At 40.8% G+C, this 72,089-nt stretch overlaps 1 protein-coding gene across 3 annotated transcripts; it reads left to right on the top strand.

Moving 5' to 3' along the window:
* Positions 1–13,393: 13,393 nt before the first annotated feature.
* On the top strand, positions 13,394–46,433 carry ZMAT3 (zinc finger matrin-type 3). Of its 3 annotated transcripts, none has more exons than XM_004756624.3 (6): positions 13,394–13,647; positions 17,131–17,457; positions 33,154–33,273; positions 35,579–35,745; positions 35,863–35,963; positions 39,045–46,433. In XM_004756624.3, the coding sequence occupies exons 2-6, from the start codon at positions 17,188–17,190 to the stop codon at positions 39,251–39,253; spliced, it is 867 nt and encodes a 288-aa protein (XP_004756681.2). In that variant the 5' UTR covers positions 13,394–13,647; positions 17,131–17,187; the 3' UTR covers positions 39,254–46,433. The 3 variants fall into 3 exon arrangements, with proteins under 3 accessions (XP_004756681.2, XP_004756680.2, XP_012913794.2); XM_004756623.3 differs by having other exon boundaries at positions 13,395–13,647; positions 39,042–46,433; XM_013058340.2 differs by lacking the exon at positions 13,394–13,647 and adding an exon at positions 13,676–13,911 and having other exon boundaries at positions 39,042–46,433.
* Positions 46,434–72,089: the final 25,656 nt, after the last annotated feature.

The raw sequence follows: 72,089 nt of genomic DNA, 5'->3' as shown, positions 1-72,089 counted from the left end.
GACAATTGCCTATTCAGCTAAGACAGGCCTGCTATGCTAAGGTTGGGGCTGTGTTTGGAAAGCTTAGGGCTCTGACACATGGGATTGGGACATTTGTGTAGATAAGCTCAAAGATTTTGAATCCCAGAATCCTCTAAACCCTCAGAGCCTGGGTCACCCTCCCTATTAAAAGCTAGCACTTCCATCTCCTATTCTCATGGACTATCCTCTGCAAGGCAGCAGAGGCTCTCTCAAGATGTGCCCTTGCTTACTCTCCTTGCTTTCAGGCCAGTAACAAAGATTAAATCACAGTATAGCCAATCCAATGACATACTAGACTTGACCAAAAAGGGGAAGAAAGACCATACCAGAAAAGAGCTGTGAGAATTGGTCAGCAAGTACTGGCAGGACCCAGGGAAAGTTCTTGATCAAAATGGCTAAAATTTAAGACTGGATGTGGAAGGGGTTATTGACTTGGGACCACTGTCTTGGAACATGAGATTTAACATCATGACAAGAACCCCAGAACATGATGTAAAGTCATTGCTAGAGTGACTTTAAACAGCTTGAAGAAGACAAATGCCCATGCTGAATGAAATTGAAATGTCTGAAATACCGTGGCTAATGGTGGAGGAAGAGATTAAAAGACTTGGAGATGGAGCTTGCCAAAATGTGCATATTATATGCTGTCAGAAAACCCACCAGGGAATTAAGGTCTAAGATCCAGAGTACATACTATTTACGAAGGCCATCCTGAATGCACAAGTGAGAGGGACATCACTAATTAGGTCAGTGGTGGTTCTACTTTACAGTCTATGATTAATGTAGGAGAGGCTCTCCTAATGCTAGGAGAGGCTGGTAGCAATGGGGATAATTGGATCTTAAAGCTATAGAGCTTATATGCCAAAGCCAGGGAGTTCCAATTATTGTACTGTCGAGAGAGGCTGAATGGCAGCTGTCTTGCTCAGTTTGGGTTACTATACCAAAGACCATATATTGACTGGCTTAAACAACAGAAATTTGTTTCTCATAGTTCTGGAGGCTAGAAATCTGCAATCAGTTCAGTATGGGTGGTGGTTTCTGGTGAGGCCCTCTTGGTATGTAGACAGTCTTTTTCTTGCTGTATCCTTACATGGTAGAGAGAGGAAACTCTGGTGTTCTCTTCTTATAATAACACTAATCCCATTATGGGGGCTTTCTCTTATGACTTCATCTAAACCTAATTACCTCTCAAAAGCTCTACCAAATACCATCATATTGGGTTTTAAGGCTTTCAACACATAACTTTTGGGGGGGGACACAAACATTCAATTGATAGCAGCAGGTTTGAGCTACAGAGAATTGAGGAGATGGTTAATAGAGGGGTATTTCTAGGGACAAATATAGTGTTTTGTGAGATTGAAACATCATCTTGCTTGATGCTGAAGCTTGCTTGATGCATATGATTTAGAGCCCTCCATAGGACACTGTGTTCTCAATTGGAAATACACTCGGGCCCAGGATCCAAGGGATTGAGATAGGACTAAGCCTCACCTATCATTATTCATAATGATCCATTGGAGGACATAATGTTTCCTATCCCTGAAATACCCCTGCATTATCCAGGGGACACAGCCATAAACTCATTGAATTATAAGATATGGCTATTTCCTGGGCACTTTAGATGTTGCTTACTTAGGAATCAGCAGATGAGAAGAGGAGTCACCATCTTGACATGGGTAATTATATCAAACCAGTAGGACACTGTTATATCATGGGGAACAATATGGGAAGAACAATGTGGAACTCACCTGATCAATTTGGGTGCTTCTTGGTTGTCCCTTGCCCTATTGGAGCTATGGCTGGAGAAGTACAGCAACCATAGCCTGAAAAGTGAATGGTTATCTGGGGATCAGAACCCTCTGGAATGAAGGTATAGCTCACACCTAAAGGTAAGCCATCAAGACCTGCAGAGATAACAGTTGAAAGTGAGGGAGAATAGCAGAGATTAGAGGATGAGGACAAGTTGCAGGCTGGAGATCACCTACAAAAATGGGGCTGTCATTTTTTCCTTCTACTGATTTTCTCCATTAGAAAGAGAGGAGAAGTTACTTCCTATATGAGTGAAATAGTGGATCTATTTGGTGCAAGAGAGAGATTGTGGCAGCCTTGGAGTTGGGCTACTCAGATCTCCCTTTAAGAAAGAACTTGCCATTGAACTGTGAGGTGTGCTGTTAGCTGACAGCCTCTACTATAGCAACTTTGGAATCTACTCCAGCATTTGAGACAATGCCACACTTTTTAGCCTATGACTAAGTGTATAGGGGTACTAGTTGGATTTTTGTTCTACCTACTTCTGTTGAGCAATCTCTGCCTTCAACTTTCTCATTGGGTTGGATGATGAGACTTATTAGATCTGCATTGCTATATGAGAATGTAACATCTTTTGTTGTTATTCCATAGTTCTAGGACATTCTGTTCAGATTTTTGTTTTTCTCCCTGCAGTTTTTTTCTCTTTGCTTTTTAGTTTTGGAGATTTTAGTTGAGATATCCTCAAACTCAGACATTCTTTTCTTTGGTACGTACAGTTTCCTAATAAACACATAATGGCATTCTTCATTTCTGTTACAGTGTTTTGATCCATTAGATCCCTTAGCACATTACTCATAGTTGTTTTAAATTCCCAGTCTGATAATTCCAACATCCTGTCATATCTGAGTCTGGTTCTGATGCTTGCTCTTTCTCTCCAAATTGTGTTTTTTTGTCTTTTAGTATGCCTTATAATTTTTTTGTCTTAATATCCAATCATGATATCCTGGGCGGAGTGAACTGCTATAAGTAGGCCTTTAATGATGTGGTGGAAGGTACAGGTTGCAGGGGAAGTATTTTATAGCCCTCTGAGTAGGTCTTAGTCTTTTAGTGAGCCTGTGCCTTTGGACTGTGAGCTTTGCACATGCTTCTTAGTCACCCCCACTTCCTTACAAGGAACAAATTGGCTAGAGTGGGCTGGAGTTGGGTTTTTCTCTTCTCCCAGGTCAGTGAGGCTTTGTTAAGACCCTCACAGCTTATGTCTGGTTAAATAGTATCTCCTGAGTGCAGATCTTATCAAGAACAAAATGCTTTTGCATATTTCTTTTCTTTTCTTTCTTTCTTTCTTTTTTTTTTTTTAAAGATTTTATTTATTTATTTGACAGACAGAGATCACAAGTAGACAGGGGGGGGGGGGAAGCAGGCTCCCTGCCAAGCAGGGAGCCTGATGTGGGGCTCGATCCCAGGACCCCAGGATCATGATCTGAACCAAAGGCAGAGGCTTTAACCCACTGAGCCACCCAGGGGGCCCTAGCTCTTGCATATTTCAAAAATAGTTCCTTCTACCTCCTGGCTGCTAGAAGTGCAAGAGGATTTTTCTCTGATACTCACTTTGAGAACCCGGTAGAACTCCAGGAACTAAAACTAACGAAAGTGTGACCCTCCCCCCACCCATTAACTATGTACTGAAGTTTTTAACTCTCAGAATGGTCCGCAGTGAACTTGCAGTAATTTGTCAATTACAGTTCGGTTTTTCCTCCAACCACTAGCTCCCAAGTAGGTTTCTGATTATGGGTTTTTTCTCCACTAAGCTGTGATTCTCTATATTCTCCTGTTGGCTTCTCTAATTATAGGGACAGCGATTTACCCTTGACCTCATTTATCTTCAACTCTAAGGAAAGTTGTTGATTTTTCAGTTTCTCAGTTTTTAACTTGTTGTTAGGGTGAAGTGATGACTTCCCGGCTTCTTACATGCCAGACAGAGTGTGTTAATTTTTAAAATCATTAACAGATCTTGCATTTTTAATCAAATGCTTTTCCTGCGTCTAATTGAAAGGATCACAGATTTCCTCCTTTAGTCTGCTAACATGCTTAATTACATAATTGGTTTTCTAAAGTTAAGGTAATACATATTTGGAATCAATCCAATGTGGCAGACCTTTTTTTTTTTAATTTTTAATTTTTAAAGTGATCTCTATGTGGGGCTCGAACGTGGGGCTTGAACTCATGATATTAAGGTCAAGAGTCACATGCTCTGCCAACTGAACCAACCAGGCACCCCCAAGCCGTTTTTCATGCAGTTCATAAAGTGATCATAAAAGTAAGAATCATATCGTGTTACTCTCTGTTCAAAAGAATTTGCATTTGGCATAATTCTCTTATTGCACTTAGCATAAAACTCAAACTCTTTTGCTGGCTTCCATGATCTGGTCTTTCTTCTTTTTCCAACATCATCTTTTATCACTTCCCTTTTAACTCATATTGAACTTTTTTCTTTTTCTCCACCACACAATACTAATTCCTGCCTCAGGAGCATCTAATGTTTTTCTTTTAAATCTTGGGGTGAAAGACTTCTTCTGCTTATTCAGGTTTCTGTTCAAGTATTACCTTCTTAGAAATACCTTCCCTACTGACCCTTCTCTCAGGTCCCTTCTGTTATGCATTCTCTGTCACTTTTTTTAAGATTTTCATTTATTTGACACAGAGAGAGACACAGAGAGAGAGGGAATACAAGCAGGGGGAGTAGGAGAGGGAGAAGCAGGCTCCTCATTGAGTGGGGAGCCTGACACAGGGTTCAATCCCAGGACCCCAGGATCATGACCTGAGCCGAAGGCAGATGCTTAACGACTGAGCCATCCAGGCGCCCCTCTAGTCAATTTTTTTAAAGACAAATTTTCTTCATAGCACTATGGCCCTTTGATATTATTTTATCCATGCCTTTATTTTACATTTATTCTTTATCTTCTTAATTAGGAAATAAGTACCAGGAACTCTGGGATCTTGTTTGCCTTCTCTGCTGTATCCCCAGCATCTGGAAAACTGAAACGAAGCAGACTTTGATTGATAGCTGTTGAATGAATACATGAATGAGGTGACAGAATCCTGTAAAGTAATAACAACCTTTTTGGAATCTAGTCAGGAGGGTCTTTTCCACTCATACCTTCTCAGCTAAACCTTCAACCATGGATATATTTTTACTACCTGTGGTGATTGTAAAGCAAAGGGAGGGTGGGGTTGTCCTGCTCAAAAATAAAAAACAGATTTGACAGTATAGGCCAGGGACAGGTGATAACAAACCACAAATAGTTCTGTCAACTTTGAGTGTATTCTCCTTTCAAAAGTGACTTGTCGGCCACACTGACCAATGTTAAAGAACGCTAGCCCTGGAATGGAGCACCGGAACCTCCTCAGGTGTGCCTGCCATTCTTCAGTTGCTTGGAAAATACTAATGGGAGATGGTACCATTTGAGAGATTTTTTTACCCAAAAAAGTTAACAGTTAAGCTGGAAGGAATTATACATTTTTATCACATATATGTATAGGCTCATAAAATTTCATATTTGGATATGAGCTCAGATCTCTAATCCAAAGCACTTATTATGCAAATAAGGAAGATGATGGATCAAGTGATTCACCCACAATCACTTAGAAAACTAGTGTCACAACTAGGACAAGCACTGAGGTTTCTTCCAATTCTTTCCTTTGGCACTAAGGTTTTTCACTGTAGTCGTCACCAATTAACTCAATGAAGTAGCTGGTACTTCACTAGCAATACCCTTTTCTCTGAGCCCCTGACCTTCAGACCAGTGATGCTGGATTAAAGGGTGGACAAGAAAATTCTGTTTCAAGGGTTTTAAAATTTGGGCCAGAAAGATAGAGCCTAGTTTCAGTCTTCGCTGATGGTGGAAGCCTTAAGCTGTAATGTTTGGGAACTATTGACATCCAAGTCTCCTACTGGTGAGAAACAAGACTGCCGTGTAACAGTGTGAATCAAATTTGCACTAGGAGACAAACAGATCCTTGAGAGAGATTCCCAGCAGCATCTGAGTCCTTGGTTCCAGGAGTCCAGCTGCCTTTCTCATAGTTGGACTACAAGGAAATCCCCAATATCCTTCTATTCCTTCTGCCCAAATCACCTTTAGTTGTTTTCTGTCATTGCCACCAAGAAGTACACATATTGAACAGCTATAAATTTTACAGCAGTATTCTAAGTTCCCAAGAAGAGGCAAATCAAGGAGAAACCTCTGTTATGTGTCACATGCTGGACATACATTATCTTTTTATCCTGACAGTACTGTGAAGCAGGTCTTATTTTCCTCCATATTTCGTACTAACGATCTGAGGTTCAGAAAGAATCTATGCTAGGCTAGAAGGCTGCTAAGTAACTGCATTAGAATTTGAATTTAGATGATCAAATTCCAAAGCCTGTGCTCCTTCCAATGAGTCAGATTGTCTTAAATTCTGTGCAATATGCTTTGCTACTCATAGTGTGATATAGAGACTACCAGTGTTGGCATCACCTGGGAACTTATTGGAAATATCGAATCTCAGTCCTTATCTCAGATCTACAGAAACTTATCTGCATTTGAACAAGATCTTCATGTGACTTGTGTGCATATTTAGAGTTTGAGGAGCTCTGATTGAATGGAAACCTCTTTGGGGTCCAAGAGATCTAAGTTGAACAACCTTGAACTAGAACCCATGATTTCAGAATCATTTTCCGCATCTATAAAATGGATAAATGAATACCTACCTCACTGGAGTTGTTGTAAGAATCATAAAGCCACCAGTACAGGGCCTGCCATAGTAGGCTCTTATTTCCCATAGGCTCTTCCTTTCCAATATTAAATAAATTTATCATTCTTGCCATTTTGGATATCATTGATAAGCATATACACAAAATGGTATGGATAGGAATATGTGGATGCACAATGATTTTTCCCAAACAGAATAGTGGCTGCAAGGGTGAAGGGTCAGGAAAAAGTGTGGTTTGGTTTTTTCATAACTGGCGTGCAAAATTGAGATCAATTTTGGTGTCAGTGACAAAGAAACAGATGGAGACTAACTGGTCTGAATAAGAAAGGCCTTTTAATTAACTAATTAATTAAAAGATTTTATTTATTTATTTGACAGAGAGAGAGAGAGAGACAGTGCAAAACCAGGGGGAGCAGCAAACAGAGGGAGAGGTAGAAGCAGACTCCCTGATGAGCAGGGAGCCTGATGCAGGATTCAATTCCAGGATCCAGGGATCATGACCTGAGCTGAAGGCAGATGCTTAAGCAGGTGTCCCTAGAGAGGTATTTTTATTTTTTTCATAGTAGCAATGTTAATATTCAAAAGCTAAACACAGCAAAGTAACCAACAGTAAAACAGAAAATACACTGCATTTCATTTGAACAATGGAATGCTCAAGAATAATAAAGGTGATCTACAGCATGGGGGAATCTTTTATTTTTTATTTATTTTTATTTAAAAAATTTTTTTATTAACATATAATGTATTATTTGCCCCAGGGGTATAGGTCTGTGAATCATCAGGCTTATACATTTCATTGCACTCACCATAGCACATACCCTCCTCAATGTCCATAACCCAGCCACCCTATCCCTACCCCCTCACCCCCAGCAACCCTCAGTTTGTTTTGTGAGATTAAGAGTCTCTTATGGTTTGTCTCCCTCCTGATCCCATCTTATTTCATTTTTTCCCTCCCTACCCTCACAACCCCCTGCCCTGCCTCTGAAATTTTTCATATCAGAGAGATAATATGATAATTGTCTTTCTCTGATTGACTTATTTTGCTCAGCATAATACCCTCTAGTTCCATCCATGTTATTGCAAATGGCGAGATTTCATTTTTTTGATGGCTGCATAGTATTCCATTATATATATATATATATATATATATATATATATATATACACACACACACACACACATACATACATACCACAACTTCTTTGTCCATCTCCTTTGTTGATGGACATCTAGGTTCTTTCCATAGTTTGGCTATCATGGACATTGCTGCTGTAAACATTTGGGTGCACGTGCCCCTTCGGATCACTACATTTGTATCTTTAGGGTAAATACTCAGTAATGTGATTGCTGGGTCATAGGGCAGTTCTATTTTCAACATTTTGAGGAACCTCCATGCTGTTTTCCAGAGTGGCTGCACCAGCTTGCATTCCCACCAACAGTGTAGGAAGTATTTTTAAAACAAAATTTAACTCAAGTGTTTTTTAGAATTGACATGGTAAGTTTTGTAGATTGTGAAAGGGGAAGAATATTAGGTCAGGGAAGAAATATGGAGTTTTTACAAAAGTAGTCATTATTTCTGCTTCTTGTTGACCTTAAGAACTAAATTTGATAATCTTAAAATTCACAGGATACAGAAAAGAAATATGATTGCCATGATATTTAAAGTATTCAATTTTCTGTCTTGCATATTGATAAATCTGCCCACAAGGCAGGATGTTCAACTCCAGTGATAGCACCAGCAGATAATAAAGTTACTTAAATACTTGAGTATAATGCAAGGTTTTGGTAATTTTCCCACATGCCAGCAATAATTACTTAAAAGAAAATAGACTTTGGGTGGCTCAGTTGGTTAAGCAACTGCCTTCGGCCCAGGTCATGATCCCAGGGTCCTGGGATCGAGCCCCATGTCAGGCTCCTTACTCAGCAGGGAGCCTGCTTCTCCCTGTCCCTCTGCCTGCCACTCTGTCTGTTTATGCTCTCTCTCTCTCTGTCAAATAAATAAATAAAATTTAAAAAAAGAGAAAATAGATTTCATTCAGTAAGACAAAATGTGTATTTTACTTATTTCAATAATTGTAATAATACATAAAATAATGTACCTATGATTTAAAAAAATCACAAGATCTTAGTAAAGGGCATACAAGCCTTGAATCACTGTAGAATGGCTAGGAAGAGAATGATGTAAAATTTTAACTTCTCCTTAATTATTAACTAATTAATTAATAGTTTGATGCAATTTGGATTAAAATCCCAATGGTTTTTTTTTTTTTTTTAATTTGACAATGTGATTCTATCACTAGTCAGGAAGTATAAACAGCAAAGAATAGGCAAGAAAACAACACCAAAAAAGAGGCTGTAGGTGTCTGTGTGTGTGTGTATATAGATTTATATAATATATATATTTACATGTTACATTTACATATATATATTTTTACAAAATTCTTAAAAGGGAGCAGGCCTATATTGGTTATCTTTGCTTAACAAATTAACTAATTTAGCAATTCAAAATAGCATTCATTATATCACATGGTGTGATTATTAATTTTATGTGTCGACTTGGCTGGATCATGAGATGTCTATTTATCTGGTTAAAACATTTTTGGTTAAGCCTTGGACCCAGGATCCTGGGATGGAGCCCCTTGTTGTGCTTTCTGCTCAGCAGGGAGTCTGCTTCTCCCTTTCCCTCTGCCTAATGCTTAACCTCTTTGTGTTCTCTCTCTGTGTGTCAAATAAATAAAATCTTAAAAAACAAAACAAAACATTATTTCAGGGTATCTCGAGGGTGTTTCTGGAAGATATTATCATTTGAGTCAGTAGACTGAGTAAAGTGAATTGCCCCAACCCCCGAAATGTGGGTGGGCATTATCTAATCTTTTGAGGACTGAATATAACAAAAAGACTGGGAAAGAAGAATTTGCTTTCTCTCTTCCTGACTGCTTGAGTTGAGTATCAGTCTTCTCTTGCCCTTGGTGCTCCTGGTTCTATAGAGATTTCTTCCTCCTGGAGGGAAATGTTAATCTGTGGGTTAAAGACTTTAAAAATATCCCACTCCCCCCCTCCCTTTTCTCATCCCTGTTTTGCTGTGTGATTTAATCTTGAAGAAATCAGGTCATTTGTCTTATGTCTGGATTTTGTTGAGTGCATCCCATAATGTTTAAATTGCATTATGAGATGAGAGATGAGAGATGTTTCTCTGTCCTCTGTTATGCCCTGCCTGTTTGGGACTCAATCTAGAGGTTTGATCAGGAGCTGAAGGATGGGTGGGTTAAGATACCTTTTCAACTTCAGGCTTTACTGCTCATTCTTTTCTTTTCTTAATGTTATGTTCACCAGGCTCCTGGTTTACTTTCTGAGATCTCCTGGCTCCTTCCTCTCTTCAATTCTGGATCGTCTCTTTCCTCTTTCTCTAATCTGCACTCTTTGCATTTTGTCAGCACTCTCTCTTCAGTTTGGGAATGGAGTTAGGGTTAGTTAGCTCTGAGAGCTAATGGGCCTCAAAGTGCTCCATTCCCTTCAGAACTCAAAGGTTCCCATTCCATGCATCTGCTCCTGGACTGGGCAGGGCTCCTTTCAGTTTCAGCTGCTGTCCTCAGATTGGCTCACTGAGCTTTCCACTGAATCCCTGTTGGCTAATTTGGTATTCTCAGTCTTACCCATGTCTCTGTTTCTCCCTGTTGTCTCTTGCTGAAACCACACAGCTCTGTAGCTCTTGGTGGTTTGTCCTATCATCACTTGTATTTGGGGCTGTGCAGATACTTTCTGGTAGTCATTGTTTACAGAGTTTTGGGTTTGCTATTTGTCTAGTTTTTTAATCAGGGGAATTTAGGGAGGTTAATAATTCATGTCGGGGTTATCACCATTTTCCTACTATTACTTCACACTTAATCTTTAAGTAAAAAATATTAAGATGTGGGGGGTAGGGTGTTGGGTGAGCCTGGTGGTGGGTATTAAGGAGGGCACATATTGCATGGAGCACTGGGTGTGGTGCATAAACAATGAATCTTGGAACACTGGGAAAAAAAATTTAAAAAATGTTAAAATGCTATTAAAATGCCTGAGAGATTATTTTGCTTGATTTTTGTTGTACTTCTTTGATTAGAAAGGAAGGATTGTGTTGAAAAGCAGTAGTTAGTGTGAGACACAAATAATTTTGGAGACTTTCTCTATGATTTAAAGAATAAAGGTGATCTGGAAGATATAATGTGTCATGGCTTGGGCATGATAGTATAGGATGCAGTTTCAAATAATGATGGAAATTTACATTCCAAAGAGGATCTGATTTGACAAATTGCATTGGTACATGGAAAAGAATGAGTATTTCCCCATTTTTTTCTGATTTTGGGAATAGCATGAAGACTCCTGGCTTAGATTTCCCAGAGGCTCAAGCCATAACACCAAAAGTATGTTGGAACCATCTCCTTGGTAAATAAACTCACGCAAAGTATTGATTTTCTCAGTATGGGATCTAACATAATGAAAAATGATTATCCTTATTTCAATATGGGTGTTTCCTTCTGATAAATTCAGAGAATTTCTCACATAATAGTTACACCAAGGACAACATTCCTATGAAGTGTAACTATAAGGCACTATAATCCCTGTTATAGAGGGGAAGAAACAGAGATATCTCATTCATTCATTCATCCGTTTATCTATTCAACCATGGTGATACAAATATACCAGTTATGTTAAATCAGGTCATAAAACTCAAGAGTGCAAAATATTTTTAAAAAATAATTGAAATTAGCCACAATGTCAAAATCTAATTCTTCCTAAGGCAAGAAAGCTTAATTTGGCCAATTCCACATGTACTTCTGTTACCCAAAAATCTCTCCTGACCCCAAATCATTTCTGGTTAAAATGTAATATCTTTATAATGATCTGACTCACACTTGTTCTTCTCAGGGTAGCCACTAAATTCTTTGGGGTGGGCTGTGGAGGCAGGTGGCAAGGGTAGATACCGAGTTCTCAGATGCAAACACCCTTGGCTTTACCTCAGAAACTGATGTCCACCTTTCTATTGATTTTGGATCACTGATCTATGGACTTAGCTCTGTCCTTCTTTGTTTTGACCTCTAAGCCATTCCATCCTTTATGGTCCTCTCTTAGCCCCTTTGAATGGTCTTTAATGCCATAGATACTACAGAACATGTGTTGGGGCATTTCTCTGGCTCTCCATACCCAAATACTTCATGCTAACATGTTGCTCACTGTTGGCTTATCAAAGAGAAACATGAGGACCTTGGTTGTTTTTCAGATTTCTGCCCTAGCAATAGAACTCAGATCTCCTTTGTCTTCCAATCTGAGAAATATACGTGGGGGTTCTGTTATTTCTAATTCCATAGTTTCTTCTAAGCTAATCTTGACTATGAGTGGGAAGTATAAATCCCTTCTTGATGATACCAAAACCTCTAGAATGAGGAAAATGGCTCCCTTGTGCTTGTGGCAGTTTGCATTATTGTTTATAATTAACCACCACCCACCACTTGTCTGTAAGATTAGAACCCATGCTCATTGATATGTGATTTACTTATGGAGGCTGTAGACTTCTTCTCCATTGACTTGGAGTTTGACTATATGAAAAATTTTGGCCAACAGGATTTGAGTAGACATGTCATGACATGCTGAAGCAGCAGCTTTAAGAGACCTCACGGGTTTCTGCCGTCTCTCAGGTTTTTCCCACATGTCATGAGAATTGCCAAGTCCCATACAGGGACTGTGATTACTCTCCCCAAATGGACTGTGTACACTAGCTGTGTGTGTATGATTGCTAAACAATCATTGTATTTATGAAGTGATTTCTGGAAAACAGTCACTCTGGTTTGTTGGTGGTGGTCCTGGATGGCCTGTTTTCCATCAAAGAAACAAACCTAATTTCCTGCAGTAGTTGCTTACTGCTCTGGCACATTTCTGTATGTAGATCTCCTTGACATTTTAATTAATGATTAAAAAACAAGCACATGGGCCATGTGAATATACTTAATGGCACTGAACTGTACACCTAAAATGATGAAATAGTAAATTTATGTATATTTTGCCACCACCCCCGCAGCAAATCTTCCTATGGAATAGTTGACAAATTAATAGAGGCTTAGAGCTGGAAATTCCTCAGTTCATATCTCAATGTCAACCCTACAGGTGTCGAGGTTGACTAGGGGAAGTGTGACATTCTAGCACCAACCAATCTCTTTCTGGTCTTTTCTGTCTTGCAGATAACGATCTAGGGGTCAGAAGAAAAGTCTTCTCTATCTCTTGCTGCACTGTAGTGCCGGAGTGTGTGTTTGTGTTTGTGTGCGCGCACACACACGCACTCTTGTGTGATTGGAGACCACTTAACCGCTAGTCACTCTCTTCTTCATCTTGGGGAGAGGTGCCGTTTAAAGGTTCTGTCACAGCACTTTTAAAGGATCCTGGACAATCTGGCAGGACCTTAGGTGGCAACCAGCGGACGGAGGGCGCGGCTGGAGTGAAAAAGGTTTGGATCTCAATGACAGGAGATGAAAAGTTGCAAAAGCTCTGTGTAAGCGTCTACTCTGGATCAACTTTCCAGGGTGTACGCGATAAACAGCTAGCTCTTAGGACCTGTTTGCTGGGTGGTGCACCCACCTTTTGCCTCGTGCTTCTTTCCCATCCCCGCCCCAGCGTCCCTGTGCTCGCGGTGCCCGCACCTATCCGGCGCGCACTCGGCCTATGAACTCGGCCTGTGAGAGGTGCTGGAGCAGCCGTGCGGTCCCGCCACCGCCACTGTTGCTGCTGCCGCTGCCTCCGCCGCCGTCGCCGCCGCCGTCGCCGCCGCCGCCGCCGCCGCCGCCGCCGCCGCCGCCGCCGGGCCGGCCCTGCCTGGCACATGCGCAGTGGTGACGCCGGGCCGGCGCCTTCAGTCTCCTCCTTCGCCGCCTCCCGGTTCCGCAGTCACTTCCTGCAGCTGTTTCCCTGTGGGTCCGGCTGGACTGACTTTTGACAGTCAGCCTTCAGCTGCGGCGGGGGCTTGGCCGGGGCCAGCCGGGAAAGTTGCGCGGAGGGAGACAGAGTTGAGTCAGGCCGAGCCGAGAGCGCGGGGCAGACGGCGGCGGGCGCCCGGGGTGGACGCGGCGCCCAGACTCCTGGCGCGGCCGGAGGGTTCCGGTAAGGGAGGGCGATCGCGAGTCTCGGGGCATTTAGGACAAGCCCGGGATCGAAGGCGTCTAGCGGTTCCTGTCGGGTGCGGGCTTTCCACCTGCCCTCCACGTGACAGGCTTGCGCTGCTTTTATTTATCTGTTTGCTTTTGAGCTTTTCACGTGTACCATTCGGATCGTCTAGCGGTGCTGCTGCCTTGGCCCTCGCGTCCCCCCCGCCCGGTGGGAGACGGGGGATTCCATCTTCCGTGATGGCATCCTTACGGGATTGAGGTGCGTGTGCGCCTGTGTGTGTGTGCGCGCGCGCTTGTGTGGATGCAGGCAACATTAGGAATGTAAGGTATATGTGGGCGATGCTGAAGTGTCTGCAGCTTAGACTCCAGTGTGTAAACGATTCCCCTGGATAGGAACCGTCGTTGCGGAGACTGGAAAACAGTCGCCAGTTCACCAAGGCCTTTTCTTCCCCAGATCCCTGCGTTCTTTTCAGTCTTCCTTACAGGACATACCTTGCTTCCGCTGATTATTTTTCTTATTTTTCTCTCTCATTCCTTCCCCATGCGTTCTGATGACTTCTGAATAATGCTCACCGTTTTCCCTTGTTTCCAGAATTCCCAGTTACTGTCCAGACTTCCCTAGTTTGCTGAGGTGTCCATAACCTGTTCCTTTACACTGTTGTCTTTCCTCTGTAGATTTCTCCAAATGAGAAAGTGGTTGTCTTGAATACAGTATGTGAAGAGTAGGCCCCAGTCGATTCGTGAAAACTATGCTATGACCATCCGTTTTCTTTAAACAGGGTACACTATGAAGCTTTGACTTTCTTTATTATCTCCTCAAAACCCCTTACAGACCAGGACCTTAACCATCATAAAGCTTTCATTTATGTCACTTCAAGCATCAAATTGAATGGTTTTTAAGATCTGAGGAATATTTTATTTACATCAGCCATCGAGTTAGTTTCTTTCCATCTACTGCAGTGGTTGAACGGATCTGAGTCGCCTATGCTTTGAGTATCTATTCCACCATCCATACTTTCAATAAAGGCTTGGCTTTATTTCTTTTAGATTTATGCCAGTTTTTGTTTGCTAGCATAGTGGACAGATGTAGTTGTCATGCACAGAGCCTTTTTGGGAGTTTTATTATCATTTTGATTGTTGACTATTACAGGAAATAATTTTGGGATATCTAGCTATTTTTAAAAAATTGTAAAGGTGAAATGTGATAATAGGTATGTCTGTACTTGGCAAGAGGTTTTTTTTTTTTTTTTTTTAGGAATGCAGGGGATTTTATCACTTCTGGAGGGGGTCTCTTGTACCTCTGGGCGTTGAGACTGTCCTTTGTTGTGATGGAAACCTGTAGGCAACATTGGGGGAGATGCGTGTTGGAATTTCCTCAAGTGGGAGTGAGCTTTCATAAAACAAGTCCAGACATGTCTAGGCAATCGGTAGTATTTGATTTTGTTTATATTGTTGATTTCCTTTATCCCGATATTTCAACACCCTCCTCCATTTTCCATTCTGAACTGGCAGCTTGTCTGTGGCAGTTTGATTTCAGTATGTCTCTGTACAGGTGGTTTGTGTAGTCTTTTAATATTGTGAATTATTATAATTCGGTAGTTAACTTTTTGAATCCATGGTTTTTGTTTCCTTAGTTTTCCTTTTTAAAATGTCCATGCCTGTCTTTGCGTGATTTAATTGAGAGGAATAATATGATTACAGAGAATCTTTTTAAAGGTCCTAAATCTGTATTGCTTTTCTTTATGTTCCCAGAGATATGGACAGCATACTTCTGATTAAGAATAAAAAATATTGTTGTTTTAAGTATTATGAATGAGAAGTACTGTTGAATATTATGACAAATTTTTGTACTTTGTCTTTAACTACGTTATTTTCCCATTGCACTGATACCTCCGCTGCTCCCAGAGCCTGAATTTAGTATAAAAGTTGTTACTTGATTGCAATTTCCATGTGTATACTTATTAAATGTGGTAAAAGAGACTTTTAACTTTTTAAAATTTTGGTTAATTTTAGTAAATGTATTATTGTCAGAAAATATACACATTTTTCTTGCAGATGGAAAATTTCAGCCATTTAAAATAGCCATATTTTATTCACCAAGGAAAGAGGTTTTAATAGTACTGAGAGAGTGGAAGGAATTGTGTATTTTGGAATTCGGATTTTAATTTGAATTAATTAGAATCATGGAAACTCAGAACATGTACTGTGGTTCATTTTGAGATACTCAGGGCTAGAAAGCACCATCTGGGTGGGAGGCAGGAGAAATCATGTATAAAATCAAAGAGGTATTGGAACATATTGGATCTTTTCTGAGCAAAACAGAATAATCAGTTACTTAATAAAAAGGGAAAAGGAAATTGCTGAAAGACTGAGGAACTAGAACTAAATGGGGGCTTCTGACAGTGTGAACTATTACCTCAGAGGACATTTACTTGATACATTGTTTTATGCCGGTAATTTATGGCTAGACGGAGAGAAGATATTCTGATTTTATAGGGGATTCATGAATATAGTTTAAGACCATCTGAGGTGGGGTCCTAAGCTCAACCGCCTACAGGGAGCAGTTAAGTAACACAAATATAGTACACTCAGCGGGAAGAAGATGGCCTGGAGAAGACAGACCTGGCTACTGGGGATAGTGCCTCTCCATCCTAACTAATTGTCCATGTAGGACCATGTGTCAGATGTTGCCAGATCATCCTTTTATCAGGAGAAGCCATGAATCTCTTGATTTTAAAATGTTGATGACTAATTCAATTTAAAAAGTGAAAGCAAAACACAACATTATATGTTCCAAACAGAGCACATCTGAGGCTGCCTGCGCCCTCTGCTATGAAGAATCATTCATTGGCTTACCTCTTTAAATATTACTGGTTGATGGGAAGGAACTCTTTTATTTATTTATTTTTTTACACAGTAACTGAGTTCCTTGATATTTTAGCTAGCTCTAGAACTGTTTTAAGGGTTCTGAGACTCGGAAGTCTTTATTTTGCTGTTTTTGATTCCTCTAGATGGAAAGACCAGTTTGGATGAAAAGGAGACATTTGCTGAGGTTCTTTGCCACTGGTGTTTTTGTCTGTGCATAGTAATCATCGAGAGTAGTTAAGTGTCAGTGTGCCTGAGGGAAGGGGTCTGGACTAGGTGACCTTTGATGTCCATTTCAGCTGTGTGACTTTTAGATTTAATTAGCCATGGATGCAATGCTATTAATGTCCGTGGGCCAGAGGGACCGCAGTTGGAGCTGGGCCAAGCAAAATAAAGCGAAATCTATAAGGCTGTTCTCCGTGGAAGAGCATAGTGTCAGTGTGGATTAACAGATAGGGGAAGTCTGCTAGATGAAGCAAAAAGAAATCCCAAAGGTGGTTTGGAGAAGTGGAGGAAGGGGTCAGATGGTGTGGTCATTTACATGTTGTATTGCTGAGGTCACATTGTTAAGTGGGCTTTTTTTTTTTTTTTTTTTTTTTTGCTGTTGATAAAGATTTGAAGATTTGAGTTCTCATCGCGCATCGGATTATGCCCAAGACTTTCCTACCCAATGATCCTCTTGCAACACGCCGGCCTTCCTCTGCCTAAGCGGCCCTCATCCTCTCCTCCTATGTCAGTGGCAGCCCGGTCTGCAGGAACTTTGCAGCTTCCGCCACAGAAGCCTTTTGGGCAGGAGGCTTCCTTGCCTCTGGCTGGGGAAGTAGAGTTACCAAAGGGAGGGGAACAAGACTCTGCCCTGGAGGAGCTATGTAAGCCCCTGTACTGCAAACTCTGCAATGTCACCTTGAACTCTGCGCAGCAAGCCCAGGCTCATTATCAGGTAAGGGGGGAATAGAAGGCCAGGCATTTGGTGAGATGGGCTTTGCCCATTTCAGAGTCTTTTCTCCAGATATGACCAGTTGTGCCTGGAATAATCATGATGGCTTAGTGAACGACTAGACATTAGTTTGTTTGATTACAAGCATAATGTTCCCTACATTAAAAGAACACATCACTTTTCACAGAATGAGACATCAACCTAACTGTGTGGCTTTTGATATCTTGCTGGTCATTGCATGCAAATGTATATCATCTATGCTTGTACAGGTACAAACCTGTGATCCCAAGGTGAATAGTTTTTGAGACATGATGTACCAAACTCAATTCAGACTGTTTAGGAGAATTAGCCTAATGAATATTATCTTCCAGCTAATATAGTTTACATCGGTTCGAGGTAATCTATGAATGTTATGCTTTTTCTCTTTGACCTCTGACTCTTCTTACATAACCTGTCACTGCTAAAGAAAACACAGGTATTTTTCTGTGGCTGGAATAAAATGATATTGGAATATTGAACCTTACCCTTCATAGGACACATACTCTGAACTGATGATCATTTCTGAGATTTAAAGCTCTCACCTCCATGTAGGGTATCTAGTGGAAAGGACAATTTTAAAGAGGTTATTACCTAAGAACAAAGAGAAAGCTAACCTTTGTCTAGAAAGAGAGAGTGCCGTATTTCTTTTTATTCTAGATTGCTATCCGTATACAATTATATAATTTCCTTTTTTTGGAGAAAGGAGACCCGAGAAGCAATTGAGGCCACATGCCACTGAATGAAAGGATGTCTTCTGGGTCAGCACTGATTTGACTTTTTATTCTCTGCATGAATAGCCGCAATCAGAAGACATATGGTAGAGAGATGACTTAGACAGGTATTTCTTCTATCGCCAGGCTCTGTCTGTAACGTAAAGTTGTTATTTACTCTAGGTGAAAATCTTTTTCTGTTTTGTTTGGATGCTAAAGACTGATGATTGTGTCACTTTGTGATCATACCTCAGAAATATTTTGAGGGTGTATTGTTTTCTCTAGGATTGAGGGGGAAGACAAATGTGTCGCTTCCCTGGAGTGGCCTTTGTTTGGGTTTGTTTTGCCCTCAGGTGTAGCGCATTGAGTTAATTATATCTCAGATCCTGGCATTTGTCGTCAGTGGTGCATAAAGGCATCTTCTGGTTTTATTTTTACATTTCTCCCCTCCTTCAACCTCACTCTCATTCCCTCTGTGTATCACTCTCCAAACCATAGTGGTTTGATATGGGTCTTCCTTTGCCTATTTTGCCATTTGAGGGGAGTTCTATTAGGATGCTGCTTCTCAAACCCAAGACACAGTGCTAGCTTTCCTCTTCATTTGTTCCTGTGACATATTCAGTGTTATAGCCCAAGACTCACTTTGAAAAAATCAAGCTTGAGATCTGAAGTTTTGGTTTTTAGCTGTATAAAGCACCTTGTAAGTCATTAACTTGAGAGAAAACCCACCTTTGTGCCCTTTAAAGAAGAGTTGTTTATTTGTATGAGGTAAAACTCTTGGGCAGTATGTAATTTTAATGTATGTGTATGGGTTATATCTGTATCTCCTGCCTTTTTTCCTCCTAATATCACTTTGTGTCTCCATAGACAGTGATGGATGCTTCTGGTTATGCACAGAGAGGATTCAGTTTGAGCAGGGTCATTGGATTATAAAGCTTAAACTAGATAAGAAACAGGATCTGCATTTGTGTTTTTTTTTTTCCCTTTGATTCCGTGTTTTCGTGTGTGTGTGTGTGTGTGTGTGTGTGTCTCAGTAATCAGATTTTTAAGTGGAAAAGTTGGAGGAGAAGGGCAGCCTGTCATAGTGGATAATGTAAGCAGTCAAAAGCTAGGGTGAAGATAAAGAAGAAGATAGTTGGTATTAAGAAAGTAGAACCTGATGGAAAATTAAAAGTTTCAGTTTTTTTTCCCAATATTTTGTTTCTAAGAGCTTAGAAGCAAAGATTTGAATGAAGTCAGTGTTATTCTTAAAGAGGGAGGGTTTTTGTTTTTGTTTTTGTTTTAAGATTTTACTAATTTATTTGACAGAGAGAAATCAGAAGAAGGCAGAGAGGCAGGCAGAGAGAGAGGGGGAAGCAGGCTTCCACTGAGTGGAGAGCCCGATGTGGGGCTCGATCCCAGGACCCTGAGGTCATCACCTGAGTCAAAGACAGAGGCTTAAACCATTGAACCACCCAGGCATCCCTGTTCTTGTTTTTTTCTTTACAGAGAAACAGGCCAAAGGAGTTAGAATATGAAAATATGGAGCAATTTCATTAGGATAGTATAAAAAAAAGTTAACTTTAGCAGTAAAATCTAGATTTCAGCAAGAAAGATGTGGTCAAGATGACACTGTGTGGATCAAAGAGTAGATCAGAATAATAAATAATTAGAGCATGAATATTGCTTAGAGGTGGGGAAAAACACTATAGAGGGGAAACAGAAATATCTACCTGAAAGATGCATCAGAGTCTCCGTACATGGTACAGAAATAGGCAGTGATTTAAAAAGTCTACTGAAGAGAAGGGTAGGACCAGCGAGTAAGGCTTACCAAGAACCAGGATTAGGGAGATTGGCAATGATTCTAAGTAGACTAATACAACAGAGTGGTAGATGAGATATGGAAAGTTTTATTTCTGAAAACCTGCTTTATCATTTTAAATATAGAGTGATACCAAGACTGCAAATTCACTATTTCAGTTATGTGTGAGATAAAAGGGGTGGGTGGTAGACTGTTTATAAGCTGGATACACATTTGTGTAAAGTAATAAATCACTGTGATTACATTTCTCCAAACAGTTGAGTCAGTTGGTGCCATTGTTGAAATCGCAAAGTTTCAAATTAACCATGTGTTGTAACCAACCTTCACTCTAGTGTGAGTGGTGTTACACTAGAGTGTAACTGTATCATATTCCAGAAATCCAGGACATACAATGGAAGCTGCTTGATAAACACTTCCTTTAAGCTCACTCTGACATTCCACTGTTCCTGAGTTGGGGCTGCCTTAGCAATGAAGCATGTGTATCTGTGATCACCACAGATTTAGTTTTATTCCCAGGACTTGTCACCCAGTCAGTCGGCTTCAGAATACCCTGCATTGTTGTTTTATTTTTAATGATATTGCATATTTTTACAGTCTCAAATTTATGGATTTAGTTTTATCTTAAAATAAAAGCTTTGAAAGAAAAAAAACACGCCTTCATTTTATTAAAATCTGTCTGCAGGCTTCCAGTTACTTAGGGCAAGCCTGGCATGGAGTAACACAACACTGTGTTAGCACCATACATGCCCAGAGGAAGAACTACTTTGGGTGGAAGGTTTAACAGAAATAAAACAAACAGAAAAATGGATAAATTTTGCTAGGGCATCCACAGTGTAAAATAATGTCAACCCATGTATCTGCTAATTTGCACGTCCATTTGAAAAATAACTACTCAGATACTCAAAGTACATTTCTAAAGTTTGTCATAAATATAGGTTTCTGTTTTTAATATTTAGCAGCCGAATAGTAATGTGCCATATTAATTAGATTAATTTGAAAGTGAGACAGAATGCAGGTTAAAAAAAGTAGTTCTAGAGTTATGAGAATGCAGTTGATGTTATCCCAAAATTTAGAATACTGATTTTAGCACTTATATTTTAACATTGGTCACTCAGGTTTGGATGGCATGATTAGCAACTCTAATCTCAGCTAATTTTATGTTTTCAAAATCCTCCCACCTGGTTGTTTTCCAAATGAACTTGCAATGGACTGAGAATAGTCAAATGGCACTTCATTAGGGGACAGATGTTTTCCTTGATAACTGCTGAAAGTTGTGTCTCACCAGCTCTCTGCCTTCCCATCCCAGTACCGTTACCTCATTTCTTCTTCCAAAGAGTACATATCTCTTCTTCTGACAGGCTGATTCCTCACCCTAGCCCTGGTTTTCATCACCTGTCATCACTTCTTTACCTCAATCAAATTAAAAACCTACTTAAGTTTTTCTTTGTAAATAAAAATAGCAACAACAGCTTTTTCTTTGCTTTTAATCCCTCTGCTTGGCAACTTTTCTCCTCTCCTTAGAGTTCTGACAGATATAATTGTCCTCTCCTGGTCTTCATGTCCCGTCTGTTCCCCAGCCCACCCCTGCATTCTGGTTTCATTACGATATTCTACTGAAAGGGTCCTCTCCATGGTCACTTATGACCTTACCAGGCAAATTTAGCTTTTTCTCACTTGACCTTTTGTAACATTTGCCACTGGTAGCAGTTCCTCAAAACATTGAACAAAATTTTAACTCAAAACAACGCCTGGGGAACAAAGGGCATATAATGAAAAGCAGTAACCACCTGTGCTCCCTTCCGCCTCCATCCCCACCTTTTCTTCTCCATTCTCTCTTCCACTTCTCATCTTGCCTTGGCTATAGTTTTACTTTGGCACTGTTAAGGTTGATCGAGTTTTTGTTTATTCAATAATAAATTAGGTTTACAATGCTCTATTTGTAGGATGATTCTAATTGTTGGAAATTGACATTCAGCATTTACATTGCTATAACTAGGGAGATATTATTCTTTGAAGAGCTGTTTTCTTCTCTGTTTCCAAAGTCACGATCCCATGCTACTCAAGAGGAATGTTCAAATGGATGACCCTTTCTTGAATGCCACCAGTTACTCAAAATCACGTCCTTTTTAGTTTGTGACATATGTGGGTTGTAACTTAGAAATAACCTTTTGTTTTTCTTGAGTTATTGAAACTTTAAAAACAGGGAGAAGAACCTTATGCATTTGTAAAAAACAACTACTAACTTCTGAATCATTCTTTTAATTGCTTACAGTCCTTTTCATTAATCTTCATTAAACCCACTGATTTCCTGTTCTAATTTGGACTAGTTGTTTTATAACTGGATCTTGATTTCATTGTGTAGTTTATTGTATATCCTAGAGTTTTCATTTGCTTTTCTTTTTCCTTCTTTCTCTCCTATAATGTATCTTTATCATAACCCCATTTCCCTCTCCAAACTCTCATACTTTCCATTGTGGAATTCCTGCTTTATCCTAGATCCGCCCCCCATCTTCCTGTTCCATATGCAACTGATTGCTCCCTGGGCTTGCTACACAGCTGTCAAATTTGGATTTTTCTTCATTGCCCTCTGGCTTGGGCTACAATTTTCTAAATATGCATGCTTTCTATTTTTCAATCTTGTTTTGTTGGAGTACATCTTCACATTATTTGAAGGAAGAAAGAATAAATATAAATATATATTATAATAGGTCTCTGTCTTTAAAATAAAGTGAGAGAGTAATAAGACATAAATTTTTTCCTGAGCTCTTGTGTGTCTAAAAATGTGTGTATTATGGCTTCATAGGTAACCATTCATTTTCTGGTTGAAAGTTACTTTTCCTAAGAATGTTAAAGGCCGTACTTAATTGGGTGTACACGGGTGTGTTTGTTTTTTTGTTTTTATTTATTTATTTATTTTTAATCTAGTATTTCTTTTTTTTTTAAAAGATTTTATTTAATTATTTATTTGATAGACAGAGATCACAAGCAGGCAGAGAGGCAGACAGAGGAGGTGGGGGAAGAAAGCTCCCTGCTGAGCAGAGAGCCCGATATGGGGCTTGATCCCAGGACCCTGAGATCATGACCTGAGCCGAAGGTAGAGGCTTAAACCACTGAGCCACCCAGGCGCCCCTAATCTAGTATTTCTGAGGAGAAATCTTACTCTGGTTGTTATTCTTTTGTGGGTGACCTACTTTAATTTTGGGCTTTTTTCCTCCTGGAAGCTCTTAGGCTCTCCTTTTGATCCTTCGTATCTGAAATTTTACAATGATGGATGTGTTTAGTTGTGCATCTTTTCTTCATTTGTCTTGGTCAGCACTAGAAGTTCTTTTCCGTTTACATATTCCTGTTTCTCTTGAGCTCTGGGGAATTTTCTTTGATATTGTTTCCTTGATAATATTCTTCTCTATCTCTTTTCCTGGTCATTCTATTAGCACTAGCCTGCACTAGCTGGATTGATTCTTTATATTGCTTATCTCTCCTTTCTTTTATCTTTACTTTATTCCTTCTTTTATACCATAAGAGGTATTCTTGAATTCTAAACCTATATTGAATTTTAATAATTTTGACATTTATGTCCTTAATTTTTACGGGCCTTTTGATTTCTTTTTTTTTTTTTTAAAGATTTATTTATTTATTTGAGAGAGAGCATGAAAGGGGAGAAGGGCAGAGGGAAAAGCAGACTCCCTATGGAGCTGGGAGCCTGATACGGGACTCGATTTCAGGACTCCGGGGTCATGACCTGAGCTGAAGGCAGTTGCTTAACCAACCGAGCCATCCAGGCACCCAAGGGCCTTTTGATTTCTTTTCTTTTTTTTTTTTTTTTTTTTATTTATTTGTCAGAGAGAGAGAGAGTGTGAACACAGGCAGACAGAATGGCAGGCAGAGGCAGAGGGAGAAGCAGACTCCCTGCCGAGCAAGGAGCCCGATGTGGGACTCGATCCCAGGATGCTGGGATCTTAACCTGAGCTGAAGGCAGCTGCTTAACCAACTGAGCCACCCAGGCGTCCCATCCTTTTGATTTCTTATTGTCCCTTTACTAGCTTCTGTTTTTATAGGCTATTAGTTAAGAACATGAAATCATGGACTTTGGGGTCAGACTAGTCTTTAAATTGTAGTCTTGTAACTTACTAGATGTGTATCACTGGAAGAAATATTTCCTAACTTCTCTGTGTCTCATGAAGAGGAATTTGTTGATGATACTAATGATACTGCACCTTAGTGTGTATAAGATATTTAGAACAGTTCCTGGTATCTGAGATGGTGTTTAATACTGTTGAGTTTTCTGAGGGTGCAGTGGAGCATGGTAGTATGGGCTCTGGAATGAGATTGGCCCCAGCTCTGCCATTTACTCATGGCTTTGGGCAAGTTTTATTTTATTTTATTAACTTTTCTGTTTGAATAACACTTAACTTACAAACCAGTTCCAAAAGCAGTCCAAAAAATTCCTGCATGTACTTCATCCAGATTCCCCAAATGTTAATATTTACATAACTGTCCTACAATATACAAATCAGAAAATTAACTCTGATAACCATAATATCTAATCTACAGACTACATTTCACCAGTTATCTAATGGTGTCCTTTTTTTCTGGTTTCAGGGTCTGATCCAGGATGAAATTTTGCATGTGGTTGTTTTATCTCCTTTAATTTAGACAGGTTTAGTTTTTCTTTGCTTTTTACAGTCTTGCAGTTTTTGAAGAATTGTTTTGTAGAATATCCCAGTTTGAGTTTGATTGATGTTTTCTCATGATTGCATTCAGGTTATGTGGCTTTGGGGGCAAGAATATCACAAAAGTGAGGTTGTGTCTTTTCCAGTGCATCATATTAGGAAAGATGTGAATATTTTGTATCACTGGTACTATTACTTTGGTCACTGTTTAAGATGGTATTCTGCCAGGCTTCTTCTTTGTAAAGTTACTGTTTTTCTTCTTGTGTTTAATAAGTATCATGTGGGGAGATACTTTGAGACTCTGAATATTTTATTTCTTACAGTGTTTTCATTCATTAATTTTAGCATTCATTGATGATACTTTCCTATAGCGATTATTACTATGGTGTTTGCCAAATGGTGGTTTTCTGTTTTAACTATTTTTTTTTTACATGTATTGCTTGGAATTTTATTTTAAAGAAGAAATTCTTGCTTTCTTAATTCATTCATTCATTCAATCACCATGGATTATGGATTCTTATTTATTCTGGGATGTAATCTCTTACTATCATTATGTATCCTGCTTTTTATTTTTTCCAGATTTGACCAGTGTGTGCCCCTTCAGGTTGTGGTTGTGTCCTTTTGACATGACCCTGTAATATTTGTCGTACTTCCTTAATTCCTGAATACAAAAGATTCCAGGATTTTCTTGTATTTTCCCCAAGCCAGCCATTTCTTCAAGGAGCCAGGTTTCTTTTATTGGAAAATGGTATTTAGAAACCAAAATCTGAGTGCAGGGTGTGCTTTTCACTACTGGGATATATTGTTTCTACATCTTCTCAGTGACAGAGCTAGTAATATTTACCTATGTATATACATTTATATTTATCTATATGCACGTAAAGTTGAAAACTGAGTTCAGGCTGATACTTCTAATTTCAATACAACACAACAGTGTACATTCTAACCTTCCATCTTTTCTTAATTTTTCACTCCTTTCTTCAATGGGGAAAAGCCTAGGCTTTCATTAACCACAAAACACACACACACACACACACACACACACACACACACTTTCTTTCTCTCTCAGTATATATAGTTTGGAGTTTGATAAGCTATATGCCCATGAAAAACAAACCTACTAACCAGGGGATAACATTTGTGAATTGTTACTTTTGTGTTTACGGTGATACATTGTCAAAATACTGTTTTACAAAGTTACTTAGGTTACAGAGTTGTTGCCTGCTAAGGTTCTTGTTTTGTAGAGTTTTTCTTTACTATTTGTCTTCTTGTGTTTAATAAGTATCATGGAGAAGTTACTTAAAGACCATGTGAATAGTTTTTTTCCCTCCCCTCCCCATTCAGTATGGTTATGTTATTCATTTTTCTATATAGTTAGATTTGTTTGCTTCTGTTTATATTTCATTTTTGATCCTTCCCTATCCTTGTTGACTTTGATTCTTATTCTAAGTTTATGAAATGTTAACATAATTATAAAAGTCAGAACAGTACAAAAATGTACATGTAGAAAAGTGTCACACTCTACCATTGCTTGTAGTCCTCATATATTTTCATTTTTTACTTTTATTTTTATTTTTTAAAAGATTTTATTTATTTATTTGACAGAAATCACAAGTAGGCAGAAAGGCAGGCAGAGAGAAGGAAGCAGACTCCCCGTGGAGCAGAGAGCCCTACGTGGGGCTTGATCCCATGACCCTGGGATCATGACCCAAGCCGAAGGCAGAGGCTTTAACCCGCTGAGCCACCCAGGCTCCCCTACTTTTATTTTTTGAAAGAGAGAGTGAGTGAGTGGGAGTGGGAGGAGTAGAGGGAGAGCGCATCTTAAGCAGGCTCTATGTTCAGTGCAGAGTCTGATGAGGGGTTCAATCTCATGTCGTGATCTCAGTGTCAGATAGTTAACGATGGAGCCACCCGGGGATCCCTTTACACATTTTTAAATGATTTTACTACCCTGTTCAGTTATTTAATGTGTTATTATCTGGGTTTGTCAGTTTTTAATGATATCCCAGCTAAATTGTGTATTGCAGAATCAATGAACTTATTCTACCTTCTTCTTCCTTTCTCTCTCTCTCTCTTTTATTTATTTATTTGACAGAGAAAGATCACAAGAGGCAGAGAAGCAGGCAGAGGGGGAGGGGGAGGAAGGCCAACTACTAAGCAGAGAGCCTGATGCGGGGCTTGATACCAGGACCCTGAGATCATGACCTGAGCTGAGGGCAAGAGGCTTAACCCATTGAGCCACCCAGGCACCCCTTTTTCTGTCTCTTTTTTGTTGCATTATTTCCATTGTGTCATAACGTGTAATATTTGAACATTAATCTTTCACCCTCATCTCCACCTTTAATTCAGTCTTTGATCTACAATTATATCCATGAAAATACTCACCATCAGCCTTTTCGCTGAAGTTTTCCCAGTCATTTCTTGGTTGAACAAAGCTCCAAAAGATTCCTCAAGCAGGACTTAGGAGTATTGAATTCCTAGGGCTATCTATTTTTAAAATGCTTTTCTATAGTCTTGATTCTTGATACAGGGATAGTTGCCTGTACATTAAGCCTTAGTTCACACTTTTGTTAAGTTTAAGAAAAAATACTTCTCAACTACTGCCTTGTTTTACATATTATGGATGACATTCTAATTCTTACACATTTGTAAGTTATTTGATCTTTTGCCTGGAGAGCTTGAAATGTCATACCTTTTAAAAGATATACTTTAGATCTGATTGTTTTAGATTAATTTTCCCAGATACTTGGTGTGGCTTTTCAGTATGTGGATTCAGGTCTTTCTTACCTTTGGACAGTTTTCTTGGATTACAGTTTCAAATATTAGTTCTGTTTTCTTGTTTTGTTTTTGTCTTTAGGGACTGTGGTTTGACATGAAGTATTTCTTCTTTATCTGTTTCCCATTTCCATTGCTTCCTCTCTGACCCTTTAAAATTTTCCTTCATATTGTTTTATTTTTGTGAGAATGAGCGATTATGCACTGGGATTTGATGTTTTTCCCTTTTTTACTTATGGTTATTTTGAAGTCTGGGCCTTCTGTGGCTTCTGGTTCTGTGGAGGGCATGGCTTCTCTGTATTTTATTTGTTTTTCTTACTATTCTGTATTGTTTAATGAGGGCAGATGGGGACACACTAATCCAGGCACCTGTTGCTGAGCTAGCTGAAAACTCTTGAGCAAGTTTTTAACTATCCGAGTTTAGTTTCCTCATATGTAAATTGGGGATAATAACACCTACATAAAAGAGATATCACGAATATTTATTTAGAACACTGCCTGTCATATAAGTGCTCAAAAATTGTTAGTTGCCATTATTATTGTATCTTATAGATGTAATATTGGCTTGAAAACTATGAATACTGCCTTGGAAATAAAATACTTGATACTCTCTAAAGTTGACTCTTCCTGCAGTAATGTGTACCTGACCTTCTGCTTTTTCAGGGACATGCTTTAGTGTCTGCACCATCTGTTCTTTGGTCATGCAGTTGAGCCCAAGTAAAACCCATCTTTACGTCCAATCTTCCATTGATTATTTCCCCCTTCTAACTCTCAACCCTATCTCTCTGCTGCCTGTCATAGAACTCTTCTGAATAGTTGCCTATACGGTTCTTTCTACTTTTTCACATCTCCCATTGTCTCCCCAAGCCACTCTGAGTGACATTTTAATCTACTGAAATGGTTCTAACAAAGTTACTCTTGACCTCTCATTTTTAAATCCCAGCATTACTTCTCTGTCCTGATGTTACTAACACCTCAGTAGCGTTTGACCTGGTGAACAACTCCGTTTTTTTTGGTTAGTTTTAAATTATTATAAAATACTTCAGACATAAAAAAGTATGAAATAATATAATGAACATGTATATTGCCATCTAGCTGAAAGAGTGAAAACTATCCATTCAGCTGAAGCCCCCAAGCGTCTCTTCCCAATTGTGTCCTCTCCAGTACTCCCAGATGTAGCTACTATACTGAATTGATATTGTTCCATTACTTCTTTTGTACTTTTGCTACATATGTGTTTTCCTATGTACTATGTAGTGGTTTTCATGTTTTTAACTCCCATATTAAAAAAATTATTCTCACATATCTTCTTTTTCAACTTGTTCTTTTCATTCAGCATTTTGTTATTTATTTAATATATTTATTAAAATATATTTTAAATATATTTAGAGAGAGAGGGAAGCATACTCCCTACAGAGCAGGGCTTGATCCCATGACCCTGAGATCATGATCTGAGCTGAAATCAAGAGTTGGACTCCTATGTATACAATGAATATTATGCAGCCATCAGAAAGGATGAACACCCAACTTTTATATCAACATGGATGGGGCTAGAGATTATGCTGAGTGAAATAAGTCAAGCAGAGAAAGTCAGTTATCATATGGTTTCACTTGCTTGTGGAGCATAAGGAATAATGTGGAGGACATTAGGAGAAGGAAAGGAAAAGTGAATTGGGGTAAACCAGAGCGGGAGACGAAGCATGAGATACTGTGGACTATGGGAAACAAACAGGATTTTGGAGACGATGGGGGCCGGGGGATGGGTGAGCCTGGTGGTGGGTACTAAGGAGGACACATATTGCATGGAGCACTGAGTGTGGTGCATAAACAATGAATCTTGGAATGCTGAAAAAAAATAAAAAAAGAAAGTGTAAACAAAGGCTTTCCTTTATTTTTAATGTAAGCTGCCTATGAAACAAAGATTCTGTGTTTTTATCAGATCTTTGATTACTTAAGGAACTGAGTCTCTGCTATTAAAAGAGCCAAGTATTTTACCACCGTGTGACTTTTCGTATATGTTAAATTTCATGGGAAGCATTGTGAAATAAGAAGTGATACTAAATCTTCTTTAGAGTATATTTGTATGAAATTCCTAAACCTGATGTGCCCTGGTATCATGGTGTCAATCATCATTTGAAAATGTCTCTCAAGGAAATAACCAAATTCTCTTGTCAATTGCTGAAATAAAGTCTCATCAGATCCTAAAACAATTCCCCCCCAAAACAAAAAATAGCTCACCTACTGTGGAAATTTCTTTGCCTTATAATGTTCCTGCTTTTCCTTATAGTTTTACCAATGACGTGTATATATTAAATACTTCCAGAGTGCCTGGGTGGCTCAGTTGGTTGAGCAATTGCCTTCGGCTCAGGTCATGATCCTGGACTTCCAGGATCGAGTCCCGCATCGGGCTCCCAGCTCCTTGGGCAGTCTGCTTCTCCCTCTGACCTTCTCCTCTCTCATGCTCTCTCTCATTCATTCTCTCTCAAATAAATAAAATCTTTTAAAAAAATTTCTAAATACTTCCAGGCCATTTTGCCAGTGTTTATTATAACATTATGTAAAATAAATAACCAGTAAGTTAAAAAAAAACAAAACAAAACGAATTGGACTCCTAACTGACTGAGATGCCCTGACACTTCAATTATTTTTCCTTTTCATTATAACTAACTAATAGTCCTCCTACGAACATTCTTACAGATATCTCCTTGTATGTGAGTTTCTGTTTGGTAATACCTAGAAGTATAGTTTCTGGGTCATAATATATCTAACTAGATTCTTCTTCTTTTTTTAAAATATTTTGTTTATTTATTTAACACAGAGAGATCACAAGTAGGCAGAGAGGCAGGCAGACAGAGAAAGAGGAGGAAGCAGGCTCCCTGCAGAGCAGAGAGCCCAACTCAGGACTCAATCCCAGGACCCTGAGACCATGACCCGAGCTGAAGGCCCACCCAGGCACCCCTAGATTGTTCTTTTGAAACCTTGTTCTAGGCTTCCATAATACTCCCATGTATCTGGTTTTCACTTCGATAGGCCAAACATTCTCAGTCTCGTTTTCTGGATCTTCATTCTTTATATTATATTATCCTAAGGCTTTGTCCTTAGTTGTCTTCTTTCTACCCAGCTCCAGCTTTGATTTACTCTGATTTATCCCCCATGCTAATCCCTGGTTGATTTTTATCAAATGCAATCCAATCATATAACTACTTTGCTTAAAGTCCTTCAGAGGCTCCTGAAGTCCAAGATCTGTTTCACCATTAAGTTCCCTAAGTATCTCAACTCCTACTCTTCTCCAGAGGATCCAGAAGATCATCTCTCCTTGTGGCTTCTTAACATTACATGCTGGGCTTTTGATCATAGTATTTTTTCTGTTCAGTTTTCTTTCCCCTTATTCCTTACCTGCCTGGTAAACTTTTGCTCATTTTAAAAGATGACTTGATTTTCTCCTTTTCAGTAAATCCTTCTCTGACACATTTAGGCAGAAGTAAGACATTTCTTCTTTCTATTCTCCTGGCAGTTTATTCATTATCTCTTTTATAATACTTGATTCATTTATTCAACAAATCTTACTGTATGCTAGAAACTGTTCTAGACATCAGGAGTAGAAGAGTAAATAAGACAGATCCTTATTTTTAGCAGTCTATATTCCAGAGAGTACAGAAGAGAAACAAGTAAACAGACAGTATCATTTTAGATTGTTCTAAGTCGCAGTAGGATAAACCTGTGTGATGGAGAGCATGTTGTGCAGAGGGTGGGAAGATGGTGGGACACTTCAGATTCAGAGAAATGCCATTTGAGTTAAGATCTGAAAGGAAAAAAGGAGCCAGCCAAGCAGAGATCTGCAAGAAGAACCTTCTAGGCAAAAGGGACAGCAAGTACAAAGGACCTGGAGCTAGAATAAGTTTTATTTCTCATAATTCTGGAGGCCTAAAGTCTGAGATCAGAGCAATAGCATGGTTGGGTTCCAGTGAGGTCCTCTTCCACACTGTAGACGGCCAACTTCTCCTTGGATCCTCGCATGGCAGAATGAGAGAGAGGGAGCTTTTGCCTTCTTTATACAAGGGCACGGATTACCCTCATGACCTAATCACCTCCCAAAGGCCCCACCTCCACATACATCACATTGGGGTTAGATGTCCACATATAAATTTTGGTGGGACATAGTCATTCAGTCCATAACAGAGGTGAAGACAGATAATTTGGGAGCTACTAACTTGTCAAGATTATATTTTAAAGCTATGAGACAGGGGAAAATATTGTCGATGGAGAAGAGGGCCAAGGCTGGAACTTTGATGTTGCAGCATTGAGAGAATAAGTGGTGGGTAAGGAGGGCATCCTAGGAGACAACAGAAAGGAGTATTCATGGTGTTGTGCTGACCAGATTTAGAACAGGGTGAAGCCATGGATGTACCCCTGGATTTGACTCCCTGGAGGTCACTGTGACCACAGCAAGAGCACCTGTAGGACATTCCAGTGGTCAGAAGGTAGAACTCATCTCCTTACTTTAATTGCTTACATATCTGTCTTCTCCTGTTGAGCGTGTGCTAGCCCTTTTTATTTCTAGGGCTTAGCATATAGTAGATGGTGAAAGACTGTTTGCCTAGTAGATGGTGAAAGACTGTTGGCCTACAGGTTTGAAGTTTACAGTGCAGTCTGAAGAGTAACACATTGTTTCACCCTCATTTGGAATGCTTTCAGACCACTGGCCCTTCTGTCAAATTTCCGTCAGTTCAAGGAATATAATAATGTGGCTAACTACTTAAACAAAACATGCTGGAGAGGTGAATGCATCTTAACAGTGGTTCACAGTGCCTCCTGAAATCATCCTGAAGTAGTCAAAGGTCTTGCTTTGGATTCAGAGGGCCTGCTGAAGCTCTGGGTCCATTACCTAGCCCAGCTGAAGGAAGGTGCCCGCTCAAGTCCTCTACACTCTGTGGATCGCAGCTCCTCAGCTGTCATACGTGGGTAATATTAACAAATTCCTTTTACAGGAATTTTTGTCAGCAGCAAATGAGCTAATGCACACGAGAGCCCTTTGCAAGTAAAAAGATACTCTGTAAGTGCTATTTTTATAAAAAGAATTGGATTATCCATTTCATTACTGACTTATAAAATAGATTAGATCACAGTGTAATAAAATTTGTATTTAGGCAGTGGCATATGAATGACAAGTTGGAGGAGGAAGTAGATCACTGGAAAATGTGATACTTTTCCAGAAATATATAGGAAATTAATTTCTTTGGGGTTTGTTCTCTTATCTTTCCCAGATAAATCTTTCACTTCTGTTAGAACTGAAGTGTAGACTCTTTTACTTTAAGATCTAGTGGGCTCTTTGCCCCGGTGTTGCATATATCTTTAAGAATAAAATGTAGTTAATATTGCTTGGGTTTTTTATTTTTTCCCATTTTTTCTATTACTATTATTTTTAGGGCACCTGGATGGCTCAGTGGGTTAAAGCCTCTGCCTTCGGCTCAGGTCATGATCCCAGGGTTCTGGGATTGAGCCCCACATCAGGCTCTCTGCTCCATGGGAAGTCTGCTTCCTCCTCTCTCTCTGCCTTGCCTCTCTGCCTACTTGTGATCTCTCTCTGTCAAATAAATAAATAAAATCTTTAAAAAAAATCTTATTTATTTATTTTTTTAATGAATACATGAACTCTAGTTGACACATTTTTTCTTGGTGACTACTCATTTCACTTTGGTTCTAGGGTAAAAATCATGGTAAGAAACTCCGAAATTACTATGCAGCCAACAGCTGTCCTCCTCCTGCCAGAATGAGCAATGTGGTGGAACCTGTGGCTACTCCAGCTGCTCCTGTCCCTCCGCAGGTGAGACACATATATCAGGGTGGGAGTTACCCTCTGCACACATGCTCCCGGATGCTCATCCAGAGGCCCGTCAAGGTACAGTTGGGCAAATACTCCTGCAAGGTTCTACTTGACACTTTTAACTCCTCAATCTGTAGTGCAGTGTTTTTTAAAGCATGCCAACATCCATGACCTTGAGACTTCTCATTGGCTTTGGTTGTGATGCATGAAATGAAGAAAGAAATATTGTTACATATGCCTTTTTCTTGGCATGTCTTAGAATTCTGGGTTAAATGACCCTGAATGTCTAGGCTCTGCCCTGAATGAAAAGAGAGAGGTTTTCAATATTTATTTCTTTATTGTAGTTAATCCCATTTACTTTGTAATTTGCCTTTTAGCAAGGTCAGTTTTTTGAGATTGCCCCTTTCTTCACACTATGGAGAGAACCTGTATAAACTTTTTCTGGACTTTAATATAATGACACACACTTGAGATTCACATTCCTTTTACTGGTAGATAAAGCAGATGTTTTAGGCAAGATAATGCTGTACTTCAATAGCCTCTGAAATATGGATTGTATTCCTTAATCTGTTTTTGTCCATAGAACAATACATAGTCATCAATAATAATAGCGCTGATCAAGTATTTACTATGCGAGCCACTCTGCGAAGCACTTTCTTACATTTCTTTGTTCAGGGCTGGGACTAAGGTGAGGTGAGGGATGCCCTTGACTGAGGCACTAATTTGAGAGGAGCCAAAACAGTAGTGAGGATAAATACTTTAATGTACTACTTTAACATTTCAAATTAATTCGAAAAAATCAGTGGTAAACAAAATGTCAGAAACTTAAAGCTGGGTAAGTATTACTGATTTTTCTTTTGCCTCAGGCTGCAGTATAGCTTGGCATGGCACTGTGACTGGTCCTGTCTTTATTCAAAATTTTGATATTTTGTTTAGGATTTCTTATATTAGGTTTGATTTATATAAGTGTTCCATTAACATATTATTTTATCTTGATTATTGAGTTTTTTGATGCATCCTTAAATTTCATGCCCATGGAAAATGGGCATGAAATCTAGTCCTGGGCCCTAAACTTCATTTCATGCTTCCAAGAACTTAAGAGGTATTGACTTGACTACTCTGAGTATAATTCATGGGCTAGCAGCATTTGTCTCACCTGGAAGTTTATTAGGAGCTCAGAGAAGCCAAGTAACTTGTCCATGGTGGTATGTGTTTTGTGAAGTGGTAGAACAAGAATTTCTTTCGACCTTGGACCTCTGCTCCTAACCGCCATGGTGTAATTTTACCTTCCCTAATGTCAGTTTTCCAGTCTTTAAAACATGGATGGCAATACCAGCTTTTCCTCCATCCTCACGAATTTGTGGGGTAAATGGGAGAGGATAAAAACAGAATCAAAGAAGAGAAAAATACCCAGACGGATCTTCAGGCTTAGAAGTTTTCAGGGCCCTGATTCTTGCTCTGGACAGGACAGCCACTCCCAGGTTGGGACAGTTTTCAGCTTGCTCCCCTCCTTGAGGGAACCTCCAGAGCCTTCTTTCCTACCATAGCCCTTTGTGATTTTTGGAGACTGCTCTTCTGTCCCCCAGAAAATCTTCCCATCCTGGTGAAACCGTGCAGTTTCCTTTAGCTGGTCCTGACAGGATATGCTTCCAGACTCTTTATTATGTATTTTATCTCCTCTAGCCCAAGTCTAGTTTGTCTTTTTTTGTTTACCCAATAGTATTTATTGAGTACGTACTATCTTCCAGGCAGTGTGTTAGGTTTCTCTGAACTCGTTTCTCAGCCTGAATACGGTTGCCTGTATCTGCTGGTTATTTTTTCCTACTTATATTATATCCATAGCTAATTTGTAGACTTTGTGGGGGACAGAGGCTCATTTGTAAATATACATCTGTTATCCCTTCTGCATTAGGTAGCAAGCCCTATAAACAGTAGGCATTCATTAAATGCTCGTTGATGGATTCTGGAAGGACTTTATCTTTCTGGTAATGTCATTTTAGGGTTTTCCTATACTGCCCTGAATCTTCCATGCTTCTTTTAAAAAATTTCTCCATGGAGATAGCAACAAGCCATTAATAGGTTTGGTACAAAGGTGATTGTAATACAAAACCATGATTATCTCCCAGCCTTTTTTCTTTGTTGTTGTTGTTTTTCTGGAATGAATTACATTCTCTCCTTATAAAGCTGAGTGCTTGTGATCATACCATAACCTTCGGTTATCTTTCACCTCTTAGGAACTTTGAGGGGAAGGAGGGCATAAGCTCCACATTTTTTTTAACTTTGTCTCTTGTGTCTTTGATGTCAGATGGGCTCCTTTAAGCCTGGAGGCAGAGTGATCCTGGCCACGGAGAATGATTACTGTAAGCTTTGTGATGCCTCCTTTAGTTCTCCGGCTGTGGCTCAGGCTCACTATCAAGGGAAGAATCACGCCAAGAGGCTGCGGCTGGCGGAAGCTCAGAGTAACTCATTCTCGTAGGTATTGCCATTTTCTCTCAGGCCAAAGTGTTGTGAAAGACTGTCTTTAGAGAAGAAGAGTTGAAAGGGATCCTTGTTTAGAAGTCTCACACTTTTCAAATTTCTTTTCTCCAGGGAGTCCTCAGAGGCTGGTCAGCGGCGGACCCGGAAAGAAGGGAATGAGTATAAGATGATGCCTAATAGGAGGAATATGTATACAGTACAGAATAATTCAGGTACCTTGGCTACATTCTGGAAGTGGTCTTCTTTATTTTTATTTCCTTTAATGATAATAGCCCTGAGAATTTGCGGTTAGCTAATTGTTCATTTGTCTAGTGGCTTTTCAATCTGGTATTTATTTCAGGTCTTTATTTATTTATTTTCTGTGTAGTTTATTATTTATTTTGATTTTAAATTATAGTTTATATTTTAAGGTCTTTTTTCCCCAAGACTTTATTTTTATTTATTTATTTGACAGACAGAGATCACAAATAGGCAGAGAGGCAGGCAGAGAGAGAGAGAGAGAGAGAGAGAGGAAGGGAAGCAGGCTCCCTGCTGAGCAGAGAGCCCGATGTGGGGCTCGATGCGGGGCTCGATTCGGGGCTCGATCCCAGGACCCTGGGATCATGACCTGAGCTGAAGGCAAAGGCTTTAACCCACTGAGCCACCCAGGCACCCCTGTTTTAAGATCTTTGATTGTAGTCCCTTTATACCGCTTCTGGTGTTTGCCAGCCGAGAAATGTAAAATGCGTTATAAAAATGGGCTATTTGGTTTAAAGTTGTGACCTGTTAAATCTCCATTTGTTGGGGAAAATAAAAAAGATTGAGCAGTGGCTTTAAACTTGGGGGAGTTTTTACAAAATACAATGCCTGAACCATGACTTAGAGATATTTAGTCAGTAAATTTGGAGTGGGACCCAGACATATGAGTGTTTTAGAAATACTTCCTCAGTGATTCTCATATACACCTGCAGTTCAGAACTGCTGCATTATAGGAATGTTTTCTGCATTTTCTGATTATCTCCAGGAAGGCGAGTTGGACTGAATAGTCCTTTATCCTCCCCCATCACAGCTTCCAATGTACACATATACTAGGAGAGGTAACTCATGAGAACAGTAGGCCAAATGAAAAACAAAAACATTCATTGGAAAGGCAAGATAAACATAGAAAAAGGGACATAGAGAAAGCATAATGTACTATGATTAATAAAAGTTGAAACATACATCAGTGATTATAGTAAGTATAAATTTACTGAAGTCCCAGTTAAAAGACAAAGACTATAAGATTGGATTAAAAAGTACAGCTGAGAGAGGCACCTGGGTGGCTCAGTCAGTTAAACGGCTGCCTTCGGCTCAGGTCATGATCCCAGGGTCCTGGGATTGAGTCCCGCATTAGGCTCCCTGCTCAGCGGGGAGTCTTCTTCTCCCTCTCCCTCTGCCTGCTGCTCTGCATACTTGTATGCTCTCTCTCTGTCAGATAAATAAATAAATCTAAAAAAAAAAATTCAACTGAGAGTCACCTGGGTGACTTAGTTGATTCAGCATCTGCCTTAGGCTCAAATCATGATCCCAGGGTTCATGGGATGGAGTCCCACATTAGGCTCATTGCTCAGCAGGGAGTCTGCTACTCCCTCTGTCTCTGCTCCCTACTGCTTATGCTCTCTCTTTCTCTGTCAAATAAATAAATAAAATCTTTAAGAAAAAAAAGTTCAGCTGAGGTGTAATGAGCACTGGGTGTCACATAAGACTGATGATTCACTGACCTCTACCTCTGAAACTAATAATACTCTCTATGTTAATTGAATATAAACTAAAAATATTTAAGAAAGAAAATAAGAAAAATAAAAAATAAAGAGAAAATAAATAAAATAAAAAATTCAGCTGAACTGAAGGAAGCTGAGATAACTGCATTAATATTAGGTAAAATAAACCTTAGGACAGAGGGCAGTTTGGACTGTTTTCTGGGCAGAGTACAATTAAATGAGGGATCAATAACAAAAAATATATTTAAAAAACCCTACAAAATGTTTGGAAATGTTTAAACACTTCTAAATAACTCTGGATCAAAGAAGAAATCATACTGGAAATTAAGAATTCTTTAAAAAAAAAGATGTTCTGTATTTGAGAGTGATCGGGAGAGAGCACTGTGTGTGAGCAGTGGGAGAGGGGCAGAGAGAGATGAAGAGGCAGACTCCCTGCTGAACATGAAGCTGGAGGCTCTTTGGGACTTTGATCCGTAGTCCCTGGGATCTTAACTTGAGCCTGAGCCCAAGGCAGATTCTTATTCTTAATCAACTGAGCCACCCAGGTGCCTGGAAATTTAAAATTCTTAAAATCAAACAGTAATAGGGCGCCTGGGTGGCTCAGTGGGTTACGCCGCTGCCTTCAGCTCAGGTCATGATCTCAGGGTCCTGGGATCGAGTCCCGCATCGGGCTCTCTGCTCAGCGGGGAGCCTGCTTCCTCCTCTCTCTCTCTGCCTGCCTCTCTGCCTACTTGTGGTCTCTCTCTGTCAAATAAATAAATAAAATCTTAAAAAAAAATCAAACAGTAATAAAAATATATTAAATTTTGTAGGATACAGTGAAAATAATATTTTGAGAAAAGTCTTAAATATTTATTATAGTAGAAAAGAAAGCAGAAAACTAATAAGCAGTGGTCCAACTTAAGAATTCAGTTGTATAACTGGGTATTTATTTACCAAAAGAAAACAAAAACACTGTTTTGAAAAGATATATGCACTCCTGTGTTCATTTCAGTGTTATTTACAATAGCCAAGAAATGGAAGCACCCCAGGTCCCTTGATAGGTGAATGGATAAAGATGTGGTGTGTGCATGTGTACACACACACACACGATGAAATGTTATTCAGTCATAAAAATGAATGAGATCTTGCTATTTGCAACAACATGGATGGACCTCAAGGGTATTGTGCTAAGTAAATACAGAGAACCCTAGGTGAGGGGCAGGTGGCTTTGGCAAAATAGTGAAGGGGAATGGGAGATACAGGCTTCCAGTTATGGAGTGAATAAGTCAGGGGATAAATGATACAGCATAGGGAATATAGTTGGTGGAACTATAATAGTGTTGCATGGTGACAGCTGGACTACACCTGTGGTGAGCATAGCATAATGTATAGAGTGGTGCAGTCTCTACGTCATACACTGTAAACTAATGACAGTGTATGTCAACTATGCTTCAGTAAAAACAAACAAACAATACCCCCAAACCTAAAATACATTAGTTATAATTAATGACTGTCATCATTTATGTAGTGAATATTTTGAAGTGAATCCATTTTTATCTCTTGCTTTAGCAGGTCCTTACTTCAATCCCCGCTCTCGGCAGAGAATTCCACGTGATCTGGCCATGTGTGTTACCCCAAGTGGCCAGTTTTACTGCTCCATGTGTAATGTTGGGGCTGGTGAGGAGATGGAGTTCCGGCAGCATTTAGAGAGCAAGCAACATAAAAGCAAGGTGTCTGAACAGCGGTACAGAAATGAGATGGAGAATCTGGGATATGTATAGTGGTTGTTGTATTCAGATAGAGCAGCTTTTCCTGCCTGTTGTTTGCCTTCTGTCAACATGCCCTGCTTTTGTGGTCCTTTTGATCTGAGTATATTCCTCTGCTTAATGTTAATACGTGTAACCTGCAGTGGTGTACCATGAGCTATCAAGTTTGGGGAAGGAAAAGAATATGCTTCTTAGGTCATGATGCATTTTCAGGTCAGTTGTGTTGAGCTACTTAGAGCATGTGACCTACCTACCCCACGAGAAATAACTTTTTATCTTGACTGAGTTCTGGTCAACTAGTAGCCTGATCACTTAGAGCTTTAACTATTTAAAAATTTAAAAATTTCACCTTCTTTTGCAGTTTTAGTTTTACGTACTGTTAAGTAAAGAATTTTATTGAGTTCTTACTTCAGATAATGGTAAAAACAGGTAAGCAGAGATTCTGGTTTCCCAAGGTTTCTTTGGAACCACCTCAACACAATGCCTTGCCAGTAGGATATATGAATATAAACCGGATTAGGGTCTTTCCCAGGACATGTTTTCCCCTTGTCTTCCCATTCTTGATTGAGTATAGATTTTCTTGGATTTATACACTTCCAGTGTGCTTGTCGACTTCCCAACTGTGAAATTTCGTTTCCACTGGTGGATTTTACACATTTAAATGCCATCTTCTTCCTTCCTTCCCCCTTCCCCCACCCCACCTCCGTTGAATTTGCTTGTTTAATGAGCTCATTTTCATGCCCCACTATTTTGTGGGTTTTCCAAGCCCCCTGTTCCAATATTCAATGCATTTAAGATAGATATGCTATTTTTTAAAAAAATATTTTTCAGATGGTTTTGAGAAATGTAAAGATGTGTTTAATTTTTCAATTTAGAGTTATTCACTGATAATAACCTACTTATATGACAATCTCGATTGTTGAGTTCAGATCTCTTGATATTTGTTTTGGGAGACTTTTTCGACAAGCTGATCCTTATGGTTTACTTATGTTCTTTCCTGTCTTACCAGTTGGTTGGCTACCCTGAAAAATACTACTACCTTATTATTTTATAGATAGAGAGGGTTAAAAAAAAGTTAACCAAATTTTAGTTTCATAATATCCAGTAGTAAAATACATGAACTTTGGTTCTTTGTAATTCAGCTTCCTTAAAGGTTGTGGAAATACATTATGGATTACTTTGGTATCTGATCATTTTAACAGTATTATTATTTGATTTTGGTTTTTAAAATAAGAAGCTCTAGTGTATGGCTAGATAAACTAATGGAGTACTCTATGAACTTTAATTAGTTGTATTTTATCTACTTACTGTATTTACATGGATAAGACTGGTGCTCATCCATACTTTTTTTGAAAGGCCACATTCACCAGGAAGTTTATAATGAGCAGTATCTTTGCACTATGGTCAATTCACATTTGATTGCTTTAATTAGTAATTAAAAATAAAACTCCTATTTTTCCTTGAGAATTCTATAGGCAAAGAGATGGGGAGAAGGAAATTACAATCATCATTCCTTGCCTTTAATCCTTATGAACAATTTTTGAGCAATGTAGATCTGTATTTAAAATTCAGTTTTGGGATAACCACTGGTACAATTATCAACTTGTTCTTCTGTTGAAGTGGTGGTTTTTTGAAAAATAGAATTGTTTAGTACATTTTTTTTCCCTCCCAGAAACAGGAGAATGAAATAACATTATTGAGATTCTATCTAGACCTGTGACTCTGAATATAATAATCCTTTTATACAATTGATTAGGCCAATTTAGAACTTATTTTATTGGTCAGTAGGTTACTCATATTGCTGCTAAGTATAATTTTTGGGTAGAATTTAATATTACAGTGCTGGCCACTTAGTTCTTTAATTATTTAAAAACCTTATTTTCCTCCCTTTCTCTGTATGTCTGTGTACATATAGACATACATACATATATGTATGTGTATATAAGTACATATATATACACATACATATATATTTATGTAATACCATCGAGAAGATTTCCTTGGATCCTTATTTCAGGTAATAGTAGAAGATCGTGGATAAGAATTTACAGTGGCATCTATCCACTTTCAGTTTTTCCTTTGCAAATAAAATTGAAGGATTTTCTCCACTCCCCCCGCTTAATAATTTCATTACATATATACAAAAAGCAGTGGACTTAAAGGCCTTGATGTCTTTCCTGGCCTTGCATATTCAGGTTTCCAGTCTCCCAGTGCCCTTAATGGATGTTATGAATGCATAAATGCATTTTCTTTAAAGAAAAAAGTTAGATTTATAGTGTTATTTCTTACTTGCTCTATTTCTTTGCACTAAAGAAGAGCTATGTGTTTGTTTTATATGACACTTTAGATACCATATTGCCTACAATAACTCGGTTTGCTCCTTAATTTCCAAACTGTAGGAAGTCGATAACTTCCATGATCATTTATAGAGGTTACCTACACATCCAAAAAAAGAGAAAATCACAGATCTCTATGACTTTGGATTGTTTTGGGGTTGTTACCTTTCAACATTCTCCTGTGCTCCATAGGTGAAGCAAAGGTGACAGAAGTTGTCAAAAAGGAAATACCTAAATAAATATATCTCTGCATGGTACAATTTCTCATCTCCATGCATTCCTATTAGTCAGTGTTTTTTCCCTGTCAAAGAAGGCCGTTGTTACTACCACAGTCAGTGATACGTGATCTCTGTTGGTTTCCTTTTGTGAAGTCCAGTCCTGCTTTGTAATGTGCTCTAGAATCTGCACCCTGTGCTGCTCAAGAGTCATGTTAGTATCTTTGTATATGCTGTATACAAGGACGGACAGAGGCCTAAACAGCGGAAGACCTTTAGTTGAGTCAGTAGATTTCAGTAATCATCTGCAAGAAGAACTCGTAGCATCAAAGTCTCTTTGTGAGTATCTTTCTGTAAGTTGTCATTCGAAGTCAATGTTAGAAGATAACAATTAGAAACTCTTCTTAAGATATTGAGGGCAAGAAGTTGTAAAGGAAAAATTCCATGTTCCAATTAAAAGATTGGACTGCCTATGCCTTTGAAGTGTTTTTTTCAAAAAGTTAGCTACAAAACAAAGTGTGCCATGTAAATCCTTTTGGCTCCACACTGAACAGAAAATACTTTGTTGGTCTTGTCTTTGTATATCATGTACTACAACCTGTAAATATGTGCATGTTTTTTTATTACATTTGTCTGCTTGTCTCTTATTGCACCGAATTCTGCAAGATAAATATTTTATACCATTCATTTAGAAAAAGTTCCTTCTCCAACTCTTCTTCATTATTTCCCCTCCTAATGAGTTGGTAAACTTAGAAAACCATTTAAGATTTTTTGAAACTCTGAGATTGAATGAAGAATCATGGCTGCCTGAGACCATCCTTATGTTCCTCTGACTTAACACAGCTGAAGGCAAGCATGAGATCTTCCTTCCACCTTATTTTACAGAATTGATATGCTTGTTTATAGCTGCTTGTCTACACTTTCAATGAGGGGAATGGGAAAATACATGTTTCATGTTTATAAATAAACATGAAACATATATTTGCTTTAATCTTCCTCTGTAGATAGATTCTAAGGATTAGCAGTGGGATTTATGATTCCTTCACTCCTGAATTGGATGGGACCCTGAACAATGACAGTTTGAGGACTGTCCAGTGACCTGTGTAATACAAGTCTTGCTGGTCAGGGGAGACATGTAATTTTGGGCATGGTATCCTCTACAGAGAGACCTAGGGATGGTGTATTTGGAACTTGTTTTGTTTCCTTAATATTGGAATGTAGACTGAAAGTGCTCTCTAAAGAACTTGGTGAGGCATATATAAGACAATAGAATTTCTTTAGAAATAGAAATATTTTGTCAATAGAGACAAAAGTTTAATGTAGGCTTTTGAACAAATGCTTAAAAAATACTCCACCTTAACAACTATTATTTTTTTTTTTTTAACCAGCCAAATTACTATTCAGGAGTTTCATACATAATAGTGTTTTGTTGTTGCTTTTGTTTTGGGGGGGTTTTTCTTTGTAGACCTCTATCATCATAGTTACTAGCAGTCTTTCTGAGTGGACAAATAGCTGTGTAAATAGTTTCTCATATGAAGTTTCTACTGATAGGTGTTTGACTTTTTCTTCCCAGTGTGAATGGGATGGTCATTTGTAAACTCCCATTCTGGGTAGCTACCAAAAAGTAAATACTGGCTTATGGTCCCATGTGACCCTGTCTCCATTAAGCCCAGAATATGAGTGCCTTTAGCATGTTTTAGCATTTCGCAGAGAGAAGAGATGATGAATTATTGCCGTTAATCACAGTTCATTAAACAGAAGCTTGGAATAGCGAAGGTCTGTGTGAATTCTGTATTCTGCATTTTATATATTTATTTATTTTTGGCTTAATGAGATTTCAGTTTGATACTGAGTAAAACTGTTAACATTGTTGATAAGGAACCACACACCCTGAAAATAAATCCAGTTGTCCCAGGCTGACAGTAGTCATAGATTATTCTTCACCTTGATCTATGTTGCATTTATATTTAATGAGTAGTAGTGTGGTGGATTGGAAGGGCTTGATTTACACTGATGTTTGGAAAACCTTTATTCCAGTGCTCTTTTCAAAACTTGTCTATTCTATAGAGAGAAGAGAATTACTTGCAAATGAGGTGTGTGAAGAAGAGAGTGTCTTGTTCACAATATTTACCAATTGTGTTAGTTCATCTCTATGTTAAAGAAAGGGTCTTCAGAAATTGGGTTTGAGGCCTTAAGCAAAAATTCTCCCTTCAGTTAATTACAATTCTAAATTGCCTGAGTCTTTAAAACACACTGATAAATTAACTTTATTGTAGAAATAGTAAAATTTTCCTCAGTATTTTATTATGAAAAATTTTAAACATACATTGAAGTTAAAAGATTTTTACAGTATATCACCAGTAAATTAGGCCATTAACACTTTACTAGGCTTGAATTACCACCTGTCTGTCTGTCCCTCTATCCATCCACCCATGGAGGTTTAAAAAAATCTATATTTCAGCATAAATTTCAGACCATATTCTCCCTTAAACACTTCAGCATAGGTGTCATTAACTAGGGTTTATTATCTGTTTGAATATTGCTATCTTTTAAAAAGCAGTGTATGAAGTTGATAACTGGAACCAAATAACATACATTGTTTTCTCTTGTGGACTTTAGCCTTCTGGTTTCTGTTTTTATATGTGCTTAGCGTGGAGGAAAACCACTCCTTTCCAACCTCAAGTTCTCTGGTGTTGGTCATTTTAAATGCTTAGTTGTCACACCTTTTAAAGTTCCATAAGAATTTTTTCTTTATCCCTCTTCTGTAATGTATTTTTGCTGAACTATGCAGCCTCTTTAAAATAACTGTAAATTACGGATTGGGGTTTATTAAATCACCTTTTACCTCATTTCATTCTATTGCTGCTTTTCTCCATGAAACCACATCTCTGTCATTACTTTCACCTGCTCTATCAGAACATAAAGAGGTGGAGAGAGTCAAACCCATAGATGATTAGCTGTTTTAGACAACTGGAGAAGAACAGATTTCACAGTTGTGAAAGTCAAAACCATTAACTTATCTAAAGCCTTTGAATTCCCTGAGTATTGTCATTGCTCATGCTTCCTCTAGCCATAATTAGCAGGATCGAAAATGATTGTACTGTACAATGAGTTGTTGAAATTGTGAGCCTTAGTAACCATCTTTAGCTTTACTCTAGTACTGTTTAGAAAAAAATTTTTTTGACATATGCCTTTATTTTTATGCCAATTTTTTGTGGGCAAAATCTGAAGAATTTAAGTGACTTGCTCCAGGTAATGAAGATTCAATGGATAAGTCAGAATTGAAACTTCACTGTTCCTGATGCATATTCTTGTGCTTGTATGATAAGCATCATGGCTTCCAAGATAACGAAACATTCCTTTGGGGACCTTAAAATGAAAGTATGATTTTTTACTAACTAAACTTTCATTTTTGGGCATTTCACGATTCTTTGAATTTAAAGATTTTTTTTATGGTCATGCTTCTCATTAAGCCAATGTAATTGCTAAAAACCTCACTTCACTGTTAATACCAACTAATAATGCAGGTTTTATCAGATTTCTTTTCGATTTAAATAACCTTCATGATTACTCTTTTTCTAGTTAAGTGCTTAAGTGACCCCCTCACTAGTGAAAATAAATGTTCTATATCACTGATTCAATGTATATTCTCTACATGATATATTTTTTTAAGGAAAAGTAACCCCATATGTCAGGATGAGTGATATTCTAGGGCAAAGCACATATAAAGTTTATTTCTACTCTGCAAATCTGGCATTTACGGGAACAAAACTCTTTTAGAGTGGCTGGTCATTGTTTTGCCTTCTTTTGGTACTTGAGCACCTTTCTGTGGTTTTGTAAATCAGTGTATCATTTTGTAAGAATTCATGTTGATTCTGTGTTAGTTGGTGTTCACCTTGTGGTATCCTCGGCTGACTGTAATAATTTAATTTAGGTATGGTGTGTCTGCTTTGAGATGCCTTACTAGAGCATGTCAGATTCTGCTCTGAAGCATTCCATGTATCTGCTAGGGCAATGAGTTGCCTCTCTTGGATGTATGCTCTAGATCCAGAAGCAAAACTGATTTTGCTTTCACTGTTAAGGTTGCATTTTAGTGTAGTTATTGTTTTAAATTAGAGAATAAAGTCACTTAAAAAAAAAAAAACAAGGGAGACTTTAGAACCCTTCATTTAATGGCATGGCAAATTTTTAAAACCGCTTTTGCTATTTCACTAGAAAAATATCTGGTAAAGGATATAGCTAAAAACCGCCAGCCAGAACTGTATGAAATTGGGGTTGTTTCCTAAAATCTTTTCTAAATGTCATACAGGGGTTTAACATCTGTGTGTATTGTTGGGGCTAAGTGTCAGTCACCCACTTTGGAAATCTGTTTGCATTCTGGGGCAATAAAGTGGCAAAAGTGTCATGGGATTAAAACCAATCAACTGTGAATTGTGAGATTGAAATTGCTTTTTTTGGTTTTATTTTCTTCAGCATATTGAAAATAGAAACCCAAAAGTTATTTAAAATTTACACTGCTTATGTTGATGGCTCATTTTGGCTGTGTATCCTCACTTATGTACTGATTTCTGATAAAAGCTTGACATTATTGTAACAGGTATTTTGTGTTCAATTTAATAAAACAGTTTCTGAGTCTTGTCTGCACATTGTTTGGTTCTGAGTTGGAGATCTTGGGGGAAAAAGATACACTGTCTGCAATGATGTGTTATTTTCAATGCCCACAGTCAGTGGCTGTACGTGATCTGCCATGGACTTCTTGAATTTGTGCAGAGTATTGTCAACTCCTGGGCTTGCAGTAGACTTGACCAAACTGCTCACACTACTTCTTCCCTACGTCACAGGAGTTAGCCTGAGACTGGAGAGGTTTCTCTATTTTATGGATACATTTAAAATTTACCTTCCTTTCAAATTCTGAGACGTTTTGGGTTTAGCAGGACCATAATCACTGCTTCTGAAAATAAACACATGAAAAGCCATCTACCCATTCATCTTTTTGGTGTTTCACATATAAAAATACTCTTATTTGTACTTATATGTACAATATATTACTGGGTTATGGTCATTTAAGAATTATGGTTTACTCAGTGCAATGTGCTTTTGAATTTAAATGCTCATTTTACAGGACATGATCTCAGGGTCCTGGGATCGAGTCCCGCATCGGGCTCTCTGCTCAGTGGGGAGCCTGCTTCCCTCTCTCTCTCTCTCTCTGCCTGCCTCTCTGCCTACTTGTGATCTCTCTGTGTCAAATAAATAAATAAAATCTTTTAAAAGAATGCTCAGTTTAAAAAGTAGATTAGAGGCCTGGAAGGTGCTGTTTTGGTTTGTTTAATCAGGGTGCGAGACACATACACCTATTGTCATGGAAAAAATTCTTGTCTGCACAAAAAGTTTCTGAATGAAGTGAGTAGATCACATTGAATCTGTGTGTTGTAAAAATACTCAAGGCAGCACATTTTATTAAATCATCTTTAAGATATTTTTAGCTTGAAAGAAAGCTATGATAATGGGCATCAAAAAATAGAATCATAAACCACTAAGCTTTTCAGCTTTTCTTTCTTTAGGCATTTCTGAAGCTTATTTGTTGGAAATTTATTCAAGATCAATTGCTGGGTGTTACCCTTTAAAACTACCTGTAGGTGAAGGACTATCAATGAAATTTCCCAGTCTGTTATAAATTAGTATAAGATTGTAAAAAGATTAGAAGTAGATACTTTTGTGATGAGTTTTAAGATATTTACCATCTGAGTTGAGACTTAACCCACCAAGTTTTATACCTTCTTATGGGACATTCATGAACTATTGAAATTTGGGAACTTACAAAAAGATGAAGACAGGCAGCAATTGTACACTCTAAAAGAATTATTTAGTAGGGATGTGATTATGAATCTTACCCGCACCCCCCATCACCTAAAAATGCACTCCATGGTGTAGATGCATATGTGTACCTATGTGTCAGAGAAAAAGAGATGAAGATAGATGGACAGAGAGAGAAATATGTAAGGAGGAAGTGTGTGGAAGTATGTTGTATGTATGTTGTAATGAAGTATGTCTGAAGGAACAGATGTATGTTTGCCACTGGACGAAATCGGCTTCATTGTAGGAGTCTGTAACATCCGCTTGGCACTTTGGATGTCTTTAAGTATGTAATTAGAGCTTCAAATATGCTTTGGCTGAGGGCCATCCCTCCAGACAGGAACAAGATGTCTTTCATACTAGCTTTAATTTTTAATCTTTGCTAATGCCAGAGGCTCTTCTCTCCCTGTTTTTCAGAAAAAGCTTACTGGGTTATGGACTTTGACCAAAGGTATCTAGTGCCACCATGTGGACTCTTTAAATCTTACAGTTAGCAATTCAAATGTGGTTGGTACCATACCTCAGAAGCAGGATCCTTGGCTAAAAACCACCTAGTGGAGGAGAGGAGATTTTAATCCATAATAAAGCAAGGGCTCTTAGAAATCGTGACTTTAGGATAGCAAGGAGTGTGTTCTTTTACGCCTTTGGCTACTAAAGTAGGCCGAATGGGAAAAGCGATGGATTGGGAATCAGAATACATACATATACATATACATACACTTATATGTGTGTATGTGTATGATTTTTTGTGATTTTGAAAAATGTCTATTTTGCTTTAAAAGAATCCATTATCCATGCACTTTCGGGTATGTGAACAGCAAACATGGAAACTAAATAGGAATAATTGTCAATGAAACGAAACGAAAACAAAAACTGGAAGCAAAGGACAAGAAAAATCTCTTATCAAAGGAAATTCTTTAAAATAAAATTATATAAAAATGGCAAATATTACCATATAGGTGGAAATGATGCTGACAATATAAAAACTAAACTACAAAATGCAAAACATAAAAAGTTTTCTTAAACGTAATTCATATTGGGGAAAGCATGTTTTCTGCTTCAATAAGTTGGCAAAGTAGACATATTTTTAAGTCTTCCGTTAAATATTTTGAACATTTACAGAAAGTGTTCACTAGGGTATAACAGGCCAGTTCTGTCAACTGTGTGCTCCTGGCATGCCACCTAACTGTTCAGTTATTCCGAATTGTGGTGTTAAGTGTGCATTCCAGTTATTTCTTTTCATCCTTCTCAGCAGTATGGGTGACTTAGAGAATTATTGTTCTTTAAAAACTGGTTGAGTTTTTTTGAATAGTTAGACCCTGAGCTCACCTCTGACCTCATGCTCCCATGTTTTCCTCCGCAGAAGTGATGGCAGTTACCTTTTTCTTAGGTATTTTCCAGAGATACTCGATGCAGTATGAAGGATGGCATTGCATACACTAATACTTCTGGTGACTGGTGTGCCTGGGCAAATATGCCATACCAGCACATGTGGACCTTATTTTTGACTAGATGGTATTCCCCCATATGATTTCCAAAATATCTTTTACTGGTCCTTTGATTGGTCTTCCTTGATTTTTTTTTTTTTAAACTGAAAGCTTTAAAAAATTGTGGTGAAATGTACACAATATAAAATTTATCATTTTAACCATTTTCAAGTCTGCAGTTCAGTGGCATGAGGTAATTCACACTGCTGGGCATTGTCACCACCAACCATTTCCAAGCCTTTTTTCACCTTCTCACACTGAAACCCCAAAACCCACTGAACAATAGCAGCCATTTCTCCCTCTCTCCAGCCCCATGGTAACCACCATTCTACTGTCTGTATGAGTTTACTACTCCAGGTACCTCATACAAGTGGGATTGTACAGTATTTGTCATTTGTGACTGGTTTATTTTATTTAGCATAATACCTCCAAGGTTCGTATGGAGGCATATGTGAACATTTTCTTCCTTTTAAGGCTGAGTGATACTCAAATGTATGTACATAACCACATTTTGTTTATTCATTCATCTCTCAATGTACATTTGGGCTGCCTCATCTTTTGGCTATTATGAATAATGTTGCTATGAATACAGGTATACATAAATTAAAAACTTTTTAAAAGTTAGAAATTATTTCAAAGATGCAAAGTATAGACGATAATGAAACAGACATAGAGGTGCTCACCGCCAAGCTCCCCAACACCATCAGATCCTAGCATTTTGCTGTATGCTGTTATTTTTAGAAGAAATAAAACATGGTTTCAGCTGAAATTCACTGTGTACCTCTCCCCACTTCTAATTTTTTTTTTAGTGCAGATTAACAGTATTTTTTGAAAAAATATTTTATTTATTTATTTGACAGAGAGAGAGATCACAAGTAGACTGAGAGAGGAGGAAGCAGGCTCCCTGCTGAGCAAAGAGCCGGATTTGGGGCTCGATCCCAGAACTCTGAGATCATGACCTGAGCTGAAGGCAGAGGCTTTAACCCACTGAGCCACGCAGGCACCCCCCACTTCTAATTTTACTCCCTCCCCAGATAAACCACAGTCTTGAATCTGGTTTTATTATTTTCATGTGTAATATTAAGACCATATGTATCCATAAACAATACATAGTGTTGTTTATGCTTTCATAACTAATGTAAATGACATCATAATGTGCAAATGCCTTTGTACTTTTCTCTCAACATTTTGAGAATTATCTATGAGGATACATGTAGTCATAATTTATCCATTTTAAATGCTATAGAGTGTTCATTTGTCTGCATGTACCACAATTCATCCTCCTGTTGGTGGACATTTTAGGTGGCTTTCAGTATTTCCTTATTACAAGTACTACTGCTGTTAGTGTTTTTTACATATCTCCTTAGGCATCTGTGTGAAAGGCTCTAGAAACCAGATCTTTGCTATATCACTTTGGAGCTCTTTGGAAAGACACCATCTCAGGCCCCACGCCAGACCTACTGAACTACACCTTATCTTAAGTAAGGTCTTCCTTTATGAAAGGTCCTTTATGAAAGCCTAGATCCTTTAGGCATATTGACGTTTGAGCAGTTGGTCTCAAACGTAGTAGCACGTTGGAATCATCTGGGAAGTTAAAAAAAAAAAAAAAAGCAGCAAAAACAACCTTATGCCTGGGTCTTATCCCCAGAAGTTCTGACTTAATTGCTCTAGGGTGTGCCCAGGTCTCCAGGGATTTTTAAAAACTCCTTATATGATCCTAATACGTAGCCACAATTTAGAATGACTACTCGGACCAGTACAACTGTGACTGCATTTTATGTGTCACTTGGCTTTTGCTGGGATGCCACTCCAGAAAGGAGAGTTTTACCCATAATGGACAATGTCAGGCAGGTGGAGACCATAATGGAACGTCTAATCCAGGAAATAATCAAAACACTTGAGCAAATGCTTCATCCTATTTTAAGTACTTTTAAAATATTTTAATTTGTTTTTAATCGAAAGAGGTTAATTTACTTAACAAATACTTGGAAGGTACTAACTATGTATCAGATAATCTCCTGGAAAGCACTTTAATATTACTAATCTTATTATGTGTTGAAAAATTTCCTTTGTACTTAAGAAAACCTTGAAATTTTGCATGCGATAGTGTAGTTTATCACAAAGTCCAAAGAACTGTTAGGAAGGAGGAAGAACACAGCACAGGACGGTGAACCCCTCTGCTTGGTGCTCTTAGTGGCCCTGCGGCACTTGGGACTCAACTTCCAGCCTGGGGTACCCGCGGAGGGAAGCCATCCTCGACTCACCAGAAAGCGCATGGTCAGGGAGAGCACAGAGCTACTGCCTCTGGAAGGAAGACAACTTAGCCCTTTGTCATGTAGTGGCGTGAGCTTTTCTCCCCAACAGTATGTCATTGTGGTCCAAACTGGGAAAATTCCTGGGGAGGCTTGGGGCTAATTATTCATTTATTCCATCACTCTGCATTTTTGTGAATGTTTTACAATCGAGCTCTCAAGTCACTACTGGATTTCAAAGTATATTTATATGACCTGAAGGAACTTTCTCAGAGACAGGAAATTCTCTTTTGCAAAGAGATATTCAGTCACATAAGGAAACATACGTACATTTTTGCTGTCTAATATTCAACACTTTTGTAAAGGGGGAAATACTCCTTAAACTCCCCATTTTTCCAATCCCACTTTTTCCTTCCTAGAGGTAATTGGTATTATTAGCATAATCCTTATCCTTCCAAACCTTTTTCTGTGTATTTCTAAATATGTTATTTTATACTTTATGAAGAAGAATTTCTATGTCCTCTACTTGTAATATTTATTTTAGTGCATCTTATTCAACTTTATACAGTAATAATGCTGGCCAAGATGGACAGAAATCCAAATTTTTATGTTAAGTCACCAAATGATCTTATGGCAAGATTTTATTTGGAAATATGCCCCTTCTTCACATGTTTGGCTTTTTTTCTTTGGCCCATCAGCCCATAAATGCCAAAGTGGCAACCACCTGCAATAGGGCAGTTAGAAGGGAGCGTACAGATTTGTCCTGAAATATGGCACAAGCCCCAGTTTTCCTGGTAGTGACTTCACAAAGTCCTTGATTGAGCCCAGAGATGAAATTCTGTTTTGCCTGCCAGTTACCAAGCGGTAAAATGGTGATCACATGCAAATAGATATGAAACTGCTCCTTTCCTTCCTTTGTTCGCTAAGAGGGACTTGGCAGGAGGGTATGTTAATGGAATTCTCAGCAGCATCAGGCAATAGCTGTTCTGGCAGTGCCCATTTGCAGAACACAGTGACTATTTCCTACCGCCCCTGCTGGAAACACAAGCCCATTGGCTGGGTGCTATCCTGTCAGCAAGCAGAGAGAATTCCTATGGAACTAAATTCATCAATCCTTCTGCAGAGGAGGAAGAAGGGAGCAGAGGAAGAACAGTCTCATGCTCAGGACATAAAAATTCCCCAGGCTGCTGGTGAAGTGAGCCTCTGGCCCTAGAGCACAGGGAGTTTGGAAGCAAAAATAGAGACTATCTCTTGTCCCCAGGAAAGGCTATGGCCCTACAGTTTTGTCCACCCAAACAGGACATACCTTTTTTTTTTTTTTAAATTGATTAACATATAATGTATTATTTGCCCCAGGGGTACAGGACTGAGTCATCAGTCGTACACACTTCACAGCACTCACCATGGCACACACCCTTCCCAATGTCCATAATCCAGCTACCCGATCCCTCCCTCCCACACCCCCAGCAACCCTCAGTTTCTTTCCTGAGATTAAGAGCCTCTTATGGTTTATCTCCCTCCCAATCCCATCTTGTTTCATTTCCCTCCCCTCATCCCCCACGAGCCCCCGCCCTGCCTCTCAAATTCCTCATATCAGAGAGATCATATAATAATCGTCTTTCTCTGATTAACTTACTTCACTTAACATAATACCTTCTAGTTCCATCCATGTCTTTGCAAATGGCAAGATTTCATTTTTTTGATGACAGGATAGTAATCCATTTTATATATATACCACATCTTTTTTATCCATTCATCTGCTGATGGACATCTAGATTCTTTCTATAGTTTGGCTATTGTGGACATTGCTGCTATAAACATTCGGGTGCACGTGCCCCTTCGGATCACTGCATGTGTATCTTCAGGGTAAATACCCAGTAGTGTTGTTGCTGTGTCCTACATAGTGTAGCTCTATTTTCAACTTTTTGAGGAACCTCCATGCTGTTTTCCAGGGTGGTTGCACCAGCGTGCATTCCAAGCAACAGTGTAGGAGGGTTCCCTTTTCTCTGCATCCACACCAACATCTGTCATTTCTTGATTTGTTAATTTTAGCCATTCTGACTGGTGTGAGGTGGTATTTCACTGCGGTTTTGATTTATATTTCCCTGATGCTGAGTGATATTGAACACTTTTTCATGTGTCTATTGGCCATTTGGATGTTTTCTTTGCAGAAATGTCTGTTCATGTCTTCTGCCATATCTTGATTGGATTATGTTCTTTGGGTGTTGAGTTTGATAAGTTCTTCATAGATTTTGGATACTAGACCTTTATCTGATATGTCGTTTGCAAATATCTTCTCCCATTGTGTCAGTTGTCTTTTGGTTTTATTGTCTGTTTCCTTTGCTGTGCAAAAACTTTTGATCTTGATGAAGGCCCAGTAGTTCATTTTTGCCCTTGCTTCCCTTGGCTTTGGTGATGTTTCTAGGAAGAAGTTGCTGCCGCTGAAGTTGAGGAGGTTGTTGCCTGTGTTCTTCTCAGGATTTGATGGATTCCTGTCTCACATTGAGGTCTTTCATCCATTTTGAATCTATTTTTGTGTGTGGTGTAAGGAAACAGTCCCGTTTCATTTTTCTGCATTTGGCTGTCCAATTTTCCCAGCACCATTTGTTGAAGAGGCTGTCTTTTTTCCATTGGACATTTTTTCCTGCTTTGTTGAAGATTAGTTGACCATAGAGTTAAGGGCCCATTTTTGGGTTTTCTTTTCTATTCCATTGATCTATGTGTCTGTATTTATGCCAGTACAATTATAGTCTTGATGAGTACAGCTTTGTAATAGATGTTGAAGTCTGGAATTGTGATACCACCAACTTTGGTTTTCTTTATCAACATTCCTCTGAATATTCAGTGTCTTTTCTGGTTCCATAAAAATTTTAGGATTATTTGTTCCATTGCTTTGAAAAACATTGATGGTATTTTGATAGGGATTGCTTTAAATGTGTAGATTGCTTTAGGTAGCATAGACGTTTTCACAATATTTGTTCTTCCAATCCATGAGCATGGTATGTTTCTCCATTTTTTTTTTTTGTCTTCCTCCATTACATATGCTCTGATCTTTATTATATCTCTTTTCCTGCTGGATTTAGATTTTTCTTTTTTTTTTTAAATTTAATTTTATTAAAAAAAATTTTTTTTTTTTAAAATAAACATACAATGCATTTTTATCCCCAGGGGTACAGGTCTGTGAATCGACAGGTTTACACATTTCACAGCACTCATCATAGCACATCCCCTCCCCAGTGTCCATATCCCCACTACCCTCTTCTGTCCCCCCTCCCCCCAGCCACCCTCAGTCTGTTTTTTGAGATTGAGTCTTTTATGGTTTCTCTCCCTCCCAATCCCAGCTTCTTTCATTTTTTCTTTTCCTACTCTCCCAACCCCCCACATTACATCTCCACTTCCTCTCCGATTGACTTATTTCACTAAGCATGATACCCTCTAGTTCCATCCACGTCGTCGCAAATGGCAAGATTTCATTTCTTTTGATGGCTGCATAGTATTTCATTGTGTATATCTACCACATCTTCTTTATCCATTCATCTGTTGATGAACATCTAGGTTCTTTCCATACTTTGGCTATTGTGGACATTGCTACTATAAACATTCGGGTGCACGTGCCCCTTCAGAGCATCACGTTTGTATCTTTAGGATATATACCCAGTAGTGCAATCGCTGGGTCATAGGTTAGCTCTATTTTCAGTTTTTTGAGGAATCTCCACACTGTTTTCCAGAGTGGTTGCACCAGCTTGCATTCCCACCAACAGTGTAGGAGGGTTCCCCTCTCTCCGCATCCTCGCCAGCATCTGTCATTTCTTGACTTGTTAATTTTAGCCATTCTGACTGGTGTGAGGTGGTATTTCAGTGTGGTTTTGATTTGTATTTCCCTGATGCCGAGTGATGTGGAGCATTTTTTTATGTGTCTGTTGGCCATCTGGATGTCTTCTTTGCAGGAATGTCTGTTCATGTCCTCTGACCATTTCTTGATTGGATTCATTGTTCTTTGGGTGTTGAGTTTGCTAAGCTCTTTATAGATTTTGGATACTAGCCCTTTATCTGATATGTCGTTTGCAAATATCTTATTCCATTCTGTTAGTTGTCCTTTGGTTTTGTTGACTGTTTCCTTTGTTGTGCAAAAGCTTTTGATCTTGATGAAATCCCAATAGTTCATTTTTGCCCTTGTTTCTGTTGTCTTTGGTGATGTTTCTAGGAAGAAGTTGCTGTGGTTGAGGTCAAAGAGGTTGCTGCCTGTGTTCTCCTCAAGGATTTGGATGGATTCCTTTCTCACATTGAGGTCCTTCATCCATTTTGAGTCTATTTTCATGTGTGGTATAAGGAAATAGTCCAATTTCATTTTTCTGCATGTGGCTGTCCAATTTTCCCAGCACCATTTGTTGAAGAGCCTGTCTTTTTTCCATTGGACATTCTTTCTGGCTTTGTTGAAGATTAGTTGACCATAGAGTTGAGGGTCTATTTCTGGGCTCTCTATTCTGTTCCATTGATCTATGTGTCTCTTTTTGTGCCAGTACCATACTGTCTTGATGATGACAGCTTTGTAATAGAGCTTGAAATCTGGAATTGTGATGCCACCAACTTTGGCTTTCTTTTTCAATGTTCCTTTGGCTATTTGAGGTCTTTTCTTGTTCCATATAAATTTTAGGATTGTTTGTTCTATTTCTTTGAAAAAACTGGATGGGATTTTGGTAGGGATTGCTTTAAATGTGTAGATTGCTTTAGGTAGCATAGACAGTTTCATAATATTTGTTCTTCCAATCCATAAGCATGGAACATTTTTCTATTTCTTTGTGTCTTCCTCAATTTTTTTCATGAATACTTTATAGTTTTCTGAGTATAGATTCTTTGCCTCTTTGGTTAGGTATTCCTAGGTATCTTATGGTTTTGGGTGCAATTGTAAATGGGATTGACTCCTTAATTTCTCTTTCTTCTGTCTTGTTGTTATTGTAAAGAAATGCAACTGATTTCTGTGCATTGACTTTATATCCTGACACTTTACTGAATTCCAACAAGTTGCAGCAGATTTGGGTTTTCCACATATAGTATCATATAATCTGCAAAGAGTGATAGTTTGACTTCTTCTTTGCTGATTTGGATGCCTTTAATTTCTTTTTGTTTTCTGATTGCTGAGGCTAGGACTTCTATTACTATGTTGAATAGCAGTGGTGATAACGGACATCCTTGTGTTCCTGACCTTAGTGGAAAAGCTTTCAGTTTTTCTCCATTGAGAATGATATTTGCAGTGGGTTTTTCATGGATGGCTTTGATAACATTGAGGTATGTGCCCTCCATCCCTGCACTTTGAAGAGTTTTAATCAGGAAGGGATGCTGTACTTTGTCAATTGCTTTTTTAGCATCGATTGAGAGCATCATATGGTTCTTATTCTTTCTTTTATTGATGTATTGTATCACATTGATTGATTTGCGGATGTTGAACCAAGCTTGCAGCCCTGGAATAAATCCCACTTGGTCGTGGTGAATAATCCTTTTAATGTACTGTTGTATCCTATTGGCCAGTATTTTGGTGAGAAATTTCGCATCTGTGTTCATCAAGGATACTTGTCTGTAGTTCTTTTTTTTGATGGGATCCTTGTCTGGTTTTGGGATCAAGGTGATGCTGGCCTCATAAAATGAGTTTGGAAGTTTTCATTCCATTTCTATTTTTTGGAACAGTTTCAGGAGAATAGGAATTAGTTCTTCTTTAAATGTTTGGTAGAATTCCTCTGGGAAGCTGCTGGCCCTGGACTTTTATTTGTTTGGAGCTTTTTGATGACTGTTTCAATCTCCTTACTGGTTATAAGTCTGTTCTGGTTTTCTATTTCTTACAGGTTCAGTTGTGGTAGTTTATATGTCTCTAGAAAGGTACCCATTTCTTCCAGATTGTCCAGTTTGTTGGCATAGAGTTGCTCATATGTTCTTATAATTGTTTGTATTTCTTTGGTGTTGGGTGTGATCTCTCCTCTTTCATTCATGATTTTATTTATTTGGGTCCTTTCTCTTTTTTTTTTTTGGATAAGTCTGGCCAGGGGTTTATCAATCTTATTAATTCTTTCAAAGAACCAGCTCCTAGTTTTGTTGATTTGTTCTATTGTTTTTTTAGTTTCTATTTCATTGATTTCTGCTGTGATCTTTATGATTTCTCTTCTCCTGTTGAGTTTTTCTTCTTTTAGGCTTTCTTTGTTGTTCTTTCTCCAGCTCCTTTAGGTGTTTGAGACCTTTCTTGTTTCTTGAGAAAGGCTTGTACTGCTATATATTTTCCTCTCAGGACTGCCTTTGTTGTGTCCCACAGATTTTGAACCATTGTGTTTTTATTACCATTTGTTTCCATGAATTTTTTCAATTCTTCTTTAATTTCCTGGTTGACCCATTCATTTTTTAGAAGGATGCTGTTTAGTCTCCATGTATTTGGGTTCTTTCCAAATTTCCTCTTGTGATTGAGTTCTAGCTTCAGAGCATTGTGGTCTGAAAATATGCAGGGAATGATCCCAATCTTTTGATACCAGTTGCGACCTGATTTAGGGCCCAGCATGTGGTCTATTCTGGAGAATGTTCCATGTGTTCATAGAGAAGAATGTATATTCTGTTGCTTTGGGATGGAATGTTCTGAATATATCTGTGATGTCCATCCAGTCCAGTGTGTCATTTAAGGCCTCTATTTCCTTGCTTATCTTTTGCTTAGATGATCTGTCCATTTCAGTGAGGGGAGTGTTAAAGTCCCCTATTATTATTGTATTATTGTCGATGTATTTCTTTGATTTTCTTATTAATTGGTTTATATAGTTGGCTGCTCCCATGTTAGGGGCATAGATATTTAAAATTGTTAGGTCTTCTTGTTGGACAGACCCTTTGAGTATGATATAGTGTCCTTCCTGATCTCTTATTATAGTCTTTGGCTTAAAATCTAATTGATCTAATATACGGATTACCACCCCAGCTTTCTTCTGATGTCCATTAGCATGGTACATTGTTTTCCACCCCCTCAGTTTAAATCTGAAGGTGTCTTCGGGTCTAAAATGAGTTTCTTTTAGGCAGCATATTGATGGGTTTTGTTTTTTTAATCCATTCTGATACCCTATGTCTTTTGATTTGGGTATTTAGCCCATTAACATTCAGGGTAACTATTGAGAGATGTGAATTTAGTGCCACTGTATTGCTTATAAGGTGACTGTTACTGTATATTGTCTCTGTTTCTTTCTGATCTACTACTTTTAGGGTCTCTCTTTGCTTAGAGGACCCCTTTCAATATTTCCTGTAGATCTGGTTTGGTGTTTGCAAATTCTTTCAGTTTGTGTTTGTCCTGGAAGCTTTTTATCTCTCCTTCTATTTTCAACGATAGCCTAGCTGGATATAGTATTCTTGGCTGCATGTCTTTCTCGTTTAGTGCTCTGAATATATCATGCCAGTTCTTTCTGGCCTGCCAGGTCACTGTGGATAGGTCCGCTGCCAATCTAATGTTTTTACCCTTGTATGTTACAGATTTCTTTTCCCAGGCTGCTTTCAGGATTTTCTCTTTGTCACTAAGACTTGTAAATTTTACTATCAGGTGATGAGTTGTGGACCTATTTTTATTGATTTTGAGGGGCATTCTTAGCATTTCCTGGATTTTGACGTCTGTTCCCTTTGCCATATTAGGGAGATTCTCTACAATAATTCTCCCCAATATACCTTCTGCTCCCCTCTCTCTTTCTTCTTCTTCTGGAATTCCAATTATTGTAATGTTGTGTCATCTTATGGGTCACTTATCTCTCGAATTCTCTCCTTGTGGTCCAGTATTTGTTTGTCTCTCTTTTGCTCAGCTTCTTTATTCTCTGTCATTTGGTCTTCTATATTGCTAATTCTTTCTTCTGCCTTATTTATCCTAGCAGTAAGAGCCTCCATTTTTTGATTGCACCTCATTAATAGCTTTTTTGATTTCAACTTGGTTAGATTTTAGTTCTTTTATTTCTCCAGAAAGGGCTTTTATCTCTCTGGAGAAGGTTTCTCTAATATCTTCTATGCCTTTTTCAAGCCCAGCGAGAACCTTGAGAATCGTCATTCTGAACTCTAGATCTGTCATATTACCAATGTCTGTATTGATTAGGTCCCTAGCCTTTGGTGCTGCCTCTTTGTTCTTTATTTTTATTTATTTATTTTTTTTGTGGTGAGTTTTTCTGCCTTGTCATTTTGTCCAGATAAGATTTGCTTTCTTCTCTTCTGGAATTCCGCTGTTCTCCTTGGTGAGTGAAGTTGGTCTTGGCTGGGGTTCTTGTTGATCTTCTGGGGGAGGGGCCTGTTGTAGTGATTCTCAAGTGTCTTTGCCCCAGGCGGAATTGCACTGCCCTTACCAGGGGCCGGGCTGAGTAATCTGCTCAGGTTCACTTTTGAGAGCTTTTGTTCCCTGAGCGCTTTCCGTAGAGTTCCGGAGGACTGGAATGAAGATGGAGGCCTCCCAGTCTCTGGCCCGGAGTGGCTGAGAGCTCGGGGTCCCGCTCCTCAGTGCACCCTCAGAGAAAAGCGCCCAACCACCCCTTCTCTCTGGTCGCGCTTGGAGGAAAGTAATCAATCGCTTGCACTTAGAGAAAAGCGCCGGGTCACTTCCGGCTCCGTGGCCTCTGGCTGCGCTCTGAGCTCACCCAGCCTGCAACTGGTTCAAGGTAACCCTGAGCTGAGAGCTCACTCCTCGGCTTTGTCGCTGTAGCCAGCTTCCCCACTCTAATACCTGTGAGCTCTGTGACACTCAGACACCCCTGGTCCTTCTGTGACCCCACGGGACCTGGGGTTACGCTGACCCTGCGTGGGCTTCTCTCCGGTTTAGCCTCTGGAGCTATGTCCCTCCATGGAGCAGACTTAAAAGTTCTGATTTTGTGCTTCATTTCTCTGCTGCTTGCTAGGAGCCGGCCCCTCCCCTGTGGTCTTTCTTCCCGTCGCTTTGGATTCACTTCTCCGCAGGTCCTACCTTTCAGAAAGCAATCGATTTTCTGTTTCTAGAATTGTTGCTCTTCTTCTCTTTGATTTCCTGTTGGATTTGTAGGTGTTTGCAATGGTTAGATAAGCTATCTAGCTGATCTCCTGCTACCTTATGTCTCAGCCTGCTACTTCTCCGCCATCTTGACTCCTCCGGATTTAGACTTTCTTTGCTGTTCTTTTTCTAGCTCGTGAGAATTGGTTGGCATTGTGCAGCCATTTGGGCCACACTCGTGCCTGCTAGTTAGAACACTTTCTCACGAGGTACCTATGGCGGCCATCTGGGAACTCAGGTCGGGGACGAGGGTTTCTCACGAGGGCCCCAACTGAGCGAAGCTTTCCCAGGGACAGAGTTGAGGAAGGGGCTCAGGCTGAGCATCAGGCTCCGTGTTAGTGGCCTGGTGGGGTGGCAAAGGTGTGGGTGGCTATGGGGAGGCATGCAGGTTTCTCCTGCCCTGAGGGTTTTGCGCAGCTCCAGATGGCACAGATTCCTCCTGGGTGGCAGGCAGAGTCCTAGTGTGTGGCTCTGTTTCCCCAATGTGGAGGGCTTGGGGACCAGGACTCTTGGGATGCAAGCCTGGAAATGCAACCCAGTGTTTATGGTAGGGCCTTGGGGCATGGCAGGCCCAATCTGCCAGTGCCGAGGCAGGATCCCCGGGGTTCTGAGTTGAGGACAGGCTACAAGTCTGTGCGTCTGGCTACAAGTTGGTGTCCAAGGGAGGCTACCATGTTTGGGGGATGGCCTCAGGGAGGCATGCAGGTTTCTCAGGTCTGAGGGTTCTGTGTAGCTCCAAACAACACAGTTTCCATCTGGGTGGCAGGCAGACTCCTGGGCTGTGGCTCCGGGGTCTCCAATCTGGAGGGCTTGGGGGACAGGCCCCTGGGGACTGAAGCCTGAAAACCAAGCTAGCGGTAGGGTTAGGGCCAGGGGCAAGGCAGGCCCAATATGCCACCACTGAGACCAGCACTGCTGGGGGCTGTTTAGAAGGAGGGTTTGGCCCTGCATGCACCTGGCTTTAAGAGTACTTTCTCACAGGGTTTGGGCTGCTGCCACTCGGAACCTTAAGCCAGGCACAGGCGGTTTTCCTGAAAGCCTGTGCAGCTGGAAGGGAGTTCACTGGGGGTTTCTGGCTTATTCTCACAAGACTTCTGCCCAAACTGACATCAAACTGGGCAGAAAGCTTGTGAGAATTGGCCGGCATTGTGTGGCCATTTAGGCCACACTCACGCCCGCTATTTAGAGTACTTTCTCTCTAGGTGAGTATGGCAGCCATCTGGGAACTTGGGCTGGGGACAGATGGATCCCTTGAGGACCCCAGCTGTGGGGAACTTTCTGGGTGCAGAATTGAGGGAGGGGCTCCAGCTGTGCACCAGGCTCTGTGTTGGTGACCTGGTGGGGCGGCAAAGGTGGGGGTGGCCTTGGATGGTATGCACGGTTTTCCTGCCCTGGGGGTTTTGTGCAGCTCTAAATGGCACGGTGTCCTCCTTGGTGGTAGGTGGAGCCCTAGGGTGTGACTCCAGGGTCCCCAATCTGGAGGGCTTGGGGGCCAGGCCTCTTGGGATGCAAGCCTGGAAACGCAACCCAGTGTTTGTGATAGGGCCTTGGGGCATGGCAAGCCCGATCTGCTGGTGTTGAGGCAGGATCCAGGGGGTCTGAGTTGAGGACAAAGGTCATGCTGTGCCTCCGGCCCCAGTTTGGTGGCCAGGGGATGCTAAAGAAATGGTGGGTGGCCTCAGGGAGGCATGCACGTTTCTCCCAGACTGAAGGTTCTGCACAGCTCCAAATGGGACAGTTTCCATCTGGGTGGCAGGCAGACTCCTGGGCTGTGGCTCTGGGTCCTCATTCTGGAGGGCTTGGGTGACAGGCCCCTGGGGATGGAAGCCTGAAAACCTAAGCTAGGGTTTAGGTTAGGTCTGAGGGGCATGACAGGCCCCTTCTGCCAGTGCTGAGACCGGCACCTCAGGGGGCTGTTTAGAGGGAGGGTTTGGCCCTGCGTGTGCCTGGCTTTAAGAGTACTGTCTTGCAGGGTTTGGGCCACCACCTCTTGTAACCTTAGGCCATACACAGGCAGTTCTTCTGAAGGCCTGTGCAGCCGGAGGGGAGTTTGCTGGGGGTTTCTGGTCAATTCTCACAAGTTTCTGCCAAAATAAATACCGATTTGGGCAGAAAGCTCATGAGAATTGGCCAGCATTTTTGTGGCCATTTGGGCCAACTCGCACCTGCTAGTTCGAGTGCTTTCTTTCTACGTGCATGTGGCGGTCATCTGGGAACTTGGGCCAGGGACATGTGGCTCCTGTAGGACCCCAGCTGAGGGGAGCTTTCCCGGGACAGAGGTGAGGGAGGGGCTCAGGCTAAGCACCAGGCTCCGTGTCAGTGGCCTGTTGGTGCGGTGAAGGTGGGGCTGGCCTCAGGGGGGCATGCAGGTTTCTCCCACTCCGAGGGAGTGTACAGCTCCAAAGGGCATAGTTTCCTCCTGGGTGGCAGTGGAGTCCTAGGGTATGGCTCCAGGGTCACCAATCTGGAGGGTGTAGGAGCCAGGCCTCTTGGGACGAAAGCCTGGAATTGCAACCCAGTGTTCGTGTTAGGGCCTTGGGGCATGGCAGGCCTGATCTGCAGCCCCTGAGGCTGGATTCAAGGGATCTGAATTGAGGACAGTGGTCACTCGGTGTGTCTGGTTTCGGGTTTGTGGCTTGGGGGGACCACCAAACTTGGGGGTGGCCTCAGGGAGGCATGCAGGTTTCTCCCGGTCTGAGGGTTCTGCACAGTTCCAAACGGCACAGTTTCCATCTGGGTGGCAGGCAGACTCCTGAGTGTGGCTCTGGGTCCCCCTTCTGGAGGGCTTGGGGGACAGGCCCCTGGGGACAGAAGCCTGAAAACCCAAGCTTGGGTTTGGGTTAGGGCCCAGGGCATGGCAGGCCCAATCTGCTGGCACTGAGACTGGCACCCCAGGGGGCTGATTAGAGTGGAGAGGTTTGGTCACATGTGGGCCTGGCTTTTAGAATGCTATCTCACAGGGTTGGGCCGCCACCACTCAGGACCTTGGGCCACGGCCTGGGGGCTCCTGTGAGGGCCCATGCAGCTGGAAGGGAGTTCGCTGGGGGTTTCTGGCCAATTCTCACAAGCTTCCTGCCCAAATTGATTTTGATTTGGGCAGAAAGCTCATAAGAATTGGCCGGTGTTGTGCAGCCATTCGGGCCACACTTGCACCTGCTATTTAGAGTGCTTTCTCAGAAGGCACTTGTGGTGGCCATCTGGGATCTCAGGCTGGGGACACGTGGCTCCTGTGAGGGCCCCAGCTGAGGGGAGCTTTCCCAGGGACAGTGTTGAGGGAGGGGCTCAGGCTGAGTGCCCAGCTCCGTGTTGGTGGCCTGGTGTGGTAGCGAACATGGTGGGGTGGTGCTTGGGATAGTATGCAGATTTCTCTTGCCCTGAGTATTTTGCACAGCTCCAAAGGGTACGGTTTCTTCCTGGGTGGCAGACAGAGTCCTAGGGCATGGCTCCTGGGTCCCCAATCTGGAGGGCTTGGGGGCCAGGCCTCTTGGGATGCAAGCCTGGAAACTCAACCCAGTGTTCATAATAGGGCCTGGGGCATGGCAGGCCTGATCTGCCAGTGCTGAGGCAGGATCCCTGGGGGTCTGAGTTGAGGAGACTGAGTTGAGGAGAGGTCATGTGGTGCATCATCAGCCTCTGGGTTGGTGAACAGAGGGTGCTGCCGTATTTGGGGGTGGTCTCAGGGAGGCATGCGGGTTTCTCCCGGACTGAGGGTTCTGCGTAACTCTGAATGGCACAGTTTCCATCTGGGTGGCAGGCGGACTCCTGGGCTGTGGCTCCAGGGTCCCCAGTCTGGAGGGCTTGGGGGACAGGCCCCTGGGGAACGGAATCCTATAAACCCAAGCTTGGGTTCAGGTTAGGGCCCAGAGGCATTGAAGGCCTGATCTGCCAGCCTTGAGACCGGCACTCCTGGAGGCTGATTAGAGGGAGGGTTTGGCCATGCATGCGCCTGACTTTTAGAGCTCTTTCTCACAGGCCTCGACCATTCTGACCTTGGGCCAGGCCCAGTCGGCTCCCCTGAGGGCCTGCTCAGCGAAAAGGAGTTCTCCGGGGGTTTGCGGCCAATTCTCACCAATTTTCTTCCCAAATCAACATTGATTTGGGCAGAAAGGTCCTGAGAATTGGCCAGTGTTCTGTGGTGATCCAGGCAACACTCAGAGCTGCTATTTAGAGTGCTTTCTCGCTAGGTGTGTGTGGCGGCCTTCTGGGAACTCGGGCCGGGGACACTTGGCTCCGGTGAGGTCTTCAGCTGAGGGGAGCTTTCCAGGGGCAGAGTTGGAGGAGGGCTGAGGCTGAGTGTCAGGCTCCTTGTTGGCCTAGTGAGGCAGCAAATGCGGGGATGGCCTCGTGGGTACATGCAAGTTTCTCCCACTCTTGAGGGTTTTGTGCAGCTCCAAAAGGCACGGTTTTCTCCTCGGTGGAACGTGGAGTCCTAGGGTGTGGCTTCAGGGTCCCCAATCTGGAGGGCTTGGAGGCCAGGCTTCTTGGGATGCAAGCCTGGAAATGCAACCCAGTGTTTGTGTTAGGGTTTTGGGGCATGACAGGCCCAATTGCCAGTGATAAGGTGGGATTCCTGAGGGTCTGAGTTGAGGACAGGGGTCCCGCATTGTGTCCAGCTCTGGGATTGTGGCCAGTGGTGGCCGCTGAATTTGGGGGTGGCCTCAGGGAGGCATGCAGGTTTCTCCTGGACTGAGGCTTCTGCGTAGCTCCAAATGTCACAGTTTCCTTCTGGGTGGCAGGCAGACTCCTGGAGTGTGGCTCTGGTGTCCCCAATCTGGAGGGCTTGGGGGAACAGGCCCCTGGGGACGGAAGCCTGAAAACCCAACCTAGGATTTGGGTTAGGGCCTAAGGTCATGGTTTCCTCCTGGATGACAGGCTGCGTCATGGGCTGTGATTCAGGGATCCCTCATCTGGGGGCTTGGGGGCCAGGTCTCTGGGGCTGGAAGTCTGAAAACCCAATGAAGAATAGGGTTAGGGCCTCGGGGTTTAGCAGGTTCTATGTGGCAGCACATAGGCGTCTTCCCCTTGGAGTTGATTGTAGGACGGGTGCCAGGCAGCACTTCACCCTTTGGGTTTGTGGTCATGGTGTCTGTCAAATGTGGTTTGGACCTCAGGGATATGCAGGTTTCTCCCTGTCTGAGGGGTCAGCTCAGCTCTAAGTGGAACAGGTTCCATCTCGGTGGTAGGCTGACTCTTGGCATGTGGCTCCGGGTTCCCCAACCTGGAGGGCTTGAGGAATAGGCCCCAGGGACTGAAGCCTATAAACCCAACCTAGGTTTACGGTTAGGGCCCAGGGGTTTGACAGGACCAATCTACGAGTGTTGAGGCAGGCAGCCAGGGGGTCGAGTACAGGGACTCGTTTGCCGCCTGTGCACCTGGATTTTAGAGTACTTTTTCGCAGGGTTCAGGCTGTGACCACACACCACCATGGGCCAGGGCAAGGCGGCTCCCCTGATGGCCTGTGCTGCCGGAAGTGAGCTCTCCTGGAGTTTCTGGCCAATTCTCATGAGCTTTCTGCCTAAATCAGTATTGATTTTTGGCAGAAAGCTCATGAGAATTGGCCGGTATTGTGAGGTGATATGGGCCACGCTTGAGCCCGCTTTCTAGAGTGATTTCTCACTAGGTGCGTGTTGCGACCATCTGGGACACGGGCCGGGCCCATGTGGCTTCCCTGAGGTTCCCTGTTCAGGGAGCTTTCCAGGGGCAGAGTTGAGGAAGTGCTTCAGGCTGAGTGTCAGTGTCTGTGTTTGTGGCTCAATGGGGCACCAATGGTGGGGGAGCCCTCAGGGTTGCATGCAGGATTCTCCTGCTCTGAGGGTTTTGTCCAGCTCCAAATGGCACTATTTCCTCCTGGGTGGCAGTCAGAGTCCTGGGATGTGGCTCATGGGTCTCTCTTCTGGAGAGTTTGGGGAACAGGTCTCTGGGGACAGAAGCCTGAAATCCCTACCTAGGGATTAGTGTTAGGGCCTAGGGGCATGGCAGGCCCCATTTGCTGGCCCTAAGGTGGGATCCCTGGGAGACTGAGTTGAAGACAACAGTCAGGTGGTGCGTCAGGATCTGGATTGGTGGCCAGAGGGGCTGCCGAAGTTGGCATTGGCCTCAGGGAGGCATGCAGCTTTCTCCTCATCTGAGGTTTCAGCCCAGCTCCAAATGGCATGGTTTCCATCTGGGTGACCTGCGGACTCTTGGGGTGTGGCTCTAGGCTCACCAACCTGGAATTGGGGAATAGTCTCCTGGGGACAGAAGTTTGAACACCCAACCTAGGATTATGGTTAGGGCCTATGGGAATGGCAGTTCTGATTTGCCGGCACTGAGGCGGGTCTGTGAGGGGGCTGAGTAGAGGGAGGTTTTGACTGCTTGTGTGCCTTGCTTTTAGAATGCTTTCCTGCAGGGTTCAGGCTGCAAATACTTGTGACCATAGCCCAAGCCCAGGTGGCGCCCCTGAATTCTTGCACTGCTGGAAGCCAGTTTGCCTACGGTTTCCAGCCAAGTCTCACGATATCAATTTGGGCAGAAAGCTTGTGAGAATTTGCCAGTGTTGTGTGGCAATTTGTGTTGTGCTTGCGCCCCCTGTTTAGAGTGCTTTCTTGCAACCCATTCAGGAACATGGGACAGGCCCATGCAGCTTCACTGAGGGCCCCCACTGAGGGAAGCTTTCTTGAAGGCAGTGTTGAGCGAGGGGTGAGGCTGAGTGTCAGGCTCTGTTTGTGAACCTGTGTGGCACTGAAGATGGGGGTGGCCTTAGGAGGGCATGCGTGATTCTCCCATTCTGAGGGTTTTGCACAGCTCCAAAGGGCACGGTTTCCTCCTGGATCACAGGAGGATTCTGGGGTGTGGCTGGGTGTGTTCTGGGGTGTGGCTCAGGAGACCCTCATCTGGAGGGCTTGAGGGCCAGGTCTCTGGGGACATAAGCCTGAATACCCAACCTAGTGTTAGGTTTAGGGCCTAGTGGCATGGCAGGCCTGATGTGCCATTGCTGAGCCAGGATTGCCAGTGGACTGAGTTGAGGAAGGGCATCAGGTGGTGTATCAGGTTGTGGGTTTGTGCCCATTGGGCTGCTGAAGGTGGGGTTGGGCTCAGGGAGGCATGCAGGTTTCTCCAGGTCTGTGGTTCCATATGGGTGGCAGGCAGACTCTTGGAGTGCGGGGACAGAAGCCTCCAAAACCGAATCTAGGGTTAGGGTTAGGGCCAGGGCCTATGGGAATGGTAGTTCTGATCTGCCAGCCCTAAGGCACACAGCCCAGGGGGCAGAGTAGAGGGAGGTATTGGCCGCGCATTCCGCTAACTTTCAGCTTGCTTTCTCACAGGGTTCGTGTCACGACTACTTGCGACCATGAGCCAGGCCTGGGTTGGTTCTCTGAAGGCCCAGACTGCCAGAAGCCAGTTTACCTGGGGTTTCTGGCCAATTCTCATGACCTGGCTGCCCAAATCGATATTGATTTTGGCAGAAAGCTCGTGAAATTGGCCGGCATTGTGTGGTGATTTGGACCGCACTTGCATCCGTTCTCTAGAGTGCTTTCTAACTAGGTTCCTGTTGCGACCATCTTGGAACGTAGGCAGCTCCGCTGAGGGCCCCTGTTGAGGGGAGCTTTCCAGAGCAGACTTGAGGGAGGGGGTCAGGCTGAGTGTCAGTCTCTGTGTTTGTGGTCCAGAGGGGCGCCAGAGGTGGGGGTGGCCTGAGGGGGGCATGCAGGAATGTCCTGCTCGGAACATTTTGCTCAGCTCCAAAGGTCATGGTTTCCTCCTGGGTGGCAGGTGGAGTCCTGTGGTGTAGCTCAGTGGTCCCTCATCTGGAGGGCTTGGGGACCAGATCTCGGGACTGAAACCTGAAAACCCAACCTAGGGTTAGGATTAGGGCCTAGGGGCATGGCAGGCCCGATCTGCCAGCATCGAGGCAGGATCCCCAAGGGGCTGAGAGGAGGACAGTGTTCTGGTGGCCCTGAAGGCCCTGTGAAGGTGAGGGGGCCTTGGGAAGGCATGCAGGTTTCTATCGCTCTGAGGGTTGAATCCAGTTCCAAATGGCACAGTTTCCATCTGGGTGGAAGGCTGACTCTTGCGGTGTGGCTCCAGGGTCCCCAATCTGGAGGGCTGTGGGAATAGGCCCCTGGGGATGAAAGCCTAAAAACCCAACCTGGGTTACAGTTAGGGCTTAGGGGCATGGCAGAACTGATCTGCCAGTGCTGAGATGTACAACCCAGGGGGCTGAGTAGCGGGAGGGTTGGCTACATGTGCACCTGGCTTTTAGAGCGCTATCTTGCAAGGTTTGGGCCACAACCATTTGCGATCATGGGCAAGGCCCAGGCAGCTCCCCTGATGGCCTGTGTCACTGTTAGCAATTTCACTTTCACTGTTAGTGATTTCAACAGATAGTGTTATAATTTTTGCTTCAACCTTCAAGCATAATTTAGAAAATGGAAAAGCATAAGTAGTCTATCATATTTACCTATATTTTTGGTTATTGTGTTTTTTCTTTTCTCCCGATGTTCCAACATTCTAATTTTTATCTTTTTCTTTTTGTTTCAAGAACTTCCTTTTGTTGTTCATTTAAGGTAGATTTGCTGGTGACACATTCTCTTAGTTTTCTTTCACCTGGGAATGACCTGATTTTCTTTTCCTTCCTAAAGGTAATCTTGGCTGGGTGTAAGATTTGGGGTTGACAGTTCTTTCTTACAACATTTGCAAAGTGTTATGTAATTTCCTCTGGTATCTAAGGTTTCTGATGAAAAATACATATTTCAGTTCTTTTTATAGACCCACATGTCCCCAAGGCTATGTTCATTTCTTAAAAAAATATTCAATTTTGGTTGTTCAGATTTGATCATTTCTATTGCTATTTTTTCTATTTCACGGATTCTTTCCTCTGTCACTTTCATTCTCCAGGGCAGTGGTGAAGATCCTATCTCATCTGTAGGACTCCTCTGACACCACACCAGTGGGGAGGTAGGGAAAGTCCAGTATCCCATAAAATCTCTCCTGAAACTGCAGGAGGGGAGGCTCATTACTGGCTGAGGAGATGAAATTCAAGGTTCTTATTTGACCTTCTTGGATACAACTTTGGCAGGGGTATTGGGGGTCTGATGAGGGCGGAAGCCAGGGCTTCCTACTCAGCCTTTGTTAACATAAGTAGGGTGGGGACCACCTTGTTTTTCCGTGGTGTTGGATGGAGTAGAACAATGATGGTCTAAATGTTTTCTATCTTGCTTGGTTTCCCCTTTCCTACCTAGTCTTTTGAAAGACATCAGGCTTCAAAAAAAAAACCAAAAACTGCATTTGTTGGTGTTTACTTGGCACCTGGTTTGTTAGCTGCAAGACTGAGAGAAACAGAAAATACTGAGAACTCATGACAATATATTCCTTGGATCTTGGGATCCCTAGCCATTCTGCTTTCTTTTCTCCACCTTTCTGATTATTCTTATGGTTGTTTTGCATAAAATGTTCAGAGCTTTTAGTTATACTGAGCATACACCTACTCCATCTTCAAAGAAGTTCAGAGCTTTGTAAATATATCTCCACAAAAAAAAAAATAGTGAGCTATGAACTATAGCTTCCTTCTATTTCTACTTAACATTTTATTATAGAGATTCTCTTTGATCTGTAATGCCTGAAAAATGCCACTTTTAATTTTTGTATAATATAACATTGGTTTGATAGGTCTCAAATTATTAAACTAATCTCTTATTTTTAAAAATATGTAGGCTATTTTCAATTTTCTATTCATTTAGGTAACAGTAAGTAAACATATTTTTTTCATATTAAGTGCCTGATTTTCTAACTATATTCTTAGTATATATTTCTGGAAGGTGAGTTATTAGAAGAGAGGGTATGAAACATTAAAAGGTCCTCAATACCCATTTGTGTCCAGATCCATTGTACTGATTTGACTTCTAGGAGCAATATTCCCTTAAGAGAGAATGCCTGACTTACTATACTCTGAAATTAAATACTATCAGTTAAAAACTTTGCTGATTTAAAGGGGGAAAAAAGATGATTTTAAATAGGATTTCTTTGATTAATAGTGAGGTTGAACATCACTACAGTGTTAATTCAATAACTTTACCCAAAATATGGGCATATAATACATCACTGTATTTAGGAGATTTAAAGCTTGATAAATTATCATGATACAATCTTATGGTATCATAATATATCATGTTAATATATCATGATGTAATATTACACAAATCTATTTATATGATAAAATTACATAAAACCACACACACACACACACACACAGAAACACATACAAATGAGTACATATAAAATAAAACAAGTGAAATAGGGATGCCTGGGTGGCTCAGTTGGTTGGGCAGCTGCCTTCGGCTCAGGTCATGATCCCAGCATCCTGGGATCGAGTCCCACATTGGGCTCCTTGCTCAGCAGGGAGCCTGCTCCTCCCTCTGCCTCTGCCTGCCATTCTGTCTGCCTGTGCTTGCTCTCTCCCCCTCTCTCTCTCTGATAAATAAATAAAATCTTAAAAAAAAAAACAACAAGTGAAATAATATACTTGTGATGAGTATGGCATAATGTATGGAAGTGTTGAATCACTATATTGTATACCTGAAACTTATATTACATGTATGTTAACTAATTGGAATTTGAATAAAAACTTGAAAAAAAAACAGGTTTGTTTGTTCTTTCATTTTTTAAAAGATTTTATTTAATTTTTGATAGAGAGAACATTGGAGAGGGGCAAGGCAGATGGAGAGGGAGAAGCAGCCTCCCCACTACTCAGGAAGTCAAACTTGGAGTTTGATCCCAAGACCTCAGGATCATGAACTGACCTGAAGACAAATGCTTAACCAACTGAGCCACCCAGCTCTCCCCTCTCCAAAATTCAGGCATTTTTAAAATGAAAGAGAAAACCCAGGTGAAATCCAAGTTAGATTGGTGGCTTGTACCAATGTTAATTTCTTAATTTTGATATTATACTATAGCTGTATAAATTGTAATCATTGGAGGAAACTGTTTGATGGATACATGGGACCTCTCTGAACTATTTTATGAATGTTGATAATTGGTATCTTCTGTCTTATTTCTATAAACATTATTCTTTTAGAGTGTCTAAACAAGACTTGCTCTTGAACTCGTTTCTTTCAAAGTTTGTCTGCTTGGATCAGAGATCAACACACCTGAATCTGATATGGACACTTGTCCTTGCTCATGGGGAGGCCTCACTCCTGTTGGGCATATCAGATATCTGGCCCAGACAGTGCTTCCTACCTTGTTCCTAACTCACACTTGAAGTTGGAGTTTCTACTTTCCAGTTCACTATTCTGCTGGGAAGGACACTATATCTCTTGCCATTTGACCTTAGCCAAAAATAGTCTGTTCTGTCCTTTATTTTTCCCAGAAGAGGATCTTGTAATTTTCAACAGAACTTGTGACATTGGAGGGTTATGAAGCATATTGGTCTCTGGTCAAGAGTTAGAACAGGCATATAAAGTGATTAGCTTTTAAAATAGTAAATAGCTTTCTAATTCTATAATAATAGTAAAGAAAAATTTCTAGAAGAAAGAGATTAGTGTGTAAGAATATTCCTAGGCTGTCAGGATTTTTCCCATCTGGCAGGACCAGAGTTAGGACTTGAAAGCTTGCTTTTGAATTATGACTCCTTTCATCATAGTATACATCCAAATGTGACTTTCATCATTCTGATTTGGGTCATACAGAAAGCATACTCAGTTAACTATCAAAGCTAATGTGC

The sequence above is a fragment of the Mustela putorius genome, unplaced genomic scaffold (assembly GCF_011764305.1).
Source record: "Mustela putorius furo isolate JIRA1106 unplaced genomic scaffold, ASM1176430v1.1 tig00003834_pilon_pilon_pilon, whole genome shotgun sequence".
NCBI lineage: Eukaryota > Metazoa > Chordata > Mammalia > Carnivora > Mustelidae > Mustela > Mustela putorius.
The sequence above is the reverse complement of the archived record's forward strand: the minus strand, read 5'-3'. Positions and strand labels throughout refer to the sequence as shown.

What these genes read in the sequence shown, in the direction of transcription:
- ZMAT3 (XM_004756623.3), top strand. Translation starts at nt 17,188, where the DNA reads ATGATCCTCTTGCAACACGCCGGCCTTCCTCTGCCTAAGCGGCCCTCA. An exon ending in AAGCCCAGGCTCATTATCAG is followed by an intron (nt 17,458 to 33,153) that starts GTAAGGGGGGAA and finishes CTTTGGTTCTAG; the next exon opens with GGTAAAAATCATGGTAAGAA. An exon ending in CTGCTCCTGTCCCTCCGCAG is followed by an intron (nt 33,274 to 35,578) that starts GTGAGACACATA and finishes CTTTGATGTCAG; the next exon opens with ATGGGCTCCTTTAAGCCTGG.